Below are 72,089 nucleotides of genomic sequence, written 5' to 3' on the forward strand. Positions count from 1 at the left end.
AAGATGGAAGGGAAATAATTTCCATGTTCTTAGCATTATGGTTCCATCATGAATTTCCATCACATATTACTTTAGCAGTCTAAATTTAAAGTAATATTTTCTGCATTATATTCACACAGTTTAAGTGAATATCAAGGGTAATTTACCTAGTATTGGACGATCTTCAATTTCTGATGATAGAAGCAGGAGTCAGTTTTAATTATGCAGATAAAACTATTTATTGAGCCCTGTAGTCTAAATTTTTAATAAATTTCGAGTTACTTTTTATTAATAATTTTAAAAGTTTTATTTCAGTATTTGAAATGCTGCTCCAATTATTTTAAAAGTTTCACAATAAGTTAGACTGAACTTTTCCCCAATTTTCCCTTCTAGTTCAGATTGTCTCCTTTGGCTTTATTGTTTCAGAAGCCAAGGGAAGAGGATAAACAGAGAGATGATCATTACTCATGTATCCCCTTCCTTTTCTGTTTCTTCTATACTTGATCAGAGGAAGACTGGAGCAGAGTGATGCTTGACTTCACCATACAGGGAAGCATTCCTGGCATGTCAATTATTGTTTCTCAGAATCACTTAAACTGCTTACTCTTGCCTTCTCTGTAACAGTAACCTAACTGTGGCTACCTTGCAGCAGGAGGAAGCACACTAACAGGTTGTTACCTGTAAATCGTTATTTTAAATCTCAGCTTACTACTACCAAATATAGAAAGCTTTGTCTACAAATATGCAAAGGTACTGATTGTCCAAAAATACCTTAGTGAGGAGTAGACAATTCCACTCAGCTACCCCTCCTCTCGTATCCTCCCTTCCACTCCCCTCACCTCATTTACCCAGCCTTCCCTACTTATTTCTTTGTGTCTCTCTCCTCCATATTCATCTCTATCTTCTTTTTTTTCTTTTCCATTAGCAAGTGATTTGGTTTATCACACGACACATAAATAATTGAACAAATATTTCTTTCTCCTCTTTTTGTGATTATTTATTCTTGAGAAGTGAGTTCTAGATCTCTCTGTTCTATTCTAGCTCTCTCTGCTACCTAGCTCTTTCTCTGTTCTTTTCTAACTCTCTCTGCTCTCTCTCACTGCTCTATTTTAGCTCTCTCTGCTACCTAGCTCTCTCCCTGCTCTTTCCTAGCTCTCTCTGCTCTCTCTGCTCTTTTCTAGCTATTTCCCCTCTCTTTCCTCTCTTTCCCAGCTCTCTCTCATTCCCAGGCCTTTCCCAGCCACGTGGAGTTCCAATCTTGCCAGGTCCCAGCAGGTCTACTGAATAAACCTACCCCTTACCTGAAAAAAAGTGAGTTCTAGCAGAACACCAATGGCTTACACATAGATACTGGGTAGGTTCAAATTTGACAATTGCAATTCAAAGCTTTTCCAAGTAGACAAACCTAAGAGATTCTTTTCTCAACTTGTGGTAAAAGGAAGAAGTGAAGTTGTGGCCCAGGTGGTATAGAGCAAACATTGAGAATTAAAGCCCAGATAGAACTCAAGGCCAGGAGTTCAAAGCCCAGTATCAGCATAATATTAAAAAATGAATCCTTTGTGCTTGAAAAGGGATATTTCTCCAAAAATTCATACCCAGGACAATTTTCAAGGTCCAAGACTCTTTGAAAGTCTCTTTCACATATTAAACTGATTCAACTGTTTGATTCACATTATGGAAAATAGGAGTCACACTTCACATTAGAAAGTATGCCCACTGCTGAACAATTCTTACAATTTTTAATATAAAGGAAGCATGAGAGCAGAATTCACCTCACTTGGTTGAGTTAGGTTTGACTCACTGACATACTTTTGCAAGTAAATTAGGGACTTTTTACATGTAAGGAAGTCTATATAAATGGTTTTCTAGGAGAGAGAACGAGCTAGCTGCTGTCCAAGTTTGAAACAGAGTAAGTTTATTCCTATGATATGGTAAAGAGAAGCTCATCTCATAGAACACTATGCAGACAGTAATTCCAAAGGATTAAAAACCCATGTCTATGTTTTGAACAGCCAAGTTTTCACAAACAAGAAAGTTTTCTGAGTCAAGAAAATATAAGTTAGAGCAAAAGGAACTATGTTAAATATAGTTAATGGCTGAGTGACATGTGTAATCACAACCAAACTATAAAATTTTCATCATGTCCTTAACAAGAATCTCCAAGATAGGTCTTGCTAAATCTGTCATAGAGTACTGGGTTTATGCAATTGTCCATTTTGTTTAGGGTCCAATATCTTCTACAGTCACTTGGGTTGCAAACCGCTCACATGATATGCAATGTTTAGAGAAAGGTGCAGTCTTGTAGGCACCTACGGGATTTTTGTGCCACTGTGAATATTGATCGTTTCTCTTCTTGTAATTATACATGTCAGTGTGAAGTCCTTTCATGTAAGAAAATGCTTAACATGTTTTATAGAAATAGGTTGACTTTAGTCCAATGAGTTACTCTATGCTGCATTTTTATTTACTTTATATCCAGAAAAGCTAAATTCTTACCTTATGATTTTCCTTGGAATTAATACACAGGTTTAAGCTCTGATGGGTGACAGATAAAGATATAAACATTTATTAACAGTGGCTAAATTTAGGCTGAGGAATCTAGGTAGAACTATACTCATGCAGATAGTCCTCATAAGTCATGAGACCAAGATATCCAAATGTTAACCTATGCTTCCTGAAATCATGCTTATGAGATTTTGTGTATTATAAATAGTGGTTATTCGCATGTTTTATAAACTACATCATTTCATGTGTTAGGAATTGAAATGAGATATTATACTCAGAACAAAATTTAAGGAGGCATCCAAAATTAGTTATCAATATATACATCATTTAACACAATGTTTTTAAAATGCAAGATAAAGGAATTAATTTATGAAAAATAAACATTTACAATAAATATGGAATTAGTATGACTTATTTTTCTTTTATCCCAGTTGCAATATGGCTTGTATGATGACTTTTATGGTTATATGTTTGGTTAGAACTTGATATTTAGTTGGAGAACTTATGTTCTTTGATTTATTTATTTGTCAGATCAGAGGAAATGAATTCCATGCCAGAGTCAGCATCCATAATACAGTTGTATTCTACTACTTTGCCAAAATTTCAAATCACCTCAAGTAGCTTGGGTCTTTTTTGGATCTAAATAAATATGTATGCAATTTTGTCAGTACTAGATTTTGACCACCCTTTATTTAAATAATATTTTCCAAAAACTTCTTCTATTGTTTTTCATGAGATTTTTAAATTCATTTATATAATGTGCTGATGTTTTCCTTTAGATAACCCACATTCAGTCTTCTATAAGCAGTGTAATTTAGAGTACTTTTAAATTATGTACACTCGTGCACTTCTCAGATTCTATTCTTTGCATATTTTGTTGTTGTAAAGTCCGTAGTACTTAGTTCTCATTATGAATATTTTGGACTTACTAAATGCATTTCTGAATTTTTAAGTATGTCATGATCTTTTTGATTTGATAATGTAACATTTTTAATTTAAATATGTGCAGATCCTACTTCATATACAGTTACATTCATTTTAAACAATTTGATGCATTCAAGGGATTTGCTATATTAGGTTCATACAGATGAATTTAATTACAAATTAACAGAACCTTATTTTTGAGAGACAGTTATCCTTATAGCTCTACTCAAATTAACATGTACTTGAATGTTTTGTAGTTTAAAAAATAAACTGGCACAACATATTTTTGTTACTGGGCAAGTTCCAATTTGTTGGTTGTTTTTCCAGCTGTGATGGCTTCAACATATATTTGCATTTTATTTCAATTTTTTTGTGTCTATATTTTGATTCCTATAACAGAAAACGCAAAAAGAATCAGTGATTTAGGATTTTTCCAAATTGAATTCTAAGAGAGAAGCTTGAAGTTTTGTGGCACCTGGGAACAGGGAGGTCTTCTTAGTGGAGGGGTTAGCAGAATAACCGAGACGTTGTTTGACGTGATTTGAACTCTGCCACTTCTTGCCTCACTATTTCCAATGGCATTACTTCAAATTCTTTAGTGGAAAGAAAATAATTTTGTCTGTATGAACACAGAATTTTTGGTTTAATTGAGACACACTACATATTCATATTTGATTTTAACTCTAAAATATTTTTCCTTAGTTTAAAACCACAGATGTGAATTTATAATGCTAAAATAGCACCTAGAATTTCTATGAAATGGTCCAAACTACTTTCACTTCACACTATATGCAATATACAATGTAATCATAATAGTGTGTGAGATATAGTATGTAATAATTGACCTTGGGGAAAATCCATTACAGTGGATTATTGTGAAATACTTCATAATAGTAAGAATTATATTTCATTCTATTAAAAAATTCAGTTACATCTAAAAATAACTCATAGTTATAAACTAATCTTGAAAAAATAAGATTGTTTACTGGAAAAAGCTAGAAGTTTCAATAAGCTTGCTTTTTTAACATTGACTTTGACACCAGTAAGGAGGTAAGAATTGACTTAAATTGTTTGTTCCATGTATCTGTTTCTGTTCTCAGAAAGTTCGAGTATGTAGGAGATGGTATGAGTATGCCTTAAAAAACAGCTTATGAGTAATGCTGGTATGTAATTTTTGGCTGTGATTTAACATTAAAACTAGCATGTCATTCTCTATTTTCATCTAATGCCGTGTCTTAAGCAGTCTGTGTATAATTTTGTAAGCAACTAAACAGGAGATTTGATCATCCATCTGAGGGATGCAGTTTAGCCCAGATCCTGCCTGGACCATCCCACCTCCACCACAGTACACTGGACTCCTGCCTGACTCCATCACACACAGCTGATTAATGGTAAAAGACTGCTTTACATTTACAAAAACTAAGACTTTTGTGGGACACTCTCTGACCTGAAAAAAACCAGCTATGTTGTTATGCAATTGAAACATGTATAGGCCAGGAGAGCCTCTTATACACTTTGGTTATCAGGTTTTCCAGGCAGCCAAGCTATGCTCAAACTCTCATCCTATCTATTGAGTTTTGTCATTCCAGAGTTCTGGCAACTATTTGTTGATCAATTCTTGACGGGATGCACCTAAGTTTTACTTGTTCCAATGGATCTCCTTTTTGCTTTTACTGGAAATAATGAGGGGTTTTTGGCCAAGATTGCAGTTCAAAGTCAGGCCAGGCAGAAAAATCCCTCTGAGATTCTATCTTCCAACTAATCAGCAAATTGCCAGGCTGGAAGCTGGCTCAAAAAATTAACCAGCCAAATGCTAAATGTGGCCTGTGATTCAAAAGTGTAGGAGCAGAAGTGCTCAGAGAAATTGCTCAGGCCTTGAGTTCAAAGCCCATATCCCAGCCACAAGCACCTAGATCCCAGGACAAGGTGGAAAAGAATAAGAGAAAATGATGTCACATCAGCCACATTGTGCCTGCCCTTTCAAAATTAACCAGAGCCAGGAGGTCAATAGAAACAAGTGAGAAGCTTGTCCATCTAATATCCATATCTGTCTAACTTCTAACTAGACAGGAATTTACATTCTTGCCTTTGTTACTTGCTATTTATAGGAAATGATCAAGGTCTCTCACCAGGCCCTTAACTACTCCAATCCAGTCCTAGTTTCTGACTGGTTATGGGCTCATGATCCAAATGGAACTTTTCTGACTTGTTCCCAGGGTGTACTATGTGACTCATATCAACTAGTCCTGCCACCTTGTCAGTCTTTTGCTTGATCTCAGCGTCTTCAAGTATCTCTCTTACAGGATAACATCCTTCACTAAAGACCTGGGACCAAGTCAAGGCCATCCTATTACTACAGACAACCAGAGGCTTTGCTTACAGGGCCCTGTACACAGCACACACCTGGACCTGAAGACCGCAGCCCCAGTAACTCCTTGACACCCCCATGCCAGCTGGAAGTAGCCAGAAAAGATCACTATGCCCCTCCACCTTTTATACTCCAGAGTTTAAAATGATGGAATCTGTTTTGTTCTCATAACTCCATGATACTCCTCTCTCAGCCCAATTCTTTTTATGTATCCAAAGATCCTATATGAAGAATTTGTCTCTCCTCCCTTGGCCCTATCATTTTATGTATCTAAAGATGGAATATGAAGGATTGACTCCCACCCTACTGTCAAGTGCCCATACAGACTCCAGAGAAAATCCCAGGTATATGTGAACTCCTTTGAAGTGTAGGCAGGGCAATCCACCTAATCCCAGCTGTAAACATCCCATTGTTGCCCCAACTGAAAGGCCCCCACATTCCTTGACTTTGGGGCTTTTCATTAGCCTCTACCACCTTGCTCAGACCTCCTATAAAAACCCAGATCCTGTCCCAGTTCCCTCACAAAACCTCCAAACCTGCTGGAAGGGCTGTGCCCCTAGCTGTTCATCAATAAACACTTCTCACCTGTTGATGATCAAGTCTGGCCTCTTCATTTTCCATTCTCCTCCATTTTCCTAACACGGATAGTCTGCATTCTATGATCCAGAAGAGAGAAAATTAGGTAAGCATCCGTTTACAACCTTCTGAATAATTTTGATTCAGCCCACATCATTTATCTGTCCATACATATGTCCAAGTGAGAGCATTTTAAAAGAATTTAGGGTTTTAAAATTTAAACTTAAATGTAGAATGAAATTGGCCCCAATGCATTACATTAAGTTGTTTAGAAACAACTGAGAAACCTAAAAGTCTATACGAATTTTTTTATTGGAAGTGTAGGGATAGTGGAATTTGCTACTCTATATTTTAAGCAATTTGCAACACAAATTGGCAAAATAAAATATACATTTGCAGCAGACTTAACACATTAATTTTTGTATATTGAAAGGAGCACATGCCTCAACAATATGTCAATGATATCCTATTTGTCTCTAAAGGTTTATGCTTCTGGTCTCTTAATAATAAAACTTCAAAATTGTTTTCATCTTCAGCAAGTTGTGCAAAGGAGTTTTGCTTCATCATGTCAGTGTTGAATAAAGTGTATGTGCATTTCAGTTGAATAAAGTGTTCATTTCAATGTACAATACATCTGGATTATTGTTAAACTTTCCACATTTCGTCCTTCTCTTACCCCAACCCCACCTATCCCTTCAAGTTTCCTATTTAAATTCTCACATATGCACATTGAGTTTTATGAGTGTATTAGTCCACCATTTCCCTCTCCATTCTTCTGCGCTACTCACCTTAAGCCCAGCTCTCCGTTTTTAGACTTATTTCAATTTCATGGTATTTTGTTAAATTTCTCTGCCACTTTGGCATTTGGCTTTGGGCTTGTAACATTCTCTCTTCCATGTTTGACCTACATAAATGAGGCTATTTCTCCACTTTTCTAATCTCTGAATGGCTGAGATAGGTCTCCATTACTATTGTCCTTCTGTCCTAAATTCAGAATTGGTCCTTCAGGGTCATCAATTAAAGCTTTTTTCTTCTCTACACACAGATGATGGAAGGAAAATAATTTCCATGCTCTCAGCATTATGCTATCCATCATGAATTTCTATCACTTATCACTTCAGCAATCTATTTTTTAAATTTATCCATTTTTTATTGTACAGAAGGGTTACAGTTACATGAGTAATGCTTTCTGCATCATATTCAAACACTTTAAGTGAATATCGAGGGTAATTTATCTAGTATTGTATGTTTAGTAGCAGTCTTCAATTTCTGATGATAGAAACATGAGTCAGTTTAATTATGTACATTCCACTATGGAATGAGTCTTTTAGTCTTCTAAATTTTCAATACATTTAGAGTTACTTTTTATTACTAATTACAAACATTTTATTTCAGTATTTGCAACACTACCCCAATTATTTTAAAACTTTCACATTAAGCTAGACTGAACTTTTTCCTGCCATTTCCCCCACCGTTTCAGGTTAAGTCTCCTTTGACTTTATTGTTTGAGAGGCCAAGGGAAGAGGGAAAACAGAGAGATGATCATTACTCAGATATATCCTTCCTCTTCCTTTTGTGCTATCTTGTTGAGAGGAAGACTAGATTAGGGAACAAGAGTGATGCTTGACTTAACCATAAAAGGCAGCATTCCTGGCATGTAAATAGTAGTTTCTCAGAATCATTTAAACTGCTTGCTCTTGCCTTCTTTGTAACAGTACTTCACGGTGTTACCCTTGGTGCAGAAGGAAGCACACTAACAGGTTATTACGTGTAAATTGGTATTTTATATTTCAACTTATTACTACCAAAAGTATAAAGCTTTGGCTACATAAATGCAAAGGCACTGATTGTCCAATAACACCTTATAGACAATTCTATTCAGCACGCCTCTCCTCTCACATCCTCCCTTCCCCTCCCCTCATTTACCCTCCTTTCCTTTTTCTTTCTTTGTGTTTCCATCCTCCATATTCATCTTTAACTTCATGCATTCTATCTCCCAGTAGCAAGTGATTTGATTTATCAGACAACACACAAATAATTGAATTTTTTTTCTCTTTTTTGTGATGATTTATGTTTAAGAAGTGAGTTCTAGCAGAGCACCAATGGCTTACAACTAGCTACTAGGTAGGTTCAAATTTGACAATTGCAATTCAAAGCTATTCCAAGTAGACAAACCTAAAGATTCTTTTCTCCATTTGTGGTAAAAGGAAGAAGTAAAGGTGGGGGTGAGGAGGTATAGTCCAAACATTGAGAATTAAATCCCAGATATAACTCAAGGCCAGGAGTTCAAACCCAAGTAACAGGACAATATAAAAAATGAGTCCTACCTCTTTGAATGGGGAAATTTCTCCAAAAATTCATGCCTAGGAAAATTTTCAAGGTCAAAGACTCTTTCAAAGGCTCTTTCACTTCTTAACCTGATTCCTCTGTTTAATTCACATTATGCAAAATAGGAACCACACTTTCCATTAAAAAGTATGTGCATGGCTAAACATGCACATGTTTACCATTTTTAATGTAAGGGAAACATGGGAGAGGAATTCACCTCACTTGGGTGAGTTAGGTTTGAATCACTGGCAGACTTTTGCAGGTAAATGAGCATTTGTTGACATATAAAGAAGACTGGACAGATGGTTTTCTAGGGGAGGGAATAAACTAGCTACAGTCCAAGTTGGAATTAAAGTAAGTTTATTCCTATGATACTGTAAAGAAAATTTCATCTCATAGAACACTATGCAGACAGTAATTTCAAAAGGATTAAAAACTAGAAGATGGCAGAGGAGAAGCTGGATGCTAAACAGCGTCTTGCAAAGAAAGCAGTTTTAGAGTTCCAGTGAACAGTCCTAAGCCAGAGAAGCACAAAAAATCCCTTAGGTGTTTAGCTAGACAGCAATTGTTTCCAGACACTGCATGTGGTGTGAGCAGTTTGCAACCCAGCGACTGTGAAAGATATTGGACCCTAAAAAAAACTGACAATAGCATAAACCCAGTCCTCTGTGACAGATTTAGCAAGGCCTATCTTGGAGATTGATGTTAGGGACATGACGAAAGACATAGTTTATTTGTGAATACAGAAAACATTTACACATATCACTCAGCCATTAACTCTATTTAACATAGTTCCTTTTGCTCTAACTTATTTTTTTGGCTCAGAAAACTGTTTTTTGTTTGTATAAACTTGGCTGTTCAAATTATAGACATGGGGAAGTGGTGCTGTAGCTCAAGTGGTAGAGTGCTTGCTTTGAGCTGAAAAGCTGAGGGACAGCACCCAGGCCCAGAGTTCAAGCCCCACGACCGACCAAAAAAAACAGAAAAACAAAAAAACCCAAAAATATAGGCATGGGCTTTTAATCCTTTTGAAATTACTGTCTGCAAAGTGTTCTATGAGATGAGCTTCTCTTTACCATATCATAGGAATAAACTTACTCTGATTCAAACTTGGACAACAGCTAGCTTGTTCTCTCGCCTAGAAAACCATATATATATATATATATATATATATATATATATATATATATATATATATATATACTTCTTTACATGTAAACAGACCCTCATTTAATTGTAAAAGTCTGTCAATGAGTCAAATCTAACTCACCCAAGTGTGGTGAATTCCTCTCTCATGCATCCTTTACATTAAAAATGGTAAGAACTGTTCAGTAATGTGCATACTTTATACTATGAAGTCTGACTTCTATTTTCCATAATATGAATCAAGCAGAAGAATCAGTTTAAGATGTGAAAGAGCCTTAAAAAGAGTCTTGGACCTTGAAAATTGTCCTGGGTACGAATTTTTGGAAAAATATCAATTTTCAAAGACAAAGGACTAAATTTTTTTTTAAGTATTGTACTGGTAATGGGGTTTGAACCCCTGGCCTTGAGCTCTATCTGGTCTTTAATGCTCAATGTTTGCTCTATACCACCTGAGCCACACCTTCACTTCTTCCTTTTACCACAGTAGAGAAAAGAATCTCTTAGATTTATCTATTTGGAATAGCTTCTAATTGCAATTGTCAAATTTGAACCTACCTACTATGTAGGTGTAAGCCACTGGTGCTGTGCTAGAATTCATTTCTTAAGAATAAATAATCACAAAAAGAGGAGAAAGAAATATTTGTTCAATTATTTATGTGTTGTCTGATAAACCAAAGAACTTGCTACTGGAAGAAAAAGAGAGAAGACAAAGGTGAATATGGAGGAGAGAGACACAAAGAAAGAAGAAAGGAAGGGAGGGTAAATGAAGGGAGGGAAGTCGAAGACAGGATACGAGAGGAGGGGGTAGCTGAGTAGTATTGTCTACTCCTCACTAAGGTATTGTTGGACAATCAGTACCTTTGCATTTATGTAGACACCGCTTTCTATATTTGGTAGTAGTATACTGAGATATAAAATACCAATTTGCAAGTAATAACCTGTTAGTATGCTTCCTCCTGAACTAAGGAAGCCATTGTGAGTTTACTGTAACAGAGAAGGCAAGAATAAGCACTTTAATTGATTCTGAGAAACAATAATGGACATGCCAGGAATACTCCCTTGTATGGTGAAGTCAAGCATCACTCCTGTTCCCTGCTCCAGTCTTCCTCTCAACAAGAACAGCAGAAACAGAAGAGAAGGAGATACTTGAGTAATGATCATCTCTCTGTTTATCCACATCCCATGGCCTCTCAAAAAATAAAGACAAAGGGGCCTTAACCTGAACTAGTGGGAAACATGGGGAACATGGGGAACATGGAGCAGTATTTCTAATACTGAAATAAAACTTTTTAAATTATTAATAAAAACTAACTCGAAATTTATTGAAAATTTAGAAGACTACAGGGGTCACTATATAGTGGAATCTGAAAATTAAAATTGACTCCTGCTTCTATCATCAGAAATTGAAGATTGTCCCTAAACTTCCAATACTATGAAAATTACCCTTGATATTCACTTAAACTGTGTGAATATAATGCAAAAAATATGACTTTAAATTTAGACTGCTGAAGTGATAAGCGATGGAAATTCATGATAGATAACATAAAGCTGAGAGCATGGAAATTCTCTTCAGTGTGTAGAGAATAAAAAATGCTCTAATGAATGGCCCTGAAAGTACAATTTTAAATTTAGGACAGAAGGTGAATAGTAAAGGAGACATATCTCAGCCATTCACAGATTAGAAATGTGGAGAAATATACTCATTTGTATAGGTCAAACATGGAAGAAAGGATGGGGCAAGCCCATAGCCAAATGCCAAATTAGAGATATTTAACAAAAAACCATGAAGTTGAAACAAGTCTTGAAAGGGGATCTGGGCTAAAAGGGAGTAGGGTAGAAGAATGGAGAATGAAATGGTGGACTAGTACAGTCATAGCACTTAATGTACACATGTGACAATATAAGTAGGAAACTTGAAGGGATAAGTGTGGTTAGGGTAAGGGGCCGAAGAAAAATGGAAAGTTTGACAATGATCCAGATGCACTGTATATTCAAATGCATATACACTCTATTCAACACTGACATGATGAAGCAAAACCCCTTTGCACAACTAGATAAAGATAATTTTTTGAAGTTATGATATTAAGAGACCAGAAGCCTAAACCTTTAGAAATAAATAAGAAGAGAGCATTGACATATTGTTGAGGCGTGTGTCCCTTTCAACATACAACATTTAATGTGTCAAGTCTGCTGCAAATGTAAATTTTATTTTGCCTAATGCTTTTGCAAATTGCTTAAACTAGAGAACCAAATTCCTATATCCCTTCACTTCCAAAAAAATATCTTATACACCTTTAAATTTCTCACTTGTTTCTAAACATCTTAATGCAATGCATTATTGGAATTAATTTCATTCCATATTTGAATTTAATATTTTTTGTTGTTGTGAAAATACTGTACAGAAGGGTTACAGTTACATGGGTAAGATAATGAGTACATTTCTTATCAAACATTGTAGCCTCTTCCTTTGTTTCCCCTTCCCATACCTACCCATTCTCTCCAAGTTCCGCCAATTTAATCCTCCCCCCCCCCCCCACAAAAATTGTACAGTTCTTTTTCGACATAACATCTTGTACATTTCATTGTTGTAATGGGTCCAACTGTATCCCTATTTAAACGATTTGTTTTTTCCCTTACCCTCCACAAATTATACAAACATAAAATACAAGGAAATCAAGGGTTATATCGTGGGGGAGGGACATACAAAACAACAAAGAAATAATCTTATAAATGTGTTAGATACAATCACATGAAAGAAAAAAATTCATTTGAATTCACATCTTAGGGCTCATTTCCCTAACATCAACTTATCTGCCCTTTACTGCTTGACTCAGATATATACTAGTTATTGCAAATAAGGGAAACCATGGGACCTACGTTTCTTTGGGGCTGACTTACTTCACTTAATATAATTTTTTCCAACTCTTTCCATTTCCTAACAAATGGTGCGATATCATTCTTTCTGATGGGGACAGAATTCCATTGTGTAAATATAACACATTTTCTTGATCCATTCATCTACTGAGGGGCATCTGGGTTAGTTCCATATCTTAGCTATGTTAAACAATGCTGCAATAAACATAGTCGTGCTGGTAGCTCTAGTGTGGTCTTGTTTGTGAACATTTCAGTAAATACCCAAAAGTGGAATTGCTGGGTCATAAGGGAGCTCTATGTGGAGTCTTTTAAGGAACTTCCATACTGCTTGGCAAAGTGGTTGAACAAGATTACACTTCCACCAACAGTGCATTAGGGCTGCCTTCTGTCCACATCAACTCCAGCATCTGTTATTTGAGTTCTTGATTATAGCCGTTCCAACTGGAGTGAGGTGGTATCTCAATGTTGTTTTGATGTGCATTTCTTTTATGGCTAGGGAGGTTGGGCATTTCTTCCTGTGTCTATTGGCCATCCTTCTTTCTTCTTCAGAGAAGTTTCTCTTTAAGTCTTTCGCCCACTTATTTATTGGGCAGTTGTTTCTTTGAAGACTTGTTGTTGGGGGGTTTAATTTTTTGAGTTCCAAGTATATTTTAGATATGAGACCCTTGTCCGTTGTATGGCTAGTAAAGATCTTCTCCCAATCGGTGTGCTTTCTATTGGTCTTGCTAGCTATGTCATTTGCCCTGCAGAAGCTCTGCAACTTTATGCAATCCCATTTGTCCAACCTTTCTTTGATTTGTTGTGTTTCCGGGTCTCTATTCAGAAAATTTCGGCCTGAGCCAAGGAGACCTAGGGTTTCTCCTATTCCATCCTGTAATGATTTCAGAGTGTCTGCTTTGAGTTCAAGGTCTTTGATCCATTTGGAGTTGATTCTGGTGCAGGGTGATATATAAGGTTCTAGCTTAAGTTTTCTACATGTAGTTAACCAATTTTGCCAGCACCATTTACTGAAGAGGCTGTCTTTCTTCCATTCTACTGTTTTAGATCCCTTATCGAAGATTAGATGGCTATAGGACTGTAGGTTCATTTCTGGGTTTTCAATTCTATTCCATTGGTCCTGAGGTCTGTTCTTATGCCAATACCAAGCTGTTTTGATTTCTATGGCTTTATAGTAGAGTTATCAATTTGGTATTGATATTCCTCCAGCAGTGTTCTTTCCGTTGAGGAGCGTTTTTGCTATTCGGGGTCTTTTATTTTTCCATATGAATTTTTAGATTGCCTCTTCTATTTCCTTGAAGAATGAGGTTGGAATTTTGATAGGTATTGCGTTGAATTTGTAGATAGACTTGGGAAGAATTGCCATTTTCATAATGTTAACCTTTCCAATCCAGGAGCATGGGAGCTTTTGCCATTTTTTAAGTTCTTTGTTGATTTCCTTTGTTAAGATTTTAAAGTTTTCATCATAGAGGTCCTTCACTTCTTTAGTTAAGTTAATTCCTAGGTATTTTATTTTTGTGGGGCTATTACAAACGGAGTTGCATTCCTAATTTCAGCCACACTTTTCTCATTGTTGGCATACAGAAAAGCCATTGATTTGGGGGGGTTAATTTTATAAACTGCTACTTTGCAAAAGTTTTGAATCAGCTTGAGTAATTTGGGAGTGGAGTCTATGGGATTCTTTAAATACAAGATCATGTCATCTGCAAAGAAGGAGAGTTTTATTTCTTCTTTCTCTATTTGGATCCCCTTTATGTCTGCACCTGGTCTTATTGCTGTAGCTAGGCATTCTAATACTAGACTGAAGAGAAGTGGAGAGAGTGGGCATCCTTGTCTTGTTCCTGAGTTAAGAGGAAATGGCTTTAGTTTTTCACCATTGAGTATAATGCTGGCTGTAGGTTTGTCATATACAGCCTTTATTGTATTGGGGAATGTTCCATGGATTCCTAATTTTTCCAAAACCTTCATCCTAAAGGGGTGTTGGATCTTGTCGAATGCTTTTTCTGCATCTATTGAGATAACCATGTGGTTCTTATTCTTGCTCCTGTTGATGTGATGTATAATATTAATTGATTTGCGTATATTGAACCAGCTTTGCATCCCTGAAATGAATCCTGTTTGATCATGGTGTATGATTTTTTGGATGAATTATTGAAGTCGATTGGCCAAAATTTTGTTGAGAAGTTTTGCATCAATGTTCATCAAAGAAATGGGTCTATAGTTCTCTTTCTTTGATGAGTCCCTGCCTGGTTTTGGGATGAGGGTTATGATGGCTTCATAGAATGTGTTCGGTAGTGAGCTTTCTCTTTCAATTTCATTGAAGAGTTGGAGGAGTATTGGTGTGAGCTCTGCTTTGAAGGCCTTGTAAAATTCCGCTGTAAAATCATCTGGTCCTGGACTTTTCTTAGCTGGGATGTCTCTTTTTTTTTTGGGTCCGGTCATGGGGCCTGAACTCTGGGCCTGGGCGCTGTCCCTCAGCTCTTCAGCTCAAGGCTAGCGCTCTACCACTTGAGTCACAGCGCCACTTCTGGCTTTTTTTTGTTTTTGCTTATGTGGTGCTGAGGAATCGAACCCAGGGCCTCGAGCATGCAAGGCAAGCGCTCTACCACTGAGCCAACTTCCCAGCCCAGCTGGGATGTCTCTTATTTGTGTTTCTATTTCAATGCTTGATATGGGCCGGTTGAGCTGGTTTAACTCATCTTGGTTTAGTTTTGGTATGTCAATTTTGCTAAGAAAAGGTCCATTTCTGTCAAGTTGTCGAACTTATTAGCATAAAGTTTTGAGAAGTATTCCCTTATAATGTTCTGAATCTTGGTTGTTTCCGTGGTGATGTTTCCATTCTCATCTCTGAGTTTATTAATTTGTGTGTGTTCTCTCCTTTTTCTGATAAGATTTGCTAATTGTCTGTCAACTTTGTTAAGTTTTTCGAAGAACCAACTCTTTGTTTTGTTGATTCTTTCTATAGTTTTTTTGGATTCTAATTCATTTAATTCTGATTTAATTTTTATTATTTCTTTCCATCTACTGGATTGGGATTATCTTGCTGCCCTTTTTCAACGAGGTTTAGATGTGTCATTAAATTGCTAGTTTCAGATCTCTCCAATTTGTTGATGTAGGAGCTCAGAGCAATAAACTTGCCTCTGAGTATTGCCTTTGCTGTGTCCCAGAGGAGCTGGTAATTTGTGTGTTCATTTTTGTTGAATAGCATGAACATTTGAATTTCTTTTCTAATCTCTTCCATGACCCACTCTTGATTCAGCATTGTGTTGTTCAGCCTCCATGTGATACCGGAGTTTCTTTGGTAGAGTTTGGTGCTGAGTTCTAATTTTATTCCCTTGTGGTCAGAGAGAATGCAAGGTATAACTTCAATGTTTCTGAATTTAGACAAGTTTGCTTTGTGGCCTAAAATGTGGTCTAATTTAGAAAATGTTCCATGCGCTGCTGAGAAAAACATGTATTCTGATACTGCTGGGTGAAATGTTCGGTTGATGTCTGTTAAGTCTAGTTGATCTATGCAGCTGTTTAGTATTGTGGTTTCTCTGTTGAGTTTTTGCCGAGTTGATCTATCTAGTGGGGAGAGTGGTGTGTTAAAATCACCAACAACTAAGGTCTTTGGATCTATATGGGATTTGAGGGAAAGTAGTGTTTCTTTGATAAATTTGGGTGCTCCATTGTTTGGCGAATCGATATTTAGAATTGTAACATCCTCCTGAAGGAGAGTTCCTTTAATTAGTATTTAGCGACATTCTTTATCTCTTCTCACGAATTTTAATTTGAAGTCTATTTTATCTGATATTAGGATTGCAACTCCCGCCTGTTTATGAGGGCCGTTTGCTTGGTAGATTTTGTTCCAGCCTTTAACATTGAAAATGTTTTTGTTTTTACGGGCAAGATGTGACTCCTGCAGGCAGCAGATAGAAGGGTCTTGTTTTTTAATTCAACTAGACAATCTATGTCGCTTAATTGGAGAGTTCAGTCCGTTAACGTTAAGAGATAGGATTGAGAGGTATTTGGGAGTTCCTGCCAAGTTATCCACCTTCTTGGGGGCTGCGAAACCTGGGTTCTTCCTATGGTTCTTGGATTCTCAGTTTGGGTGCATTTTCTTGGCCTTTGTTGCAGTCTTATTGGTTTTCTTTGTGTAGGACATCTTTAAGAATCTTTTGTAGGGCAGGTTTGGTGGAGATGTATTGTTTCAATTTTTCTTTGTTATGGAAGGTTTTTATTTGGTCTTCAGTTACGAAGGAGAGTTTAGCTGGGTACAGTATTCTTGGTTGATAGTTGTTTGTTTTTAGGGCATGGCATACGTCATTCCAGGCTCTTCTTGCTTTGATTGTCTCTGCTGAGAAATCTGAGGTGATTCTAATTGGTTTTCCTTTATAGGTGATTACCCTTTTCTCCCTGACAGCTTTAAGGATCTTTTCCTTGTTCTGAGTTGATCCTGTGTGGATTATAATGTGAAGGTGGGATGTCCTATTCTGGTCTGGTCTATTTGGGGTTCTAAAAGCTTCTTGTATCTGAATAGGCCTATCTTTTTGTATGTTTGGGAAGTTCTCTGCTAGGATCCTGTTAAACAAATTTCCTAGACCATTAACTTCTGTTTCTAGGTGCTCCTCTACACACATTATCCTTAGATTAGGTCTTCTGATGGTGTCTTCCAGGTGTTGGATAAATCTATCAAATTTCTTGGATTTGTCTTGGATGGTTGTATGTTCTGTCTCTATAATATCTAGGCTGTCTTCAATCCCTGAGATTCGATCTTCTGCATGGTCTAACCTGCTGTTAAGACTCTCTACTTTGTTTTTTATCTCTTTTCCTTCTAATTGGTCAACTTTGATGGCTTCAAGTTCTTTGTTGAAGCTCTGTTTTAGGTCTTGTATGAATTTCTTTACTTCCTTAATTTGGTGTTCAGTGTTTGTTCTCAAATCACTTAGTTGATTGGTTATGGTTTCTTTGGACTCCCATTCCTTCTGTTGGGTTCCATTCAGCATTCCCTTTGTGGTCTCCCTGACTTCCTTCAGCTCTTTGTTAATGGATTCCATGAATGCCTTTAGTGATCTTTGTGTATTCTCATCCTGGTCTCTCAATTCCTGAATAACTCTTTGATTAGCTTCCTCCCGTTTGTGGGATTCCTATATTAATAGAAGGGTAGGGACATAGAGGAGAAGTTAAAATCTTAAGAAAATGCTTAAAATATTATATAGGTACAAAGAGGTAGTACTGCTATTAAGGAATTTAAGTCTCAGAGGTTTTGAATTGGGTAATAAATTTGTGGATTAAGTGTGTACACAATGGGGGATAGGGTCTACTATTTAACTACGGGTTAATCTGAGGATGTGCAGGACAAGAGTTAAGTCACATACAGAAGAGCAAAAGAGAGGAAAAGGCGAAAAGGATTAGAAAGGGAGAGAAAAAGATCAGAAGTTCAGTAGAGCTAGACAAAAAAACAAAAAGATAGTTAAGAAAGAAAGAAAAAGAGAAAGAAGACAAGAAAAGAAAGGAAAACGCACATTCATGTATTCCTAATATAAAAATTATAAGAGGAAAAAAAGTTACTGGAAAACAATTATATTTTCAAAAAAGGCAAAAATTAAAGATTAAAAAAATTTTGTAAAAGGAAAAAAAATTATATATATATATATATATATATATATATATATATATATATATATATATATGTATGTTACCAAAAAAAGAAAAAGAAAAAAAAAAAGAAGAGGAAGAAAAAAAAAAGTTCTTTGATTTTTTTTGGGGGGGAGGGGTGGGAAGAATCCTGTATCTCCCTTTTGTCTGTAAACAGCCTCTTGTTGGATTCTCTGGTCAGCTTGAGGTCCTGTGGCTTGATTGGTTTCTTAAGTCAGTTTGTTCGAACAGGCAGAAAAATGTTCTGCTTTACCCAAGATTTTGAGATCCCCCTCCCAGATTAGTTTACTGGGAGGTTGATGTGCTTTGAGAATCACAAAAGAGGGGGATGCAGTGGTGAGGCTAGGTTCTGGGTAGAGTTGAGGCCTTTCAACAATCAGTAGCTTTTTCCTGGGGCTATTTTGTGAAAAAAAAACTCACAGAGCCCAGCCTGGAGCCATTCTCAGGGTTTCTGTTTTTCAATTGATTGTTGAGGCTGCTAGAGGGAGGGGCAGCCTCTGGCTCTGGTTACCCAGTGAGGAAAGCCACTCCAATGGCTGTTTCCTGAGCTGGGTGACTTTTCCCTGGATAGAGCCGAGTCTGGCAGGTCACTTCGCCGCCATTAACTTCTTGTGACCTGCTAAATGACTCATTTTATTCCAAGGCCTGGGTTGGAGCTAGCAGCTCCTCCGAGCTTTGTCGGTATCCAAGATGGAGATCACCGGTGCTGGGGGAGGGGAGGGGTGGCCTTCCCTCCTCTGCTCCCTGAGAAGGAGTGAGGATGTCGGGCTTCTACTCACTTCGAGTAGAAGCCATCTCTGGTCTGCGAATTGTAGGATGAAGATGTCCACTCCTTGTCGGTTCTTGTTGTTGTTGAGTAGAATCCTCTTGCCCGCTGCGTCTGGCTCCTTTGTCCTGGACTCTCTGTGTGAGCGCTCAGTTATGGCCCCGGCTGCGTTCTCCGCCGCAACCCTGCCGCCGCTGCCACAGCGGCTGCTGGCAGGCGCTCAGATGTGTCTTTTTGCCTTGGCTTCCCCTCTCTTGTCTAACTCTCTGTCCTGTGATGGCACACTTGGTGTGATTCTCTGGCTTAGGACTGTTCACTGGAACTCTAAAACTGTGAGAGCTTGTTCAGATTCCAGTTTCTCCTCCGCCATCTTCCCTCTCCTGAATCTTGGTTGTTTCTGTGGCGATGTTTCCATTCTCATCTCTGAGTTTATTTATTTGGGTGTGTTCTATTATTTTTCTGACGAGATTTGTTAGGGGTCTGTCAATTTTGTTAATTTTTTCAAACAAATTCTTTGTTTTATTGATTCATTCTATGATTTTTTTTGTATTCTAATTCATTTAATTCTGATTGACTTGTAATAATTTCTTACTGTCTACTGGAATGGAGTTTATCTTGCTGCTCTTTCTCAAGGAGGCTCAGATGTCTCATTAATTTGTTGGTTTCAGATCTCTCTAATTTGTTGGTGTAGGAACTGAGAGCTATAAACTTGCCTCTGAGTACTGCTATTGCTGTGTCCCAGAGAAGCTGCTCTTTTGTGTGTTCATTTTTGTTGAATATCTTGAAGATTTGAATTTCATTTCTAATCTCTTACATGATCCAATCATGATTCAATAGTGTGTTGATCAGCCTCCATGTGTTACAGGACTTTTTTTGGTGCTTTTGGTGTTGAGTTCTAATTTTATTCCCCTGTGGTCTGAGTGAATGCAAGGTATAACTTCAGTGTTTCTGAATTTGGACAAGTTTGCTTTGTGGCCTAAAATTTGGTCTATTTTGGAAAATGTATCCATGTGCTGTTGAAAGAAACGTATAGTCTCATGCTGCTGGGTGAAATATATGGTAGATGTCTGTTAAATCTAATTGATCTATGCAGTTTTTTAGATCTGCGTTTTCTCTCTTGAGTTTTTGCCGAGTTGATCTATCTAGTGGGGAGAGTGGTGTGTTAAAGTTCCCAATAATTATTGTCTTTGGATCTATGTGGGATTTGAGGGAGAGTAGTGTTTCTTGGATAAATTTGGGTACTTCGTTTTTTTTTTATCATAGATGTTTAGAATTGTAATGTCCTCCTGAAGGAGAGATCCCTTAATGAGTATGTAGCAACCTTCTTTATCTCTTCTCACTAATTTTAATATTAAGTCTATTAATCTGATATTAGAATTGCAACACCGCCTGTTTATGGGGGCTGCTTGCTTGGTAGATTTTGTTCCAGTCTTTCACATTGAAAATGTGATTGTTTTTATGGGTAAGATGTGAATCCTCAAGGCAGCAGATAGAAGGATCTTTCTTTTTAATCTAGAGACTCTATGTCCTTTAATTGGAGAGTTAAGTCCGTTAATGTTGACAGATAGGACTGAGAGGTATTTGGGATTACTTGAACCCCGTTGCTGTGGCAACTGGGTTCTTCCTATGGTTCTTGGATTCTCAGTTTGGGTGAGGTTTTTTGGAATTTATTGTGGTCTTGTTGGTTTTCTCTGTTTAGGACATTTTAAAGAATCTTTTGTAGGGCTGGTTTTGTGGAGATATATTGCTTCCATTTTTCTTTGCTATGGAAGGGTTTTATTTGACCTTCGATTATAAAGGAGAGTTTAGCTGGGTACATTATTCTTGGTTGATAGTTGTTTGTCTTTTGGGCCTGGCATACACCATTCCAGGTTCTTCTTGTTTTGATTGTCTCTGATGAGAAATCTGAGGTGATTCTAATTGGTTTCCTTTATAGAGAAACTGTAAGGATCATTTCCTTGGTCTGAATTGATCCTTTGTGAATTATAAACTGACGATGTCATATCCTGTTCTGTTCTGGTCTATTTGGGTGTCTAAAAGCTTCGTGTATAGGAATAGGTCTTTCTTTTTGCATGTATGGGATGTTCTCTGCTAGCATTCTGTTAAACAAATTTCCTAGACCATTAACTTCTGTGTCTAGGTTCTCCGCTACACCCATTATCCTCAGATTAGGCCTTCTGATGGTGTCTTCCAAGTGTTTATTAAATCTATCATATTTCTTGGATTTGTCCTGGATGGTTGTATGTTCTTTTTCTATATATCTACGCTGTCTTCAATGCCCGAAATTTGATCTTCTGCATGGTCTAACCTACTATTAAGACTTTCTTTTTTTTTAGTTTTCACTCTAGTTGGTCGGTTTTTATGGCTTCACATTCTTTGTTGGAGCTTTGTTTTAGATATTGTATGAACTTCTTTACTTCCTTAATTTGGTGTTGTGTTTAATCTCAAATCATTTAGTTGATTGATTATGGTTTCCTTGGACTCCCATTCCTTCTGTTGTGCTCTATTCTCTTTGTGGTCTCTTTGACTTCTTTCAGCTCTCTGTTTGTGGATTCCATGAATGCCTCTAGTAATCTTTGTCTATTCTCATCCCACTCTCTGAATTCTTGTATTATTCTTTTTTAGCTTCCTCACTTTCATGCAATATCTGTAGTTCTCTTTGAGTGTTCTCATCCTGCTCACGCCATTCCTGATTTTCTCTTTGTCTGTTCTCAGCCATCTCACGCAATTCCTGTCTATCTCTTTGGCTGATCTCAGCCTGCTCACGCCATTCCTTTATTTCTCTTTGAGATTTATCAAGCTGCTCATGCAATTCCTGTATCAGTCTTTGAGTAGCTTCTTCATCCTCATGATATTCTTGTATAGATCTTTGCTTTGCATCCTCTCTCTCCCTGTCATGCTCACACAGAGTCCTTTGCAGATTTTCAATATTTCCATTTACCCTGTTTACCAGTAGTTTTTAGAGAGCTTTTTGGGATCTCTCCTCTGAATTATTCATTATCTGTCCTTTCCCCTAATTATCGTGAGTGGGAATTGAGATACACGGACTTGCCATTTTTGTTATGTTTTTCCAGCTTGATCTGCCCATTTGGGATGAGAGTAACACCAGTTTTGTTCTAGAACACTATCTTAAGGCAAGCATCAACCAAAGTCTTTAGTTTCACAGTCAAAAGTGTTCAACAGAAATATCTATTAAACCTCAAACTACTATGTATTAATGGGCTACCAACCACAAAGAATTTGGCAAACCAGAAATTATAATGTTTAGGGAGAGATGTGGGTAAAAATAGGAATAGAGGGATGTGAAAAGGTAGAAGGAGAGTTAACTAAGTCCTAATCTCAAAGCGGGAAATAGGTTGGATAACTGATATTAGAGAGAAAATAAAGGAGAAAGAAAAAAGAGACAAGAAATGATAGAAAAACAAAAATTAAAATTAAAAAGTGAAACACTTTAAAATTATGCAAATTTAAAAATGCAATATTCAGAGAAGAACAGGAATAGGATAAGAGGAGAGGGATAGAAAGGAGACATGAAAAATTTAAAAATAAAAATGCTTAAAATATTATATAGATATAAAGAGGTTGTACTGCTATTAAGTAATTTAAGTCTAAGAGGTTTTGAATTGAGTAATAAATTTCTGCATTAAGTGTGTACACAATGTGGGGTAAGGTCTACTAATTGACTACGGGTATATTTGAGGAGCAGAACAGCAATTCAGTCACATAAAGAAGAATGAAAGAGAAGAAAAAGTCAAAAGAATGAGAAAGGAAGAAAAAAAGGATCAAAAGGTGAGTAGAGATTAAAAAAAAGAAAAAAAAGCACACACACATATACCCCTAAAATAAACATATTAGAAGAAAAAGAAGTTAATAGAAAAAAATTTAAGTTAAAAATTAAAAATTAAAAAAATTAAAAAATTTTTAATAAAATTTATAAAAAAAGAGTTCTTTCCTTTTTATTGGGGGGGGGGCGGGATGGGAAGATCCTGTTTCTCCCTTGTGTCCATAACAGTCTCTTGCTGGAGTCTCTGGTCTGCTTGTGGTGTTTGATTTTCCTGTTCTTGGCTGGTTTCATAAATCAAATTGTTTGTGCAGGCAGAAAAATGGTATGCTTTACACAGGATTTTCTGATCCTCCTCCCAGGCTAGTTCAATGGGAGGGAGATCTGCTTTGAGTATCACAAAAGAGGGAGATGGCTGTTTCCTCTAGTTTGGAGATGCTGCGATGAGTGTAGGTTCTGGGTAGAGTTGAGGCCTTTCAGTGAACAGTAGCTTTTCCCTGAGAGGCTAGCTTCTGAGACACTCAGAGAGCACAGCCTGGAGACATTCTCCAGATTTATGTTTACCGAATTTCAATTGATTGTCAGGGCTGCTAGTGGGAGGGGCAACCTCTGGCTCTGTTTACCCAGTGAAGAAAGACATTGATTTGTATGGTGGCCCAGGCTGGGTGATTTTCCTGGGTGAAGCTGAGCCTGGCAGGTCAGGTAAGCTTCCTGTGACCTGCTAAATGACTATATTGTTTTCTTCCAAGGCCTGAGTTGGAGCTAGATGCTCAGCCAGGCATTTGTCAGTATCAAAGATGGAGATCTTCGGTAGTGGGTGGGGAGGGGTGGCCTTCCCTCCTCTGCTCCATGAGGAGGAGTGAGGATGTCAGCCTTCTACTAATGCCATAGTCTTGGTTCCTGGGTCATCTCTGTTCTGTGATCTACAGGATGAAGATGACTGCTTCTTGTCAGTTCTTGCTTGAGTTGAGGAGAATCTGCTCACCCGCTGCATCTGGCACGTTTGTCCTGGCCTCTCTGTGTTTCAGGTATGGTGGCTATGGATGCTGCAGCTCTCGCGGCAGCCGCAGTTGCTGGCAAGTGCTCAGATTTGTCTCCTTGCCTGGATTTTCCCTCTCTGACATAACTCTCTGAACTGTGATGGCACACTTGCTGTGATTCTCTGGCTTAGGACTGTTCACTGGAGCACTAAAACTGCTTTCTATGCAAGAGCTTGTTAGCCTCCAGGTTCTTTGCCGCCATCTTCCCGGAACCATAAATATAAATTTTAAATAACTAAATTCTTTTAAAATCCTCTCACTCGGTCACAGGTATGGATAGATAAGTGATATGGGCAGAATCACAATTATTCAGAAGGTTATAAATGGATGCTTACCTAGCTTTCTTTCAGCTGGATCATAGAATAGACTCTCCTAATTGGAAAAAGTTAGCCTTCCCAGCCTTTCTGCATATAAACACTCCATCAACATTTTATTAAAGGATTATTGAAGACTAGCTATATGTTGATTAATAATGACTGAACATGACAGAAAGTTGAGGGAAAACCATCTACACTTCAGTGAGGTTCTGACTTTTGCTTCACAAAGTGTTATGAAAGCTCTCCAGGAGAAATCTAGCAGCTGCATTTCTAAAAAGTCCTTGAGTTGATACACTTTCTGATATTGTCTCAATGCAAGTACTTCTCTTTGGAGTTCCATATTATTCAATGATGTTGTATTAGCTCCTTGTTAAAATTTTCAGACTAGTCTTTTTGATGAAATTTGTTTTTCAAAATTGCTTTCCCAATTCCATCCACAAACTGCAGACAAAATTTATCTGAATAAAATTTGTATCTGTTGATAGTGCATATACTTTTATTTTTCATTACAAACATAGAATGTAGTAAAAATTCTCATAGCAATTTCACTGCACTAGCTTGTGGGCAGATTCTAACTTAAATAATATATTGTGTTCACGTAGAGATTTTGATTATCAAAAGTAATAAGCCTGTGGTCCTAAAACCAATACCTTACTGATATTGAGTGACAAATACAACTTCATATAAGTGTAGAAGTTTTCCTTGTATCTTTTTAATATATATTTTTGTTGTAAATATACTGTACGGAACGGTTACAGTTACATAATGTAATGAGTACATTTCTTATTGAGCATTGTTACCCCCTCCTTTGTTGTTCCCCTACCATCCCTTCCCTTCACACCTCCCCACCTCCCTCCTTCACCTCCCACTCTGGTCGAGTGTCTTGTACATCTCATTGTTCCAATGGGTCAACCTGTATCCTTTCTTTATATCTTAAATAAAGAAATGCTGGCTTGATTTATGCTTATTCTGCTCGTGTAGACACACCTAAATCCACTCTCCATGTCCAAAAGCACATAAATGAAACGCCATCATTTTTCTGTCAGTTGGTATAATTGTGTTCTACACATTTATTGACAGACTACAAATTATTCTCAAACTTTAAAACATTAAAAAGTACTTTCTTTTTTTCTTATTTTCTTGGCCAGCAAATCAGCAGGACCTCAGTCAGCATTTCTGTCATAGAACTTTTCATATAGGTTGGTTAAATGTATATGTAGAGTCCAGTTTTCTGAGGACTCACTCATCTGCTTAGGAATTCATGCTGGCTGTTGGAAAAAGCTCAAGTAAGAATGCCATTTAAAGCCTTATACTTTATTCTTTACCAGGGTTTTCTCCAGCTACTTTGGTTGTTTAGAGTGTTTACAAGAGCAAATATCCCATAGGGAGCAGGGAGACAACACATGACCTATACTTACTGAGACTTCCGAGTATTTTGCTGTCACTTGTACTGCATTTTGTAAGTCGAATCTCTCTAAACCTACCAGATTTAAGAGATAAGAGGAGTGGTAAAAAAAAAACTCTTAGAGACAAATACATCTTCAATATATATTGTGCCAAGCATTCTGTCTAAGGCATATTCAGCAAGTAATGAAACTTGTATTGGCTGTAATTATGTGTCTTTCTCCATGTGTGCATGTATACATGTGTATATGTATGTGAGTATAGTAACATACATGTGTACATGTATAAGGAAATATACACACATATATGCATATGTAAATAAATATAGATATCTAAATATATGTGCATATATATATATATATATATATATATATCAGTTGTTCAGTGATTTAATCTATAGATCCCAGCACATTGTCATTCTCACAAAGTGTACATGATAAATGGGCATCCTTTGTACTCACTTCCCCCAGTCCTTTGTTTTTATCCTTGGGAACATCTTTAGTCTACTTTCCATAGTATAGCTTTGTTTTCATTGCATGTACTTACTGATAATAAAAGAAAAAGTTTGTTTGTAAAAGAAAAAGAACTTTTTAGGACACAGGTCACTGTCTTTTATCCATCCCAATGATTGCTATGTGATAAAATTTATAATAGTAGTAAAATTGAAAAGGAATTAATAGATTTGTTGTTTTGCCATTTAAATGTTAGAGAATAATATCACATCACTGTTATAACTCTTAAAGAATGCAAGGGTAAGTGATGGTCGCTATCATGTTCACACAAAACCCCTGGATCCTGAATGATAATAGTAGACCAGCAGAAATTCTAAGTAGCAGACATGGAGCATATAAGTGAAAGAGAGGAAATGAGAGAGTGTGAGAGTGAGAGAGGAATATCATAATACTGAAAGTGCATAACAGATAAACAAGAGCTGTATGAGAATATTCATACTGCTATCTTTAGACTCTACTTGTACATTTGAAGATATTTGATGTATGACAACAAATCAACATGAAATATAAAGTTATTTTGAGAAAAGTAAGAGTGACTCAGAAGAAATTATAAATGCAAAAACAATCTTCACAAAAACAAACACTCAGAGATATTTCATGACTTTGAAAAGGATGAAGTGGCTAAAGTTAGTATAAATTTAGAAGTATTAAAATTCACAAAAATATAAAAAGTATTCATATATTTCATAACATAACCCAAAGCAGAAGTCAAATGTTGTTTAAATGATTTTTTAAAACATAGTCTCTCAGGTGCTGGGAAGGTGGATCAGTGGGAGAGTGTTGCCTTGCATTCATGAAGCCCTTGGTTTCATTCCTCAGCACCACATAAGCAGAAAAAGATGGAAGTGGTACTGTGCCTCAGTGGTACTGCTAGCCTTGAGCTGAGGTACAGCACTCAGGCCCCAGAGTTCAAGCCCCATGATCACCAAAATCAAAAAAAATAAACAACAAAATGTCTCTCAAGTTTATGGCTTTAACTCAGTAATACCGCTGCTTCAGCCTAGGGCTAAGCATTCAGGTGTGGACATTTATCAACACTCCTGATTCAGACTCTACTTGATCATTTTTTAATAAATATTTTGTTTTTAATTTTCGTCTTTGTAAATTCACATGCACCTATAAAACCTGGATTGGCGATCCCAGTAAGCTTCTCAAAGTACCTCCTAATGATGACTTACCAAATGTTGTATTATATTACAACAAGGAAAACAATGCTACAAATAAAGAAAACCAATAATTAAATATTAATGATTAATAAAATAAAAAACAAAACAATTATCAGTATTTTCAGTATTTGAAGTGGAGAAATATTAGATTTTATTATTTTTTCAAATATCTGTACATTTAACACTGGCTAAGGTATTGATGTTCAACCAGAGTTTTATAGAATATGCATACTCTTAAAGTTTCCCACTAAGATGACTATTTATGGCTCATCTCATCATTTGTTTATGACTTACATCATCATTTTTTCCTCACTAACATATAAAGGAAGTTAGCCCTAATGTTTTAACAGAAACTGTGTAGTTAACATAGTCTTAACTCTTCAATCTACTTCTTTACACAAAGACTTTACAACTTCTCATTAATAAGGTTTCTATAAACTCTGAAATGTAAGTATTTAGTAGTTAATATCTGCTACCATAAATCTTAAATACTTTATAGAAAAGTTTTATACTTCCCAAACAATCCAAATTTTGGCATATATAAGCAAAATCCCAAAATTAAACATATGTAAAACATTAAAACTTTTAACAAAACTTAACACTTGCTAGAGTGTTCATTATGACAGGTGCCTTTTATAGAATAATTGAATTCCTCTTCCTGCACATTTCTTTTTTTATTTTTTATTTTATTTTATTTATTTTAATTTAATTTAATTTTATTTGTGAACATACTGTACAGAGGAGTTACAATTACATGGGCAGGATAATGTGTACATTTCTTACCAAGCATTGCAGCCTCCTCCTTTGTTTACCCTTCACATCCCTTCCCAGCCTCCCCCCTCTCCCCCAATCCCAATCCTTCTCCTTCCCCCCCTTCCCCTCCCCCCCCCCGCACCTACGTTGTAAAGCTCATTTTGGACATGACAACTTGTACTTCTCATTGTTGCCACAGGTCCACCTGTATCCTTAAACAACTGGTTTTTCCCCATCTCCTCCACAAGTTATACTGAAATCAAATATAGTGAAAGCAGGGGGAAGGACATACAAAGCAACAAAGAGATAATCTTATAAATGCGTTAGAAACACATGCATGAAAGAAAAAAACATTAAAATACACATCTAAGGGTTCATTTTCCTGACATCACATTATCTGACCTTTTCCGCTTGACTCATACACATACTAGATATTACAAATAAGGGAAACCATGGGACCTATGTTTCTTTGGGCCTGGCTTACTTCACTTAATATAATTTTTTCCAAGTTTTTCCATTTCCTAACTAATGGGGCAATGTCCTACACATTTCTTGAACAACAAATACCTGGAATTATTTTGTTTTGACATGTCAGTCTTGATTTTATTCTTAAAAGTGTGCTTATGTAAGAAATATATGGTTCTAAAATTACACAACAATTCTTTTGAACTTACTAGTTTTGAACTTACTAGTTTAATAAAAACTTACTAGTTTAATAAAATCAATAAAAGTATACTTTATATATAAAAAAAGTTCTTTGCTCAATTCAGCATCACATACACTAACATTGGAATGATACAGAGAAGATTAGCATAGCCCCTGTGCAAGGATGACATGCAAATTCGTGGAATATTCCATATTTTTACAAAAACAGATGCTGGAAGGGATGTGGCCCCCAGGGAACAGCACTGCATTCTTGGTGGGAGTGTAAACTTGTTCAATTACTTTGGAAAGCATTATGGAGGTTCCTCAAAAGACTCTACATAAAGCTCCCCTATGACACAGCAATCCCACTTTTGGGGATTTACCCAAATGATCACAAACAAGACCATACTAAAACCAGCAGGACAACTATGTTTATTGCAGCATTATTTACCATAGCTAAGATATGGAACTAACCCAGATGCCCCCATTAGATGAATGGATCAAGAAAATGTAGTATATATACACAATGGAATTCTATGCCTCTATCAGAAAAAATGACATCTCCAAATTTGTTAGGAAATAGAAAGACTTGGAAAAAAATTTATTGAGTGAAGTAAGCCAAGTCCAAAAAACATAAGTCCCATGGTTTCCCTTATTTTCAATAACGAATATATATCTGGGATAAGCAGAAAAGCTCAAACGATACGTGCATAATACCAGACAAGATGATGTTAAGGGAATTGAACCCCAAGATAGGGACACAAGTGGTTTTATGTTTCTTGCTATTGTTTCTAACTTACTTATAATGTACGATGTCATTTATTTTTGTTTCTTTGTATGTTCCTCCCCCACACTATAACCCCTGTTTTCTCTGTATTTGAAGTTGGTGCACTACATCTTGTAGGAAATTTGGGGAGAGGAAGCGAAAAATGCTCAAATAGGGATGCAGTTTAACCAATTGTAACCATGAGATGCACAAGACACTATGTTGAAAAATGAACTTTACAATTTAGGCAGGGGGATAGAAAATGGGGAGGGGAGTGTATTTGTGGAGGTGGGAGGGAAAGGAAAGTAGGGGAAATATAAAGGAGGAGGTAACAATGCTTGTTAGAAAATGTGCTAATTTCCTTCCTCATGTAAATGTGACCCCTCTGCACAGTATTCTTACAATAAAAAACATATAAAAATGTTCTGAGATGGAAGAGTTCATTTCCTCTATTTTACCCATATATTATCGTTAACAAAGAAATTAATGCAGAACACTGATATGAAGGTAATTTGAATGTGTGTGTGTGTGTGTGTGTGTGTGTGTGTGTGTGTGTGTGTGTGTGTGTGTGTGTGTGTGATCTCGGCAGCGCACCAGCAAACATACGTGAGCATGCAAACGCACCCAATGCATGTGTGTTGGAGTGCTCAGAGTTAAAATCAGGGCTTCAAGGTCTTGCAAGGCCTTTCCTATCTAGCTTGTTGAGCTACTATATGAGCTACATCTCCATTCCTGGCTTTTTGCTAGTTCATTAAAAATTTTGAAAAATAATTTCATGAAATTGTTCTTTTTGTTTTTGTTTTTGTTTTTGTTTTTTGGACCTGATTGGCTCCGGAATGTTATCCACAGATCTCAGGCTCCTGAGTAGATATCCAGATTAGATAGGATTACAGGTGTGACCAGCCAACACAAGGCTTTCAGAATAATTTTTAAAATAGAAGAAAATTTACTTCGTGGGGCCTGTTTTATTATCTCCTACTTTTAAAGCATTTTAGAGTGATTATATGTGAATTTATTTCGTTTTTGGATTCTTAAAAGACAGTAAGTGATGATATTTAAGGGTTTTATTACTTTTTAAAAAGGAAACTGGAACTGTGGGACAGAAAAAATTTGGCTCTCTTTGGACCTCAATTTATAAGCTCTGCTCTGTGCATGATAACCCAATATCACAAACATAGTCTGTGTTGAAGACAAAATGTGATAGAAAACAATCACCATAATAACATAGCAAGTATTGCTATGCTATTATTTCTTGGTCAATATGAATATTGAATTGAGAGTGTAAGAGAATGGAGAGATTTTACCCACCTTTTTGATATTTCTGAAAGACTTTTGGAAACTTTGACTCATTTCCTTCCTTACTGTGTGTGTCTGTGGGACATGCACTTACTGTCTTTAATTACAATTTTTCTCAACAGTAAAATGGCAATAACATTAGCATTATAGCAAATGTTATCTTAAGAATTAAGAGAAATAAAACTTATGAAACACTTAACATATACTTCTATGAATGAACTTTTAGTTTAGCTATGTCTTTTTAAAATACTAAACAGAATGTGATGAGTAGTGCAGAAACCATTACATGTAATGAGCAACCAGAAGTAATATCTATTGACCATACTCTGCTTCCAAGGAAGCCAGGTAGATAACTTCTCATGCTGTAAATCAAACTGGTTATCTCATGCCTTGATCGTGTAAAAATATCAGGGACAGAACGATGAAGGAATGTTGTAGACTGAGGTGAAATACATATGAAAATGTGCAAAACTGAAAAAACATAAAAGTATCAGAGCAGTATATTGTGTTTACATCATTCAAGTTACAAAGATAAGGAAGACATAGAAAATGAATTCTCTTTTTGATGTGCTATCATAGGTCCTTAGAAGGATGAACACTTTCCTCATTCTTGTAGAGGAATCATCAGATGAGGGGAACTGTATATTTTTTTGTTTTCATCCTTACATTTATTCTTCACTTTCAAATCTGAACAACATGAGACAGAAAGAAACCAAGGGAAATTAGTCACACAGACTTTGGAAAGAAAAATCAAAGTAAAATAAATAAAATACATATAGCCTTGTAAAAGGTCTAACTAAATTGAGTTATATAGTCTCAAGCGTTAACAGAAAATGATCTAAGCAATATCATGTTATAAAAAATTGAAAAATGTTAGGAGTTGCTTAATGTTTTCCTTTCTACTACCGTGAACTAATTATTGATTTTGTATAGAGAGATTAAAGATGAGGTTAACAAGAAACTTGATTAAAAATGGACAAATGTTTTGAATAGACATGTTTTCCAAAAAGCCCTGAAAATCGCGTGTGGGTTTACAAATTTGTATTTAATACAACTTCTATGTGGCTTAATTCTTTGTAAAGAGAAGTCATTAGAGAATTGCAATTCAAAATTACTAAGATACTTACTACTTCATAACTATCATAACTCATCAAAAATATCCAAGGAACCAGGTAATTCCAAGCGATTAGGAGGTTGGGGTAAAAGGATTTGAGTCTAAAGGCCAGTCTTGGGTACTTCACACAGTAAAAACCTGCCCTTTAAAAAAACTCAAAAGGTAATAATGTTGGATCGCGAGACTGTGGAGAAAAGGAAATTTTCTACACTCTTGGTCAAAATACAGGTTAGTGTTCTCGTTGTAGAAAGTAGTATGCAGTTTTTTAAAGATATCCAAAGTTGAAATATCATCTGGCACACCAATCATGTGATTATTTCTCTCTGGGTAACTTGTAAATACATCTGTAGTTCATTGTTATTCACATTATTCACAACAATAGCCAAGATATAGATCGAAGTTCAGTGTTCAATTACAGACTAATAAAGCAACTGTGGTACTTGCACAAATATCTTTTTTCTGTTGATCCCAAAGTAAATTTTTTTTATTATTTTCCTGTTATCATGTGATTAACCTCTAAATTATAAATCCAGATATATGATTTAATTTAACCAAAACTATTTATTGAGTTTAAGGACCTTCTACTCTCTACATTCTTCACAGTAAGATCACCAAATATGATGAGTCTGAAATAATTAGTCTCTTTTTGGCCTATGTTAATATTATTTACAATGTGTGTGTAATGTTTAAAAAGTAGTATTTATTTTAGCTTAATTGCTCTGAAGAGATAGTAAATGATATTATCAAAGCCTAAAAATGATTAGATTTAAAATTTAGAATTCAGGAAACGGCTTTGACCACGCTGCTTACTGGAGCCTTCACTACAACCTGTGGGTGAACAAGAAAGAAGGGGGTAACAATACTCAGCAAGAAATGTACTCCTTACCTTACACATGTAACTAATCCCTCTTTAAAGCATCTTTACAACAAAATAATTTTTTGTTAAATAATGAAAATAAAACCTAACGGGAAATAGAAAAACAATTTAAAAATTTAGGTTTAAAACGCAAGTAAAATTTAGGCCTACACGCTGAGCAAGAGTTATGATAAATGTGAAAAAAAGAGGATTATATTAACATGATGGTTCGGTTATATTTAGGCTTAGGATTAGGCAAGGTGTTCCAGTTAGAGCTGGGGTTAGGATGAGAAAAAGATGTAAGGTATTGTGTAAAACTGCCACACATTTTAAGAAGAATGAATGGCAAGAATGAATGAAAACCAATCTGTGTTACTTTAAACATTCAGTTATAATTTGGTTTAATGTGTGAGATACAGTTTTATTCTGGTTAGGGTTAGGGAAGGATAAGTTTTAAGGTAAATTTTAGTTTTCCACTAAGAAGTAGAAGCCAAAAAATGTGTGATTGAATAGAATCTAGACAATTTTCTTTACATTAACCATTTGGTGTTAAATCAAACTTTGATTAGGATTAGGTTTCTGGTTATCCTGGGTTGAGGATAGAGTAAAGAAATGGTTTAAACTGGTGGCTCGCACCTATTATCCTAGCTACTCAGGAAGCTGATTTCTGAGGATAACAGTTGAAAGGTAGCCCCAGTAACGGTGCTGTTGCTCAAATGGTTAAGTGCACACCTTGAGCTATAGAACTCGATGATTGTGCCCAGGCCCAGAGTTCAAGCCCCACGACCGACAAAAAGAAAAAAAAAAAATGTGTCAAATGTTAAGTAAAGCTGAACTTCTTTTTTAGGTTCTAGGAATTCAGGAAAAATTTTAATAATGGAAGTACAATGTATTTCATAATATCAGGATTTGAGATCAATGGGTATAATGATTCCTGTTATAGAACAAGATACATTCAGTGTTAAGAGTGAGAAAGTCTGTAGAGTTTACAGAAAACCTGCAATTTATTTCGAGAATGAGGGTCAAATTGAAGTTAAATTTTAATTATAATTCTAGTAAGTATTAGAATGAATGTGAACTAGAGAATTGCTATTAATAATAGAATGTACTTACAATTAGGCTGATGGTTATACTCAATGTTCCAGTTAAGAAAGATTAAGTTTAGGGTTAGAAAATGACTAAGATATTGGAAAAAAATTGAAACATATGTTTGGAAGTCTTATTTGAAACAAGTTAGGATGAGTGAAAACTAGTGTACTTGTGTTAGTGTTAGTATTGTCATATAATTTGGATTAAGATTAGGGTCAGTATTTTCTTCTGATTATATTTCTGTTATGAATAAGAAAGTTTTTAGTATAAAATTAGGTTCTCACTAACAAGTAGAAGCAAATATGTGAGAATGAATAGTAACTAGAGGTTTATCATTATGTTTATTCCTCAGTGACCATTCTTGTAAGGATTAGTAAGAGTTTTCAAGCCAGGTTTAAGTTGAGAGTTAGCTTTAAGTAATGTACTAGATGGTAAGTAAATCTGAAACTGTTTTAGGATACAGTGGTTCAGGAAAAGGTAGGATCAATGGAAACTACAGTATTTTTCCTGGTAAGACAATTTGAGGACAAATAATATAATGGTTCATGTTAGGGAACAAGATAACTTCAGAGGTAGAGTCATATAATTTGTGGGAATTAGGGCAAACAAATTCATTTCCAGAGCGAAAACTGGAATATTCATGAGAATGATTAAAAACTAGACTTTTTCTTTAACATGAGAATTGGATTATAATTAGGGTGAAAGTTAGGTTTCAGTTCCAGCTGAGGTTAGTGTAAGCATAAGAGAAATGGAAAATTTAGGGTCAAACTGAATGTAAATCTTTGAATGAGAAGTCAAGTTAGAATTAGAATGAATGTGAAATAAGAAACTGCTAATAATATTAAGATTAGGATATGATTAGTGTGAGGGTTAACCTCAATATTCCAGTTAGGTTAGGATTACAATAAAGACAAGATAATGAGTGAAACTACAAACTATGTTAAGAAAGATAAGTTGAATAGAATTTGGATGAATAAAACTAATGTATTTGTGTGTTTTTTAGATACCAAAGGCCATTAGTTCTAGGTTTAGGTTGACTTTTCTAATTAAGTTTAGGCTTAGGGTTAGGGAACGGTAACCTTTAAGGTAAAACTGAGTTTTCTGTTGACACTTTCAAGTAAACTAAGTATGAAATTTAACAAAAACTACAGAGTTTCCCTAAGTTTATTATTCAGGGTTCAATAGGGTTAAATTTAGAGTTAGGTTTCTAGTAAGGATTAGGTATATAGTTATGGTTTAGAAGTAGAGTAGATTTTAAGTAAACCTGCAACTTGTTTTTGGAGATACAGGAGTTCAGTAAAAGTTAAAATCTGTGAAAACTATGGTATTTTTTATGATATGAGGATTTGAGATTAATGATTCCTAATAGGGAACAAGATAGATTTCAGTGTCCAAGTCAGAGAATCTTTAGGATTTGGAGCAAACTGCAAATCATTTCAAAGACAATGCTTATCTAAAAGGAAGTAGTCTAAACTTGAGTAATTTCCATTAATTTCAGATGGGGTTACTATTATCATCAAGGTTACTCTTAGGGTTCTGACCAGAATAGGAGTTAGGATTAGGGAAATGGAAGGTTGAGAACTTGAGTGACTTACTTCCTTTGTGAATGTATATGCACTATTCCAGGACTTCAAATCAGTGCTTGGGTTCTGTCCCTGAGCTTTTTGTTGTAGGCTGACATTCTACCACTTGAGCCACAAGTCCACTTGCAGCTTTCTTTGGCAGTGAATTGGAGATAAGAGTGTCACAGACGTTCCTATCTCAGCTGACATTGAACTGAGATCCCCAGATCTCTGCCTTCTGATTAAAAATAGGATTAAATGTATGAGCTACTGGTTCCCAGAAATGTGCCTGACTTTTACTGAATGCTTTTACTTTTGTTCGAGATCGAGACATGAATTCAATATCTGACAGCTTTGCTCACTATGTAGCAATCTGCCACTTGAGCCATATCTCCAATAATGATTATTTTAAATAGCTGGAAATCATTAAATTTTCTTCAGATGATAGGCATCATTACAGTTGTTCTAAAATTCATCCTAATGAAAAAAGATTTATAAACCCTAGAGATGATCTGAGCAGATTCTCATGCTTTGCTTATAAATGCATAACATTTTAGGGACATGGTTTTTTAATTATTAAGTGGCAAAGGAGTTATCATTAAATAAAGCAATTTATGCATACAAAATACCTTGCTCAATGCCAACCCTTTCAATAGTCTCATCCATCCCTCCTCAATGAATCTCTTCCTTCACTCTTCTTAAATTTGTAGGATATTTACTGGATTCCTTTCTGAACTTCCCCCCTTTCCTCCTGTTCATTCTACCTTCTTTTCACCCTTTACCTCTCGTTTGACTACCCACTTCCATATTATCCATCAACTCTACTCCTAGGCATTTATCTGAAAGTTTGCAAGCCAAGATATAGTAAAATTTTCAGCACAACCATGCTTACTGAATCAGCCCAGATACACCTCAAGAGAGAAATGAATGAAAAAAATTTGCTACACACACACACACACACACACACACACTGGAAATTCTACTGACCCATCAGAAAGAATATTGTACCATTTGTATCTCTCATTTCTCATTTCTTCTGCCTGGTATCCCATTTTTGCCTTACTGTCTCTGTACTGCAGTAACTGCCACATGCAAACTGATGTAAAAGATTTTCAGAGTTATTGGCTATCCATAGATTCCTGAATATGATGTCTTTGCTCATTTTGTATATTCATGACTTTGATTAGTGATTGTGCAAATACATTTTTACCATTTGCTACACAGAAAAGAGATGAACCACTTGTACATATATTTACATACATGTATATACATACATACATGGATATATGCATTTTATGTTTACAAGAATGATGGGGATAACAAAAATCATATGCATTTTACTTCCTTTTCAGTTCTTTCAAAGCCGAAATAACTTTGTCTCTTTTGAATACCTAATTTTAAAGAGGATGTCACCATATCTGCTCTGTCAGTGGCCTTGAAATTAGATGTTCAAATAGGACAGTTATTTAGGCTTTGTGGTGGAAGACAGGAATATTACTAGGGTTTTATTCAGGAAAAAGCAGTAGGCTCTGTAAGGGTGAATGAAGCAATTTTTCATTAAATTAAATATTATCTCCTGCGATAACCTGATTTTTTCTTATTTTAAACCTAAACTTTTTTGACATTAAAATTTAGATTCATACATTTTTTGAATAGATAAAACTCTTAGTGGGCTGGGAAGGTGACTCAGTGGTAGACTGCTTGCTTTGCATGCATGAGGCCCTGGGTTCGATTCCTCAGCACCACATAAGCAAAAAGAAAAAAACCAGAAGTGGTGCTGTGGCTCAAGTGGTAGAGCACTAGCCTTGAGATGAAGAGCTGAGGGACAGTGCCCAGGCCCAGAGTTCAGGCCGCAAAAACGGACCCCGCCCCCAAAATAATCTTAGTAACTGGTCATGTATTTCTGAGGTTTGATTACCAAGACATTTCAGATAAACACTGAATTTCATGGATTTTATGTCAAGGTTTTTTTAGAAATTGAATCAATCTCCATATGAGATAAAGCAAGATATTCCATGACTTATGCAATTATTCCAATAGACTTGAATATACCTTACTTTTGAATGGTAGGAGATTCATATTATACTTACAATATAGAATAATTAAGAAATAAATGATCGTATTCATTTTTCCCTCATCTAGAAAGAAAGAATCTCATCATAGATGACAAAAACTTGAATGGAAGGGTCATAAAATTATGAAAAATTCATCATTAAGAGTTAGATGAAATAGTCATTTTTGAAGATCACCTCTTGAAGCTTCCATTTCTTTTAAACAAAATGTATTTGCACTCAAAATATCTCTCCAGCAATGTTATAACCAAACCACCTCCTTGCCAAATAGTTTTTCTGATTAATCAAATAAATATTTAACTATGTTGCCATAAAGAGGTGAACCCTTTCAAGTGGGCATAGTTGTAAGAGATTTGGTCACTGAGGACTTATGATCAAAGAGGGTGTTAAGATCAAAGTCTTTTCCTCCTCTTCCTTCTTTTTCGTCTCTGTCTCCTTCTCCTTGTCCTTTTCCGTCTCCCTCTCCCACTCCGATTCCTTCTCTTCTTTACTTCCTGGCTTCCATGAATACACATACTCCATCACATGTTCCTGACATGGTGTACTGTGCCACCACCAACCCAAAGCAATGAGGATAAGAAACATAAACTGAAATGTATAAAATCAGAAGGCAAGAATAACCTTTTCCCCTTTTAAGTTAATTTTATAAAGTATTTTGTCATATTAAAAGGAGACTCTCACAGCATGCTCTCATTTATTATGAGGGATAAGATTTACAGGAAAAAAATCTGGCTAACATCGCCCTAATACAATGATGTATTAAATTAACATTATATTAGAACAAATCTACTTTAAAATATCAGATATACTTCAATAAGAGGTAAAAAATCACCTCTATGGTTTCCTATGAAAAGATGATAGAAAACAATCTGTTCCTCAAGGAAATTGACCTATAATTGGCAGTATTAATAAATGATGTAAGAAGACTATAGAACAAATTTCAACTCAAAGCGCATGATATAAAATTTACTTTGTCCCATGTATAGTATCTATGTCTGGCTCCCAAAATGACTGGAATTTTATCATATTTTTAATTAACTTTAAGTAGTTGTGTGGGAGTTGCTGTTTGACAAAGCAGTTTCTGAATAGTGTTTAGTAAGTTCTTTTTTTCTTTTTTCTTTCCTGAAGTTTGAGCTCTGGGGCTGGGCCCTATCCCTTACCCAGGGATGCCTTTGGATGAATGCTAGAACTCTATCACTTGAGGCACAGCAGAACTTTCAGATTTTTCTGAGATTTAATTGGAGATAAGAATCTCACAGATATTTTTGCCTGGGCTGTCTTCAAACTTCAATCCTCAGACTCCTGAACTCCTGAGAATTTGGATTACAGGCGTAAACAGCTATTTCCCAGCTTAATACAATGCACCTTTTTTTTTTAATTTAATTTTATTTTATTTGAGAGCATACTGTACAGAGGGGCTACAATTACATTGGCAGGATAATGCATACATTTCTTACCAAGCATTGCAGCCTCCTCCTTTGTTTACCCTACACCTCCCTTCCCAGCCTCCACCCTCCCCCCCACCCAATCATACCCCCCTCCCCCCCCACACCGACATTGTAAAGCTTGCTTCGACATGACATTTTGTAATTCTCCTTGTTGCAACAGGTCCACCTGAATCCTTAAACGACTTGTATGTCCCCATCTCCTCCACATGTTATACTGACATCAAATAAAGTGAAACGGGGGTTACACTGTCGGGGAGGGACATACAAAGCAACAAAGAAATAATCTTATAAATGCTTTAGAAACACATGCATGAAAGAAACGAACACATTAAAATACATATTTAAGGGTTAGTTTTCCTAACATCACATTATCTGACCTTTTCCGTTTGACTCATACCTATACTAGATAATGCAAATAAGGGAAACCATGGGACCTATGCTTCTTTGGGCCTGGCTTACTTCACTTAATATAATTTTTTCCAAGCCTTTCCATTTCCTAACAAATGGGGAAATGTCATTTTTTCTGATGGAGGTGTAGAATTCCATTGTGTATATATACCACATTTTCTTGATCCATTCATCTACTGAGGGGCTTCTGGGTTGGTTCCATATCTTTGCTATGGTAAATAATGCTGCAATAAACATAGTTGTGCTGGTACCTTTAGTGTGGTCTTGTTTGTATACATTTGGGTAAATGCCCAAAAGTGCGGTTGCTGGATCATAGGGGAGATCTATGTGAAGTCTTTTGAGGAACCTCCATACTGCTTTCCAAAGTGGTTGAACAAGTTTACATTCCCACCAACAATTCTGTCCACATCCCCTCCAGCATCTGTTGTTGTTAGAGTTCTTGATTTTTGCTGTTCTAACTGGAGTGAGGTGATATCTCAATGTTGTTTTGATGTGCATTTCTTTTATGGCTAGGGATGTTGAACATTTCTTCATGTGTCTATTGGCCATCCTTCTTTCTTCTTCAGAGAAGCTTCTCTTTAAGTCTTTCGCCCACTTATTTATTGGGCAGTTGTTTCTTTGAGGATTTGTTGTTGGGTGGTTTAATTTTTTGAGTTCCAAGTATATTTTAGATATGAGACCCTTGTCCGTTGTATGGCTAGTAAAGATCTTCTCCCAATCGGTGGGTTTTCTATTGATCGTGCTAGCTATGTCATTTGCCCTGCAGAAGCTCTGCAACCTTATGCAATCCCATTTGTCCAACCTTTCTTTGATTTGTTGTGTTTCCGGGTCTCTATTCAGAAAATTTCGGCCTGAGCCAAGGAGACCTAGGGTTTCTCCTATTCCATCCTGTAATGTTTTCAGAGTGTCTGCTTTGAGTTCAAGGTCTTTGATCCATTTGCAGTTGATTCTGGTGCAGGGTGATATATAAGGATCTAGCTTTAGTTTTCTACATGTAGTTAACCAATTTTGCCAGCACCATTTACTGAAGAGGCTGTCTTTCTTCCATTCTATTGCTTTAGCTTCCTTATCGAAGATTAGATGGCTATAGGTCTGTAGGTTCATTTCTGGGTTTTCAATTCTATTCTATTGGTCCTGAGGTCTGTTCTTTGCCAATACCAAGCTGTTTTGATTACTATGGCTTTATAGAAGAGTTTGAAATTTGGTATTGATATTCCTCCAGCAGTGTTCGTTCCGTTGAGAAGTTTTTTTTGCTATTCTGGGTCTTTTATTGTTCCATATGAATTTTTGGATTGCCTCTTCTATTTCCTTGAAGAATGAGGGTTGAATTTTGATAGGTATTGCGTTGAATTTGTAGATAGCCTTGGGAAGTATTGCCATTTTCAAGATGTTAATCTTTCCAATCCAGGATCATGGGAGGCTTTGCCATTTTTTATGTTCTGTGTTGATTTCCTTTTTCAAGATTTTAAAGTTTTCATCATTTACGTCCTTCACTTCTTTGGTTAAGTTAATTCCTAGGTATTTTATTTTTTGTGGGGCTATTACAAATGGAGTTGCTTTCCTAATTTCAGCCACACTTTTCTCTTTGTTGGCATACAGAACTGTTCACGCTATTCAACAAAAATGAACACACAAATTACCAGCTCCTCTGGGACACAGCAAAGGCAGTACTCAGAGGCAAGTTTATAGCTCTGAGATCCTACATCAACAAATTGGAGAGATCTGAAACTAGCAATTTAATGACACATCTATACCTCCTTGAAAAAGAGCAGCAAGATAAACCTCAATCCAGTAGACGGAAAGAAATAATCAAAATTAAATCAGAATTAAATGAATTAGGAACCAAAAAAACTATAGAAAGAATCAACAAAACATAGAGTCGGTTCTTCGAAAAACTTAACAAAATTGACAGACCCTTAGCAAATCTTATCAGAAAAAGAAGAGAACACACCCAAATTAATAAACTCAGAGATGAGAATGGAAACATCACCACGGAAACAACCAAGATTCAGAACCTTATAAGGGAATACTTCTCAAAACTTTATGCTAATAAGTTCGACAACTTGACAGAAATGGACCTCTTCATAGCAAATATTGACATGCCAAAACTAAACCAAGATGAGTTAAACTATCTTAACAGGCCCATATCAAGCATTGAAATAGAAACAGCAATAAGAGACCTCCCAGCTAAGAAAAGTCCAGGACCAGATGGTTTTACAGCGGAATTTTACAAGGCCTTCAAAGCAGAGCTCACACCAATACTCCTCCAACTCTTCAATGAAATTGAAAGAGAAAGCTCACTATGAAGCCATCATAACCCTCATCCCAAAACCAGGCAGGGACTCATCAAAGAAAGAGAACTATAGACCCATTTCTTTGATGAACATTGATGCAAAACTTCTCAACAAAATTTTGGCCAATCGACTTCAACAATTCATCCAAAAAATCATACACCATGATCAAACAGGATTCATTTCAGGGATGCAAACTGGTTCAATATACGCAAATGAATTAATATTTTTCATCACATTAACAGGAGCAAGAACAAGAACCACATGGTTATCTCAATAGACGCAGAAAAAGCATTCGACAGGATCCAACACCCCTTTATGATGAAGGTTTTGGAAAAATTAGGAATCCATGGAACATTCCTCAATACAATAAAGGCTGTATATGACAAACCTACAGCCAGCATTATACTCAATGGTGAAAAACTAAAGTCATTTCCTCTTAGCTCAGGAACAAGACAAGGATGCCCACTCTCTCCACTTCTCTTCAATCTAGTATTAGAATGCCTAGCTACAGCAATAAGACAAGATGCAGACATAAAGGCGATCCAAATAGGGAAAGAAGAAATAAAACTCTCCCTCTTTGCAGATGACATGATCTTGTATTTTTTTTTTTTGGCTAGTCCTGGAGTTTGGCCTTGGCAATATCCTTGATCTTCTTTTCCTCACACTAGCACTCTATGACTTGTGTCATAGTGCCAATTCCAGCTTTTTTTAATGAAGTATTGAGGAATCAAACCCAGGGCTTCACACATGCAAGGCAAGCAGTCTACCACTAAGCCACATTCCATGGACAATACAATACATCTTTATGATCATTACTCCTCATCCTTCACAATCCTATCTCATCCCTTAATTTACCTAATTTTGTAGAATATTCACTAACTTGCAATATCATGTATAGTCACTCTGGTTATAACATAGACCATACTTTCTTGATAGTCTTTTTCATCAACATATTAAGTTATGCGTTACAGAATTCTGATTTTAAATTCTAAATTATCACTCAGATTCACCCATTACTTGTCTGAAAATGTTCCCAAGTTAATGCAAATGCGATCTGTATTTCGTCAGTAAAGTATAATGATTCTCAGAATGTAAAGAGTTGGAGTAAGAACATCACTTTCAGTTCTAGAACATTTTATTACTACCCTCTCAAAATACTCCAATATTTATTAGTAGTCACTCTCTGTCATCATTTCAACCTACTTCCCCTTGAGCAGCTATTATTTCATATTCTACCTACACAGATGTGCCCATTTTAAAATCTCTTATAATTAGAAAATATAGTCTACTTTATCTATTCTCCCATGTAATGTCACTCTTTCCAAAGTAAGTCCATGTAATTTTTTCTCATGGATAGAGCATATTGTTTTGAATCCATGTGTGTAATTGAATAATATACTCAATGAACATTTCAATATTTTATTATATGTTATTGCAAAAGGTTTTGCTATGTATATTCTTGTACATGTTTCTCTTTGGACATATATTGAAATATGTTTTGTATGTAAATTTATGGTTCAAAATGCTGGATCATAGAGGCAACTCTATATGTAATATCTTAAAGATTTCCAGTATTTTTGTATGTGTGTGTGGGGAGTCAGGTAGTGGGGCCTGAACTCTGGGCCTGGGCGCTGGCCCTCTGCTCTTCAGCTCAAGGCTACCACAGCGACACTTCTGGCTTTTTTTATTTTTTTGCTTATGTGGTGAGGAGGAATCAAACCCAGGGCCTCATGCGTGCAAGGCAAGCACTCTACCACTGAGCCACTTTCCTAGCCCTGCCAGTATTTTTAACAAACTGACCATATCATTTTAAGTGCCAAGCACCAATGTATAAGGATTCCAATTTCTACATAATGGTTGTGCAGGGCTATCTGATTGTTTATATTTCCTCTAATCACTACATGTAAGCAATGTCTAGGTATATTATGATATTTCCATATGTTCCTTCCTTGGTTGTTGTTATATTACTATAGAGATATGTATTTGGATTTTTTAATAATGTATTCAGGATGTTTAAAGATTTTCATTATCATTAATATGCTCTTTATATATTTCTGATTCAAGTCTATTTAAATAAATGCACATGTATACACACTATGTGTACAAATGCATGTATTCATACTTTTATGTGTATATATACTAATAATTATATATGTGTGCATATATAAGAATATACAGATATGTACATACATGTATATATACATATATGAATATTATTATTTTCATTTTTCTGTAAGTTATCATTTCACTTTATTGGCCAAACATTCCTTTATTGATTTTACTTTATTTTATTTTATGGTCAAGATGTTGTACAGAGGAGCCAGGTGCTGGTGGCTCATCCCTCTAATCCTAGCTACTCAGGAGGCTGAGATCTGAAGGTCGTGGTTTGAAGCCAGCCTGTGAAGGAAAAGTCCATGAGACTCTTATTTCCAATAAACCACCAGAAAACTAGAAGTGACCCTATGGCTCAAGTGGTAGAGCTCTAGACTTGAGCTGAATAGCTGAGGGACAGCACCCAGGCCCAGAGTTCAAGGCCAACGACCACCACCACCACCAAAAACAACAACAATAAAAAGAATACTGACTCAAAAAGCAATAGTATTAAGCAGTCTTACAAATAGACTCAAGTCTAACTTTTTAGTATTATCTTAGATACCAGCAGCCTTCTAGTATAATGAGCCATGAGCCCTCAGAATGTTGACAGAATTTCTTAGTTTATGTACACATTCACTAGAAGTATGTATTTTCTCATCTTTCTTTCATTGCACCAGAGAATGTGTATTTATCCTTTATGTCATACTTGAATACCAAAGCTTTTGGATGATATTTATTCATTGGTGTATATTAATTGTATGAAGAAATCTTATTGAAATATTTTACACTCTCACATATTGATGAAGGTCCTGATTAACCCATTTCTGGCTTTCTCCATTCCCATTGCCCTTTATTTTTCAACAGTTTTCTGTGAATTTCTTTGTGCTATCTTCACTTATCGTCAACATGTATGAGAGTGCTGTTCACCCACCAACATTGAAAATTATAAAATGCTGAGTATAAAAGCAAAAATCTAAATAAATGGAGACATAACTTTTGTGGATTGGAGGATACAATGGAGAAAAGATATACATTGTCCCCTGCCTCCTTTCTTTTTGGTCATTCATGGTGCTTGAAATCTGGTCCTGGGCTTTGTCCCTCGGCTCTTCAGTTCAAAGTGAATGCTCTACTCATTGAGCAACTGTGCGACTTCTGGTTTTCTGGTGGTTAATTGGACCATAGAATCCTGTGGACATTCCCATTCCAGCTGGCTTTAAACTACAATCCTCAGATCTCAGCCTCCTATGCAGCTAGGATTACAAGCATGGGCGAACAGTGCTCAGGTTCACAGTTTTATTTATGTTTATGACAATTTCGGAAAACACCTAACTAGCACTCCTTGAGTCACTGACAAAGAAAAATAATCTGGAATATATTCTCTGTCCAATATTAAAGCTGTTAGTGTGAAATTGTTATATTTGTAGAGGAAAGATTATACAGCTCAATGGGTCTGTAGGGCACCAGATTAAATTCTCATAAATATTATCAAGGAAAATTTAATAAGACATAAAACCAAACATTTCTGGAATGACATTCTCTTTAATAAGTAGTGATAGGTTAGACAGTATTTGGGAGAATTAAAAAGTGAATATTGACTTAAACATAACAATTTATTCAAATGTTAACTTCAAGCAGGATTAAAACATGGCATATAAAACAAAAAGAGTGATGTAAATGTAAAGCAAAGGAAGATGTTTTGACAATTTTGGAGATGAAGCATTCTTAAACTTGGATTTAAAATTATAGGAAAGGAAAACAATATAGTTGAACTCAATAAAAGTGTAAAACAGTTTAGTCTGTGAAAGGTCACATACATGTAGTGAATAGAGGAGCAGGTGGCTCATATATCTCATCCTAGCTACTTGGGAGGCTTTGAATTGAGTATTGCTGTTTGAAGGCAGCCCACAAAATAAAGTCCCTGAGAATCTTATCTATGATTAATCAGCAAAAAAGCCAGAATTGAGGCATGAATGAAATGGTAAATTGTTAACAAATTGCAACAAATCTCAGTGACCCTGAGTTCAAGTCTCACAACCATACATAGATGTACAAAAGTAATAGTAGTAATAGTTATATGATAATGATGATGATGATGATGATGATGATGATGATGATGATGATGATGATGATGATGATGAAGGGTACCCATAGTCAAGGATAAAGTATTTGCAAATCTTATACCTGAAGAATGCCTCAAATCTAGCCTCTCAAAACCCAATATTAAAAAGAACATCAATTAGAAACAAGCAAAATACATCTTGTGAAAAATAAGCACAAAAAAGCATCATTAGTCATCAAATAAATGAACATTAAAACAAAAATGACATCATAAAACATGAATGAGAATTACTTCACATAATACCATGTTTACCATACTAAATGCTATCAAGAAACAGAGAAACAGGATGCTGGCAGGAATGTCAAATGGGAAAGCCACTTCTGAAAACATTTTGACGGGTTCCTAGAATGAAATATGCAACCACCCACAGTATAGCACAGGAATTGAGCTCTTCAGGCTTTGTCTCCTAGAAATAACATATAACATTCATCCAAAGGCCAAAAACACAGAGGATTATAGCAGCAGTATTTCCTCTAGTCAAAGAAATAGAAATCAATTTGGGCTTTCTTCAGATTAATGGGAAATTAATTGTGCTACATGCTCTAATAACAGAACCAAGAGGCAATTAGACTGAATACCATACAATATTAAGGCATACAATAACTGAGAATAATCTACCATAGATTTGAGGGCAATCTTAAAAAGCTTATTTATTGCGTGATGTAGAAGTAGGAGAAAAAAAAATGTGTTAGTTGCCAGGATGAAACAGGTTTGGTATGGGACAAACAGAAGTAGTGGGTTTAATTATAAAAGGGAAGCATGACACAGACTTATTTTGGTAAAGAAAAGTATCTGTAAATATTGTATATTCACATAGAGTTGATAAAATTATATTGGACTTAATATGTGCACAAAAATTAAAGTAACTGAAGTCTGCATAAGATACTTGTGAAATATCAATGTCTTATTTATGATGTATACTAGAAATATTTAAATGAATTGGAAAAAGTATTCAAGGTATTTATCTGTGTTCTTACAACATCATAACGATCCATATTAACCTCAATAGGATTTAATAATATCTAGAAAACAGAAGTCAATATTAAATGTTTACATTGAAAACTAGTCTGGGTCCAAGCTTGAGATGAAATATACATTGCAAATTAAAAGGCAGAGATTTAGAAGACTGATATCAGGCCAGTTTTGGCAAAAAAAAAAATCGTGAGAGACTACAAAAACAAAGAAAGCTAGATATAGCGTAATTTCCCTGTTATCTCTCGTTTGTGGAAGTGGAATTACATAACGATACCTTCCTTGGACAAGGTAGTATAATTTTTCTCAATAAAAAATAAAACCAAACAACAAGAAAGGAATACACAGTGAGAAGTTTGGGCTAATTTTGTCACTATGTTTTGGGAAGTTTCCTATTGAATTGCAACTCATATATAATCCTCACTTGTGTATTAGACACGCTCTTCATTAAAGAACATTCCTAGATGCAAAATAGCTCATGATTCCCAACCAAAAATTTGAAAAAGTAAGTGTAATTCTGTTGGATTACAAAGAAATGTTGAAGGATTACAAAGACTTAAGCCTGGAAAAATAGCAAAGTTCATCTAATGTAGGACTTTGTCGACTTGGCTAAATTGGAAATTAGATTTAAAATATTTTTGTTTGTAATTTCATATTCTATAGGATACTACAAAATTCTTTTCAAGTAGAAGATTTAATTTACAAATTCACAAATGATTCTGGCATTCTATTTTCCTAGAATATTCTTTCAATTGAGGTATAATTAGAAATTAATTAATAGATAATTCCAACAGATCATGTATAACATGATAATGTGAATAATCTGGACAGAGTTGCCATCAAATGGATGCTATTAATTGATAAAGTTAGAAAAAGAGCAATTTTTGAGACTTTGATGTAACATCGTATAAGATACTATTTGTGTGACATCTTTTTTCTTCTACATATACATAACACAGGAAGAAATGTTCTTAATTACATACCTCTATATACAATGAGAAAAATGTTAGATTTGAGGTTTGTTTTTATTGTTTTGTTTGTCCTAGGGCTTGACCTCTGGTCCTGGACACTGTCCCAGATTCTGTTTGTGCTCAAGGCTACTGTTCTAACACTTGAACCTTAGTGTCACTTTTGTATGGCTTTTCTTAGCAATTTATTGGAGATAAGAATATAAGGAACCTTCCTGCCTGGGTGGCCTTTGAACCATAATCTTCAGATCTTAATATTCTGATATTCAAATCTCCTGAATATTTAAGATAAATAAAAATAATATAAAATAAAATAAATATAAAATAAAAATAAATAATATTTGCAAGTGTTCCAATCTCAAGAATACAACTGGGGGAAAATGATGCAGCAAAGTTTATTGTACTGTTCTTTGAACAATTGGGAGGGCATCACAGCAGAAGTGTAGTATTTTTTCACAATAGTAATAAGCTAGTCTTGATGTGAATTTAAGGAATTTTAAGGTGCACCTTACAAGTTGGAAACTGTTGGGCTAGGATGACTTTACGAAATAAAAACATGGGATTGATTGTCATAGAAATAATAGCTTACTCTGATGAACAAATGTTTACTCTTCAGGAATTAATTATTATAGATAGGTCATAGTCTTATCTTCTATAAGAATGTGGCTATTTTTACTGTTGACTTTTAAATATGTAACATCTATTGGAAATTGCATGTATTGCAGTACTAATATTCAAACAGATACTTTTAAAAATATCTCTGGTATGGCATGATCAGAATTTGACAATGAGTAGTTAGTAGTCATAGGAATTTTGGAGAACACATATATTCTGTTCTCTTAATTATTCAATTTTAAAAGTTAGGAGTTTCCATAGAATTGAACTGTTTTCTGTTTTAGTATGAGGCAATACTAAAATAATGTTTTTTTTCTAAATAATGGTGAGTATATTGTGAAAATATTGTATAGTTTGATAACATTCAAGTTAATAACCCTCTAATAAAGGGGTAATAGATTAGTATTTACTATACCAATACATTGAAATTATATTTTATGTAGCTAATTTTTTAAATTAAGTTTTATTGTCAAGTTGATATATAGTAGGGGTTGCAGTAATTGTAAGTTAGTGAATACATAACATGTCGAACTTTTTACCCCTCCCACACTTTTCTCACAGTTTTCATTCACCCCAGTAACCCTCACAAGTTGTAATGTAAATTTCCACCATGTTGTCTTGTGAGTATTGCTATTACATTGGTTTGCCCTTTGTCCTTTGAGTCGCCATTTTCTTAGTCTTCTTCCCTTGCCACATTAAGATAAATGTGAAATCAACTACAGCAGGGGACAAGCCATAGGGGAAGACAGAAAAAAGAAATCACATAGTACACCTAAAAGAACTACCTCTGTTTCCATATGTAGGAGTTCATTTTGCTCATCATCAGCTTTTTTTTAAAATTGTTTTTGGGGGGTCAGGTCGTGGGGCTTGAACTCTGGGCCTGGGTGCTGTCCCTCAGCTCTTCAGCTCAAGGTTAGCACTCTCCCATGAGCCACAGCGCCACTTCCGACTTTTTTCTTTTTGCTTATGTGGTGCTGAGGAATCGAACCAAGGGCCTCAGGTATGCAAGGCAAGTGCTCTACCACTGAGCCACCTTCCCAGTCCCTCATCATCATCTTATACATAGCTATTGAGCCATTCTGCTCATCTGCTAGGACTATCCCAGATATTTCCTAATTATTACAAATTAGCGAATCCATGGAATCTCTTTCTTTGTGTCTTGTTTATATTATTTAGTAGGATTTTACCAAGTCTTTCCATTTCCTTATAAATTGGAAACATAGAAATCCACAGTGTATATACATATATATATGTATATATATATGTACACACACACACACACACACACACACACACATATATATATATATATATATATATATATATATATATATATATATATATATATATATATATATATATACCACATTTTGTCAATTCGTTCAACTACTGAGTGGCATATTGTTTTAAAAAAAGATTGGATGTAAGTATCACTTAGGGTCATACAAAAATGACAGATGTCACTTCCCAGACATTCTAAAACATTTTATTGCTTGTACCACAGATTCATTTCTAGCTTTTGTTGGTTACTTTCTCTTTTTTTTTTTTTTTTGTCAGTCATAGGGCCTGAACTCTGGGCCTGGGCACTGTCCCTCAGCAATTCTGCTCAAGGCCAGCACTGTACCGCTAGAGCCACATAGCTACTTAAGGCTTTTTCTGCTTATGTGATGCTGAGGAATCTAACCCGGGATATCAAGAATGCCAGGCAAGCACTCTACCACTGAGCCCCCTTCCCAGCCCAACTGATGGTTACTTTCAAATCAGAATCTAATGGACTTTTTATTTTTGCTTGGTCTGGTTTCAAACCACAATCCTGAGATTTTATCTTTGTGATTAGCTAGGATTAAAGACTTGAGACAACATTGTGGCTTCTACTTTTTCCTCTATAGTTATCTAATGCACATAATTAGTAATTTAAAACTGAGAGTATAGAAGCAAGATGGACATGATGATATTGTGCTGTCAGAAATTTAAGCTAGTAAATTTCTTCTTAAGAGCATAAATAATACCATGATATAATATCAAGGAACTCACTATTGAACATATGAGCTTAAAGATCTTTCTAATAGGTCCATTCTTTATTGTTACCCAATACTAGAAAAAATGTATAATTAAGTAATAAAGTAGAAGTCCTTTGTAGGACTCCTTAACTTCCTTGTTTTTTAAAGAAACTTTTCATCTAAAAAAGTAGGCCTTTCTATTGTCTCCATGTGATTTTGATGATTGAATGTGCATAATTAGAAGTCCTTTAGTAGTCCTTTGCTATCAATTTAATCTCACTTTTTGTTCTTGGAGAATATAATGATTAAAGCAATAGTTTAGAATCAGCAAGCAATAGTTCAGAATCACACTTCCAGTGCAAGTGGATCACCAGTAAGTAATCCTCAATACCATTTTCCACAAAGTTTTGTCACAGATACAATCGGCCTGCCTTCTCTAACTGCTTTCCTAACAAGGACCTATTCCTTCACTGTACAGGAAAAGTGTGATTCAACTGATTTCAGTCATATCTGTTATTAGAATTATCAAGGATTTAGATTCTTGTTTGTAAATTGGTCAAAGCTATGTCTCTTTATCTAGGCTACTAAAAATGCATTTATTAATTTCAAGTAAATACAGAAATTCTATTTACATCTCCTTTAAAAAATAAAATTGTTTGCCGTATAAATTTATCAGAGGCATGGATTTGTGGCTTGCTAGGTCATTGCACATCTGTCTCTCTCTTCCTCTCTCCCTTTCATGGTTCTCACAGATAATATGATTGATCCATTACTTTCCTAATTTATTTTGCTTTTCTATTTTTGGTTGCATCATTTAACTTTCTGCTCTGCCATTTCCCAAATTATTTACATAAAACACATTATTTTTTTTTTTTTTTTTTTTTTTTTTTTTTGTCGGTCGTGGGGCTTGAACTCTGGGCCTGGGCGCTGTCCCTCAGCTCTTCAGCTCAAGGCGAGCGCTCTACCACTTGAGCTACAGCGCCACTTCCGGTTTTTCTGGTGGTTTATTGGAGATAGGAGTCTCACGGTCTCTCCTGCCCGGGCTGGCTTTGAACCGTGATCCTCAGATCTCAGCCTCCTGAGTAGCTAGGATTACAGGCGTGAGCCACCAGCGCCCGGCAACACATTATTTCTTATTTTCTCATTCCTAGAATCAACTGCACACTAAGGCACTATTGGTCCTCATTTTCTCTCTGTACCTTTGAATATAGAGGAAAATCTTTCCTCTGCTTCCTATTAATTCCCTACTCTCGAGTTAGAATAATTTAGAATAGTAAAACTAGAAAATGTGAAAATAATTCATGGTGAAAAAACAGATGCAGAAAATTCACCGGATTTTTCTGATGAGTCCAACCATCCATCGGGAACTATTTGGGAAATATATGTACACCTCATGCCCACTGGTACTCAAAGTCTCTGGTTAGGCAATTCTAATGAAGACAAAGAACAAGATGAAAAAGTGAGGAATGGTATCATTTGCAAGAAAAAGAAAAGATGGAGAAGGATCCCAGCAAATTTCATTTTTGAGCTGCCGAAAATTATAAGGTAACTACAATGGGGAGACTACTTCCCAAAAAGGCTACTTATGTGGATACTCGGGATGACGATGAGTATACCCCTCTTCATCAGGAAGGCTACAGTGGACACTTAGACAATATCCATGAATTGGTGGCTCACGGCAGATATTCATGCAATAACTGTGAATGGATGGACACCCCTGCTCAATGCTTACACATGGAATAATACCAGAGTGGCTTCTTTATTACTTCATCATGATGCAGATACCAATGCCCAAACTAAATTCCTCTTGACCACCTTTAATCTTGCTGCTGGGAATAGAAATAGCAAAGATATGCTGGATCTCCTTCTGTTGAAGCATTATATCAAACCAGGTATGAAGAACAAGTTGGAAGAAACTGCATTTGATATTGCCAAAAGGATAAGTATGTATCACTACCTCTTTGAAATTGTGGAAAGCTTTAAAAATTGTTCTCCTAAGTCATAATGGTTTGATTAGGTTTCTTAAATTTCAAAAACGCCAGTCCAGCCATTGTGTCCTTACAAAATATTTCTACAATACAAAATAACAGCAATATCTTACTTTAAAAATGCATGGATTCCATTGTATTCTTCCAAGTGAATTGCCTGACTTTGATGTCAAAATGTATTCGAGTTGTTTGTATACGTCTATAATGATTTCTCCAGAGTTTGTGATTGGGGGGGGGGGTTTCCGGTCATGGGGCTTGAACTCTGGGCCTTGGCGCTGTCCCTCAGCTCTTCAGCTCAAGGCTAGCGCTCTACCACTTAAGCCACAGCTCCACATCAGGCTTTTTTTCTTTTTTGCTTATGTGGTGCTGAGGAATCGATCCCAGGGCCCCATGTATGCAAGGCAAGTGCTCTACCACTGAACCACCTTCCCTGCCCCATGAGTTTGTGATTATTTTAAATCAGAAATAATTTTAACTTACCTGTTGAAATTAGTAGTACAGAAATTAAAGATATGTCTGGTGCTTGTCTGAGAAAAGTACATTTTAAAATATTCTGTATTCTGATTGTATAATGTCCATAATCTATTTCATTCTCTCCTAGGTATAATACGTTGAATTCTACATTGTTTTATAATATATGGGTTCATTAATAAATGTGTCCTTTCAGATTACATTCCATAAAGAAACAGTTTAAGATTCCTTTTTTCCTAGCTCCTTATAGTATTTTATTTCTTTGGGATAAAATGAAGATGTTATCTAATTTCAAATGTTTTGTAAAGGTTATGCTATGTAAAAGCCTTTCTAAGGTGAAGATTTAATACACTATATCAAATTAACTTTAATTCTATGATTTACATGTATTGTCACACTTGTATTTTTGCAATCAACTTTTTAATAACTATTTTTCATTTCTTGCATCTGAAGAATGAAAAATATGGAATACTTTACAAATTTTCATATCATGCTTGTGCAAGTGCCATGTTAATATTTGTATTGTTGTAACTTTGATAGTCGTACTGCTGAAGCATGTAGTATCCTGTAAATTTAAGTAGTTAATGATGCAATCTTTATACAGGAATATATCCTTGGTTGCCTCTTTATAACAAGGAAATCTTATTGTTCCTAAAAATGCTATTGATCTTATTTCTCCTAAATTCTCTGTATAGTGGGAAATACTTATATTGTTCAGTCAATTGCTCACATTTGCAATTTTTTTGGTCAATGACTATTTTACGTCTTTTTCATTTTAAATTTGATCATACTTTGAAGTCTTTATACCTAGGTCCAAAGGTGATGGCTGTGGGGCTGGGAAGGTGCTCAATGGTAGAGCACTTGCCTTGCATGCATGAGGCCCTTGGTTCAATTCCTCAGCACCACATAAGCAAAAAGAAAAAATGCCAGAAGTGGCACTGTGGCTCAAGTGGTAGAGCATTAGCCTTGAGCTGAAGAGCTGAGGGACAGCGCCCAGGCCCAGAGATCAAGCCCCACGACCTCAAAAAAAGGTGATGGCTTTTCAAGTACTTATTTATCTAATGAGTTACCTTTGTGGAACTAATATATTCAAAGTAAGCCTTGCTTAAGAGCTACTTCTAAATTTCTACAGCTTAAAATTCCCAAATGAGGTCTTACAGGCACAAATGTCTACCTGACACTTTACCCTTCTTCAATGTAGGAACAGACCAACCAGAATATGTTACCCTGACAGCATAGATTATCTTACTTGAACAAAACTAATATTAGTAACAAGGGATCATAGAGAGATGAACAGTTCAGATATAACTGTTCTGACTAGAAGGTATTTTATCAAAATGTAATTATTATACCTACCATTACAAAAGTAGCTAAAGCCAAGAAGATGAAAAAAATGTTCATATGCATGATTACCTAATGTCCTGGTCTGTCTACCATCCAACCAGGCAGGAACTCACACCACTGATATTCTATCACAAAATATTTCCATAGCTCCAGGAGCAGTCTGTCGCTACCGCCTCGACCAGCAAGGGAGACGCGACACCGGACTCTTCTCTCTGCAGTTTATTCAGGACCTTTTAGTAATCTTCTGACCCCAACCCCGGGGAGCATTCCCCACAGCCTTAAGTACCCACTGGGTAGCCAACCCTGATACGCCACGTGGGAACCACCAATAGGTTCAGGTGCGAGGAAGCAAGCCAGATTCTTTGCCTTAGCCATATCAGGAGTTGTTTACCACGAGAGCACTCGCCATCGGGAAGGCAGAGGGCGGAAGCTGGCACCATCTTCCAGGTGCGGCCTCTCGCAGCTCTCTACAGTTCCCCCTTTTTTGTTTAAAGAACACAGATGAGAACAGAGGTCTGATCCCTGTTGTGCAATTGCAAGGACTGCATACAAGCCTTCTCCCAGAGGGAGCCTTCTCTAGGGATGACTCAGCCTGTCCATTGATTCGTTTTTCACAAGGACGGGAAAAGGCGAATCGAACCCGTGTGCAATCAAACATGCTCTCCTCGAGGGCAAAACTCATGCCTCTCGACTGCAGTACTTTGGCTTTGCAATCTGTGTTCATTGTTTTAGGGTGGCAAGCCACGCTTATGGGGACTGACCTGCTCCAATGACTGTAAAGGCTTGGATAATCATGGCTGCACGGCGACGCGGAGAACCTCTAATTTGGCAATGCACCACAGACATACCAAGGAGGCTAACACCAGGAGGCCTATCAGGGCTCCCAAACCCGCCCCCTCCTTGAGATGAATCATAGCAGCGGAGATCCATGAAGATAACCCCTCCGCCAATCCGGCATCCACTGGGGTCGAGTTCACCATGACGATGGCAACCCTGAGCTGTTCCATCAGGCTGTCGAACTCCCCAGTTCAATTACCTAAAAGATAACTAAACAACTGTTTAGACAAATTTGCAGCATTTTTTGAATAGGTTTTTTCCTGGGCCTGAACTCTGGGCCTGGGTGCTGTCCCTCAGCTCTTCAGCTCAAGGCCAGCACTCTACCACTTGAGTCACAGCGTCACGTCCGGCTTTTTTCATTGTGCTTATATGGTGCTGAAGAATCGAACCCAGGGCCTCATGCATGCAAGGCAAGCGCTCTACCACTGAGCTACCTTCCCAGCCCCATTCTTCTGGGTTAATTGCACCACAGCAGCAGCTAATACAGCATTAGTTAGTGGTCCGCCCAGCTCTCTGCAAACTTTCATCCATGCTTCCAGTCCCCTGTTCTTATATGGGGTTATGGCGGCTCTGCATTCCTTAGTGCACTGCTCGTAAACAAGCTGTTTAATTAATGGCATGGCTGCATCTGGGTCACCAAAAATTCTGCCAGCGGCCTCGACCATACGGGCAACAAAGTCCGAAAACGGCTCCGTAGAGCCCTGCAGGATTTTGGTGAGATTGCCACTCACCTCGCCTTTATTTGGTAAGGCCTTCCATGCCTTTATGCCAATTTTATTGATTTGTTCATAAACTTGAACCGGGTAGCCTATCTGCTGATTGGCGAATCTCCCCTGTCCAAGCAGCATATCTCTGTCCCAAGCTGGGTTCCCCCTAGCCTGATTGGCTGCAGCCTCTTCACTAGCAAATTCAATCAAAAAGGCCTTCCAATCTAAATACTGACCTGGGCTCAAACAAGCTCGTGCGAGCCCACTCCAATCACCGGGTGTCATGCAATGTCTGTTTAGGGCCTCCACCTGGGCTACAGTAAAGAAGGCCGTGATTCCGTATGTCCGCACAGACTCAGCTAAAGATTTTATCACCTTAAAATCTAAGGGTTCATGATACCGCTGTCCCTGTGGATCCTGAAATATTGGACAGGCTAGATGTAACTCGGTTCTGACCGCTTTCCACATGCCTGGGCTGAAAGAACAGCCGGGGCTGCCACTTCCAGGGTCCTCCGCATAGAGCTGAGGGGCCAAAGGTGTGGCGCGGCACATGGAGGGCGTGCATTCGTCTTTATCTGGGTCCTCTCTCTCCTTCCCTTTCCTCCTCTTTCTTATCTTTGTTTTTTCTATTTGTTCTATGAGTGATTGTAGTTCCTCTGAGTCTGTAGACTCAGAGGTCTCTAGTTCGGCAAAATCAGGGTATAACCCCCCCCTGCTCTCCTCCTTTTCGCTGTCTGCCCTTTCCGATCTTTCTTCCTGCAGCATTTCTAGGGCGGCCTGACCATTCTCTACCGCCTCACTGCAACGCTGGTCCTCGAGACAGCCTCTTATCAGTTTCCATATTGGTCTCACTCCGCTCTTAAGCGTTCCTTGTTCAGAGGCAAAATCTAGGTCCCTCCCTAGTTTCTCCCAAGAGGCCACCGTGAGGCTTCCGGAGACAGCGAACCATGAGGCAACGGTGTCACATTCATTCAAAAATCTCTCTAAAGTACTCTTTTTTATTTTTAACTTTTTTGAGTGCTGTAGCTCATTGAGAGCCAAAAAAATTGGGTGCGAAGAAGAAGCACCCATGTTTTAAACATTTAAAGCTGGTAAACAAACTTTTACTTTCACTTTTGGCTACTCTACTGACTAGCCCTGGGTTTTCGCTCTCTCTTTATCTACCGAGAAGAGCAAAAATCCCCCCGCTCTTGTGGCGGATTCCGCTTTTACCTGGGAATTTACTCCCCGCTCTTGTGGCGGATTCCCCTTTTACCTGGGAACTTACTCCCCGCTCTTGTGGCGGATTCCCCTTTTACCTGGGAACTTACCCCCGCTTTTGTCACGGATTCCCCTTTTACCTGGGGAATTACCGGTGCACCACCCTGACCGCAGAGAGTTCTGAGTCCTCATTGGGGTTATGGCTGAGTCCCCGTACGGGCCACCACGTGTCGCTACCGCCTCGACCAGCAAGGAAGACGTGACACCGGACTCTTCTCTCTGCCCTTTATTCAGGACCTTTTTGTAATCTTCTGACCCCAACCCCGGGGAGAATTCCCCACAGCCTTAAGTACCCGCTGGGTAGCCAACCCTGATACGCCACGTGGGAACCACCAATAGGTTCAGGTGCGCGGAAGCAAGCCAGATTCTTTGCCTTAGCCATATCAGGAGTTGTTTACCACGAGAGCACTCGCCATCGGGAAGGCAGAGGGCGGAAGCTGGCACCATCTTCCAGGTGCGGCCTCTCGCAGCTCTCTACAGCAGTCCATAGGTTTCTCCTCGATATTAAGCCTTAAATTGGTAATGTTTTAATCACAGTGTTTCACACAGTGAATCTTACTAGAATTAATTGATAATTTGACAAATTGATATTTATGCCAATAAAAAGATTGGAATATAAATAATTCAGTTTAGAATATATATTAGAATATAAAAAGAATCAATGCAATGTCTTCGGTATAAACCTGTGATACCTACTAAGTGTTCTTGATCTTCTGAATTCACATGGTAAAAAAAAGATGTTGTTTTTCTGTAATCTATTAGGGATTTTAACTCTCTGGTCTCAAACTGTTTTTCAACATATTTCTGAAGCATTCCTACTGATTATACCCAATATGATGTCTAAAATGTATTATTCTTCTGCAGGACCCACGGGTCCTAGGATCCCAGCTCCCATCATCATATAACAAGGACAAGACTTCTCCTCTAGGCCCATGTAACATGCCAACAAAAAGTAATTGAAGACCCATCTCAATTTTTCATTTCCTATTTCAGGGACCCAATTGCTTAAGACAGTAAGCAATTGTGAAATGCAAGGCAACTTAAAATTAAAAATGAGATCACAGAGCTGGGAAGGTGGCTCAGTGGTAGAGTGCTTGCCTTGCATGCATGAGGCCCTGGGTTGGATTCCTCAGCACCACATAAGCAAAAAGAAAAAGCCAGAAGTGGCACTGTGGCTCAAGTGGTAGAGCGCTAGCCTTGAGCTGAAGAGCTGAGGGACAGAGCCCAAGCCCAGAGTTCAGGCCCCACAACTGGACCCAAAAAAAATTTTAAAAAAAATTTTAAAAAAGAAATTTTAAAAAAATTTAAAAATGAGATCACAAAATCTGAGAGAAAGTACAGTAATTCAAACTTTCAATTTACAAATGACCAGGCCATATGAGTGAACAAATCACAAATGTCACAGGATTTTTTAATACCCTTCCTCTAATGATTAATGAAAAATTTCAGTCCAGCATAAGTAGGCCAAAAAATAGTTCCTGAAATGATAGATCCATAATTGGTCTACCAAGGCTAGGTAAATTTGACTTAGAGATCAAATATAATACAGTAAAACATTAATTGAGAAGATCCTTAGTGCTTCAAAACACTGGTACTTCAGTAAAACTTGGTTTTATAGTAAAAAATGTTGTCATTCTCAAACCAATGATAACCTACATTTAATCTCCTGAAAGTGTATTCCTTTTCAAATAAACTTTTTAAAATCACATTCGCAAAAATAACATTTGACAAGTAGATGATACTTAGTGACATTACAAGTTTTTCATGTGTAGGGAGTAAGTTACAACAGAGTTGATTTATTTACCCAGCACTAATGCCAAACAGGTTCAACCATTCATTAAAGTGTAGAAATAATACCCACCAGCATTTGTGTTGTTCAATATGTGCCTTCCAGAAATGTGTTAATAGATCAGCCTCCCATAATTCAAACCCAAACTAGCTAATAAAGTAAATTTCATTACTTAATAAGGTATATTTTAAAAAGTCACAAATATTTGCCTTAGCATATGTTGTTTTATGTTTTCCCTATCTGTCTAACATAGGAAGAAATATAAATTTAAGCCTTAAATATGGGTACTCATCAGAGATGTGACAAACATAAAAATCTGTCTTCTATTTCTATCATATTCCTCTATACTAGTAAATCGAAGCTTCCTTCTTTTTCCAAAACTTATAGGTAGTAGAAAATATTATCCCATGTAAAATAAAATAATCAAAAACCATTGTACAAAGCCATTTATAAAAACTGGTTGTTAGGAATACATTCTAAGCCATTTTTATACTTTCTTGTTTACTAAAGATTCATCTTCCAAATCGATGAGAATAAAATCATGTCTAGGGGCTTCACGTCTCCAGTCTTGCAAATTGTTATTGCAGATGAGTGATTTATGGAAATATAAACTGACATCAGTTCAAGTATATGCAGGATTGAAACTCCATGGAATGTATATAAAACTTTCAAAATATTAACCAACAGTTTAACAGAATGACTATCACGAATTTGAAACCAGAGAGGAATAATAGTAAAGACATAGAATGAATGAAAAATAGAACAAGGGGCAAGTACAGCTAGAATGCTCAATGTACACATGGGATAAAGGAATTAGTAAATCTGAAATTAATCTTGCAGAAGGGGTTGGTTGAGAATGATAGAAGGAGTGACTCTAATCCAGTAGCATTGGACAATTAGATGGACATATTTTATTTTAACACACTTGCAAACCTTCTGAAATTCAGTTAAAAAAAAACACAACAAAAAAAACAAAAACACACAGAAATCGCAACCAAACAGTAATCCCTAGATTGTTGAATATGACCTCTCAAAATTTTAAATAGTTAATGAAGTGCAGTCTTTGGAAAAGCAAACAAAGCTGTTCGAAAGAGAAGTTTGGGGCAGGGGAGAGTTTTGAACAGATTTAAATAGATTGTCTAAGGTTATAAATCACCTATATCTGCTGCAAATATTTTCTTCAGCGAGTTTTCTTTTTCTGAACTGGATACTCCAGTCCTGAGACACACTTGATAGCTTGTGAATAGAATGGAAGAAACAAGATCAAGAACCCAGTGCTCCACTGGAAACAAAACAGTCCTCTATGTTTTCGCTCATCTCTCTTCACTACTCTTTTCTCGTACTTTTCAGTCAAGTGATTTTGAGTTATATCTTTCTTCTTTGTTCTGGAAAATAATTGGTCGAAGTAATTCACTAAATATTATTTGCCATTTTTTTCTGTCATGCTGTTTACTTGTCCAAGCGAGCCATTAAACTTTACACTTGTATTTGGTTGCCATGAAAACCCAACATCTATGTTAATGAGGACAAACTCTAATGTAAATCTTTGTCTCCAAAAAACCAGTCCAAGAAGCTGTGATCACAAATATTTAGCTATTCGTTTTCTTTTTTCTTTTACCTTTAAAGTCTTCCTGTGTTTAAAGTGCCCACAAAAATAAGTACTCCACCACTTTTTGGTTCAAACACTTCTAAACTCAAAGATATATTTTGCTAACAAGATGTTTAGAGGAAATCGAAGAATACTCCACTTTTATCTTCTCTTTCAGTATTCTCCTTTGATGCCATATCGGGAACAGGAAGTTACTCGTTGCAAAATGATTTCAACCGATTATTTTTTCTTGGTCTTTCATTTGCTCAACAAGGTTTACTAAGGCGACCAGATTTAAATCACCCATACCTTGAATGACTGTGTCTGTTACAAAGGACAATACTTCTGTGTTCTACTTTGATGTCCTCCTCTTAGCTCTTGCCTGATTTCCAATTAATCACAGCTTCTGGACTTCAAGTCTAGTGAAGCTGAAGGACTATTCGGCCTCCCTCACTGCTACATGTTGATGGTTTCTCTTTTAAAGCTCATTTATTTGGATGTGGAATTTACTGTCATGTTTTCATTCAATCTGTTCTGCATTAAGGAGCCAAATAAGCTCTGTAAAATCACATTAGGTACCAAAAATATTATCACAATCTATATCATAAAGTTTTGGCCTCCCTCCACTGTTGGAGCCAATATGCTTAGGTAGGGCTTCTAAGAACGCCTTTTCTTTCCTTTTCAATTTGCTCACTTCTTTTCTGATTCCAAACCTTTTTGGCTTATGTAATAAGGAAAGTCTTCACTATCTCATGTTAATAAGGATATTATATTTTGTGAGCTACTTAGAAATGTGAAATCATTGGTTTGAAGTATCCAATAAGATTTTTTTCTGTTTCACTGCTTCACGTGCAAAGACATTATGGAAAGTATTACAAGCAGAAAAGTGTAAACCCAATACCTTCTTTCATTGTGGAGAACACTTTCTCCCTAAATATTTTGACCCAAATTATGTTTTTCAGAGAATTACTGCTTGGCAATTCACAAATTTTGATGCCTTATTTTTTTTTTAAGAATTTTGAATTTAAATTCCACTACAACCTTGTTTCACACAGTGAGAGTACATTTCCTGGGTAAGGACAATTCTCAAAGGAACCTACAGGATTTATTGCAAGGTTTCTGAGATTTGTTTGTTTTTTGTGAAAATGAGCCATCTTCACCCACATTGCTCCCTCTCAGCTTAGTCTCCATGGATTCTTTGCATGAAAGCCTATTTTCCCAGGCAAGTTTAAATTTTCTTAATAGGCTAAGATGTTAAAAAATTTGCACAATTAAATTTTACCTGTCATAATTTTAAAACTCTTTTGAAATTACTTTATCAGAATCACGAACTCACCAATCCTAATTCCACCTTTACCATCAAAACACTTAACGTATAGTTTTCATGATATTTTGTCCATGAAACTATTATTTTCCAGTGGCTTTGTTATACGTATATATGACCATATAATCTGATGCTGAGCAAAATGAACTCTAAGATATGGAAACAGAGATTTTTATTTGCGATTGTTGTTTTTTTAATGTACTATGTGATTTCTATTTTCTTTGGATTTTCCCCCTATGGTTTATCCCCTGCTGTATTTGATTTTGGTACCCTGTGTGTTGTATATATATATTTCCCTTAATTAGGGAAGGGATAGGGAACAACTTAATGGCGAGACAAAGGACAAAGGGCAAAACAATGCAATAACAATACGCACAAGACATTATGTTGGAAATGTACATTACAACTTGTGAGGGTATTAGGGTGAAGAAAAATTATGAGAAAAATGAGTTATGTATTCACTAATTTACAATTACTTTGACCCCACTGTACATCACTTTGTCAATAAAATTAAATTAAAAAATAAGTTGCATAAAATATACCTTATCTCTATTGTGAAAAAATACTACACCTCTGTTAATGTGATGCCCTCCTTGTTCTGGAAAGAACACCACAATAAACTGGGTTACATGAATTTATCTCCCACTGATATTCTTGAGATCAGAACACTTACAAATATTATTTATATTTATACATTTTTAACCATCATAGATATTCAGGATGGTAAGATTGGAAGGTTACAGTTCAAAGCCCACCCAGGCAGGAAGGTTCCTTAGATACTTATCTCCCATAAACTTCTCAGAAAAAGCCAAACACAAGTGGCACTGAGTTTGGAGTGGTAGGGCATGAGATTTGAGCAAAAACAGGCTCAGAGACAGTTTCCAGGCCCAAAGGTCAAGCCCTAGGACAAACCAATAAAACAAAACAAAAATTAAAACAAACCCCAAACCTCGCATTTTTCTCATTGTGTACGGAAGCACGTAATTAAGGGAATTGCTTCCTGTGTTACATATAGGTAGAAGAAAGAGGATCTCACAGAATTATTCTCTTCATACCAAGTTATACCAAAGCCTCAAAAAATTGCTCTTTTTCTAAATTTATAAATTAATACAATCCATTTGTTGGCAATTCTGTCTACATTATTCACATTATCATTTAATACATGAACTATTGGAATTATCTATTAACTAATTTCTAATTATAACATTCTTGAATGAATATTCTAGGCAAATAGAATGCCAGAATCATTTGTGAATTTGTCAATTAAACCATCTACATAAAAAGAATTTTTGTACTATCCTATAGATTATGAAATCACAAACAAAACCAAAATATTTATTTGAAATCTAAATTCTAATTTAGCAAGATCTACAAAGTCTTACATTAGATTTAATTTGTTATTTTTCCAGGCTTAACCTTGTAATACTTCATTATTTCTTTAGAATCCAACAGAATGATTACTTACTTTTTCAGATTTTGGATGGGATTCATAAGCCATTTTGCATCTAGGAATGTTCTGTAATGAAGAGAGCATTTAAAACTGAACAGATGATTATATATGAGATGCATTTCAATAAGAAACTTGACTTCTCAAAACATAATGACAAAATTAGCCCAATCTGCCTACTGTGTATTCCTTTCTTTCATTTTTTTGGGGGGGTCCTGTGGTGGGGCCTGAACTCTGGGCCTGGGTGCTGTGCCTCAGCTCTTCAGCTCAAGGCTATCACTCTACCACTTGAGTCACAGCGCCACTTCCACCTTTTTTTCTTTTTGCTTCTGTGGTACTGAGGAATCGAACCTAGGGCCTCAGGCATGCAAGGCAAGCGTTCTACCACTGAGCAACCTTCCCAGCCCCTGTATTCCTTTCTTGAATGGCTTGTTTTATTAAGACAAAATTATACTCCTTGGTTCAGGGAAGCTATCACTATGTAATTCCACTCTCTAATCTCCTGTCTTGGTCTGAGTGCTAGAATTCTAGCCTTTTATCACATTGCTCTGCCATATTTTCTTGATTTAATCTAGATACAGACTAGTAATCCTGAACTTCTCCAGTGATATTATCCATTAGACTGACTGTTCAGACTGTTCATCTACTATTTTCAAAGATGTTCTAACATTTCATACAAGATATGAACATTTTCAGATGCACCTGTGGGGTCTCTGATTCATTCCTCCGTGGATCTGATCCCTTTAATAATGATTACTTGATTCTCTTACTATCTCTGGTCCCTACCTATGTAATAGTCTCAAACATTTTTTAAGGTAATTCACTTGAGGACATTCTAATTTTAACAATTATCACTTGATTCTAGTCTTACTCAGGACATATTTTATATTGTTTTCTAACTTTTCTACATGTTCTGAGAGTTGTTTCATGTTTGTATTCATGTGTGCACATGTAAGTGCCTCTATGTGTGAGTATGTTTGTATGTATGTATGCAAAAGCCCCAAGCTCTTATTGATCAGTCTTGCTCATGACTGGTATTCCATCACTTGAGCCATTCTTCTAATCCAGGTTTTGGCTGGTTAATTATTGGTAGAGTCACAAAGACTGTTCTGCCCAGGCTGGATGCAAACTGAGCTTCCCAGACTCCTTTACATACTTAGGTTTTATTTATCCAGTAATATGAACTTTTAAATTAAAAACATTTTTGTTAGTGTAAAGTCTAAGCTGTATACCACATTTTTAACTCAAGAATTCATATAAAGATAGATGAACATACACATTACATATGCTGAGTGTTAAACCGGATGGCGGTGAGATCTGAGGATTGGAGTTCAAAGCCAGATCGACTAGGAAAGTCCCAGAGACTCTTTTCTTCAATTAACTACAAGAAAAGTGGAAGTGGCACTGTGGCACAAGTGGTAGAGCATTAGCCTTGAGCTGAATAGCAGAGGTACAGTACCCAGGCCCAGAGTTCAAGTGCCAAGACCACCACCACCACAAAAAGTATATATAAGTAAAGAAAAAGAAATGTCATCGTAGCCACCAGTTCATTGCTAGTATCATCCCTGCTCTCTCAAGATGGACTTTTTTTCCAGTTAAGTCCAGGCTCTTATATCTGACTTGCATTGGAAGCAGAATTATTCTTCCATTTACTTTTAACAAATTTGCATGATTAGTAAGCGTGATTTAGAAAGGGAGTGGCCTCATACTTAGTGTTTCACTTAGGAGTAATGCTTTCCCTATATCACTCCCATAAATCTACATACTGGGCTTTATTGTTTCAATGTTGTGTTATTTGTAGAATCTTCTATATTGTATTGAACCCTTATACTTAAACACAGCACTTCTCTTTCTCCTATTATTGCTATATTTTCTCTTACTATTAACTCATGTACACTGGGGAAATAATGTGCAGCAAATACACTCACAAAGAGAATGATCTGAGAACCTTCTTCCCATTTAAAACTCGTCTTCATTTAAAGAGAACTTACAAAGTTTGAACTCAATGTACTCATGGATAATGAATTTATAAGAAATATAAATTTCATATTTTCTCTTAATTAAGTTGTCTCTGAAACACGTGTTACCGCAGGTCCAAAGGTATCCTTGTGTTATTACAGTGAACCCAGAAAACATTCATTATACCTCAAGCAGCACCATCGATTGTTACTGGAAATAACAGTTACTGGATGTGGAAACTGATCCTAGGAGAGGAATTGAACATAGAGCAATGACAAAGTTCAAATTAACGTATGCTTTACTTTAACTGTACAAGAACAGAATCCCAAGATTAGAAGGATACTCTGTCCTTGACTTTATTGAGTGTGTTCTTTAATTATATAAAACTTTTCTGTAAACGTCTAGTAGAGACTATTACAAAAGAAATAATGTGCCATTTGAAAACCAGCATAGAACAAAAGGAAATGACATTGTTTTAAAAGTGTTCTAATGAAAAGAAACAAAGACATGGAGATTTTAAAGTGTCTTATGGATGGATATTTCTCCCCTGAGATGATTATCTTGTTCCAGGAGTCAGTTATCAATTCCTTTAATCTGTTCCTGAGTTCTCCATAGAAATAAGGATTCCAAAAAAGCAGGAACCAGTGAGTATTATCAGCAAAAGAAGCCTCTTCTCAGATCAGTACTTCTTTCCGATGGTCCCAAAGAAATATGTGGGGTTATTTCTCTGTCCTTGTTTGTTTAGTTTGTGCTGGTTCTGGGGCTTGAATCGAGAGGGCAGACCCTGTCCCTGAACAGTTGTCTTTCCTGCCCACATGCCCCCAAAGCTAGTACTCTACAGCTTAAGCCAAAACTGCACTTACGGCTTTTTTGGTGTTTAATTATAGATAAGATTTTGACAGATGACCCTGCCTGGATTGGCTTTTGATCTAAGATCGATCATAAGAAAGCTAAGTGATATCAACTGTATGGACTTATCTTTTGAAACAAGAAATATTAGTTGAAATTTATTGTAAAACTAATAAATTTATAATTTTTAAAAGAAGAGAATATGTACAGCAAAGAAGCCATAACTTACATTTTAACTTTTGGAATTATTTCTTCTGCTTGGGAAGATTATTGACATTGTCTTTATTTTGAGGAAACTTAAACTCATATCTTTTTTGTTGGTCATGGGGCTTGAACTCTGTTTCTGGGCACTGTCCATCAGCTCTTCAGGTCAAGTTGAACTATTTACCACTTTACCTACAGCACCACTTCTGGTTTTCTGGTGGTTAATTGAAGATAAGAGTCTCATGGATTTTCCTGATCAAGCTGGCTTTGAACCACAATCCTCTGGTCTCAATCTCCTGAGTAGCTAAGATTACAGATGTGAGCCATCAGCACCCATCTCATATTCACATTTATGTGTAATGGATGACACTATGTAGACAAAGAATGGAAATTTGAACCAAATGATGACATTGCAGCTTTTCCGAAAATTTGAGTTAGCCATAAATATGTCCTCCTTTTCAGGTTGTTACATTAATGACTCATGAGCTATGGGACCCTTACATTAGCATCTTCTGGCATCAGTATATGTATAGTATCAGGAAATGTTCATAGAGAAATATAGAAGACTGAGATTTTTAGAAAGCAAAGGAGATCAGGTATGAAAGAACAGCATAGAAGGAGATATATTTATCACACAGAGATTAAGAACCAGCCTAAGATTTAGAATGCTAAAGTCAATGAGGAGTAAGCCTAATTGATAACTAGTTCTTAAATAACCAAAAAGGGTTCCCTAGAACAGTTTCTGGAATACTTTATTTACTATTTTATTCCTTCATCTGGAGTTATTCCTTCTCTTCTATCACAAATGTTAATTAGCCTCTGAATTTTTGGTGCAATGACTGTGATTTCCAAATCACACTTTGACTACCCTTATCTTTTTGATTAGCAGTGACCACACAAAAGCCCAGAATCGTTGAATTTCCAGAATTAATCTTCACCTGACATCTAAGCACATTCCAGGCATTAATTGATGTGACCTAATGAAGAAAACTTTTTTTTTAACACAGTATCCTAATATAAGTAAAGTACATGAATTAGGGACTATTTTCAGGTGTCAGCATGGAAGGAGCAATTATATATTCCAAGGCAAGTATGGGTTCTTTATTTTGCATTTACTAAGTGTGTTTTGTTTTTGTCAGTCCAGGGGCTTAACTTAGGGCTAGGGAATTATTCCCCAGCTTCTTTTTTTTTTTCTCAAGGCTAGTACTCTACCACTTGTGGCATAAGATTACTTCCAGGTTTTTCTGTTTATGCAGTACTGAGGAATTGAACCCAGGGTTTGATGAATGCTAGGCAATAAACCTACCATGCAGCCACATTCCCACAGCCCTAAATGACTTTCTTAAGATGGCATTATATTTTCATTCCATAACTATGTATCATAATTTTGGAGAGGCACCACAAAATGATGTCGAAAATAATACTAAGTCCAGTAAGGCTGGATGTACAATGAATAACCATCACAGTCTAGCCAGGGCAACGAGGGGCTTACCTCATGGAGCTGTTTCAACAGGCAGAGCGAGACAGCTCGTGACCCAAAGCCCACCCCCAGAATGAGGGGGCCACCTTGGGTTCCAGCCACATGGAATCTCTGGACCACCTCCTCCAGCACCCATTCAACCAGTTCCTGTGTGTGTGAGAGAAAAAGAAAGTCAGAATTACACTTAAGTCAGGGCTGGTGGCTTAGAATTCTAAGAGGCTGAGATATGAGGATCATGGTTCATAACCATCCTGGACAGGAACAACTATGAGACTCTTATCTCCAAAGAATCACCAGAAAACCGGAAGTGGTGCTGTGGGCTCAAGTGGTAGAGCACTAGCCTTGAGCTGAGGAGCTTGGGAACAGTGCCCAGGCCTAGAGTTCAAGCCCCACGACTGACAAGAAGTGGACTTCCCACCACAAGAAGTGGACTGAATAGGACCCATTGTCCTACTGAGCATGGAAGAGAAGTCCGGCTGAGCTTCCGGTGAACTTGAGGTCATAAGTAGATCACCTTGCTTCTCTGTGCCTCAGTTTCCCCAGCTGCAAAACTCAACAGAGTGAAGAAATCTCCTTCCTCATGGGGATAGGGTAAGGATAAAAGAGAGGTATGTTTGTTTCATAATCACACACCTGTTGCATGATTAATAACAGGCCCTATCTGAGCCCTTTCCGCGTATCTTCCTGTATTATGCTCACAGAATTGTCAAGAAGCTTGTCTGAAGGCGGCTCTCTCTGGGCCTAGCTATGATCCAGAGATCCCTCTGTATAAATCCCTGGTTTCCACACAACTGTTCTGCGAGGACACTGAGGTCCTACGGTTGAGGCCTTACACAGAGCTAAATCTGTTGTCAAAAATTGGCTGCTGTGGAGTAAGAGTTTGGGATAATCCATCTAAACCGATGACTGTGCATGTTGCTACATGACTACCATCCCAACTACAGAGGACTAGGCCTGGTGGAACATACCTGTCACAGATAGGAGGACCACGATCCAGCCCAGCCTGAGAATATAATGAGGCTCTATCTCAGAAATGCTCAAATCAGAAAGGTGGCTCCTGAGAGCTGGCAAGAATAAACAATCAGGGGATCATGGTGCCACTTTAGGGGTGTCCGAACTAGTCTGGGGATTGTGTTGGAGCTGCCACACACCTGTGCTGCTTGGAGAAGCTGTTGTTGGCTGCTCAGTGTGAGGCATGCGGCAATGGCAGCTGCATTGCAGACACATCGGCCCAGAGCACTCTGCTCTGGCACACTGCCTGAGGCTGGGACCAGGAGGGGCCTTAGGCCAGCTGGCAGCAAGTAATTGTCTGAGGTTTGAAACCCAGCACTGCAAGGAAGCAGGATAGGTGATGGGGGCAAAGGAGGAGTGTCAATTTCCTACTAAACTCAAAAGTTGCTTCAAGTCTCTTGCTCACCACTCAGCCACCTCTGCCTTCCTCAACTGCTGGTCGTGGTGTCAACCAACAGAGAGAATCCCTATGCTACCAGGCAGCATTGAATGTGGGCGTGGCCACATTCTTGTATCCCATTGGTCAGAAAGAAAGAGGAAATAATGGGGGTGTGGCCGGATTTCTGTGATGCAAGCAGCATGGGCGGAGTCAAGATGGCGGTGGGTCTCCCAGCCCTTTTCCCAAGGAACTCTGTCCAATTCAGTTGGGTACAAGAGGGTGACCTGCTTTAGCCATATAGCTGCACAGATTTTGTTGGATATGTCTGTTTCCAGTCCCAGAATTAAACTCAGGCTCTGGGCAGTCTGTGAGCTGCTTTTGCTCAAGGCTGGCCCTCCGCAATGGAGCCACAGGGCTTCTGGCTTTGTTAGCAATGAAGGTGGACAGGGGTCTCAAGGACTTTCCTGCCTAAGGTGACCATGATCCCCCTGTCACAGCCTTGTAAGTATCTAGGAGGACTGCTGAGAGCCACTGGTGCCTGCCTAATCATTGGTCTTGCTAATGTTCTTGGACAGAACGGTGAGTTCCCCATTCATTGGTTTAAGTGGTGGGAGCAGGAACCCACAGTTTGAATCCTGATCCTGCCACCTCAAATTGGCAGGAGATCCTAATGAACTTGTTCCTCTCTATATGATTACCAATGGAATGTGATGTATGTCTGATTGAATGAGAAGACCTTGAATGATACTAGGATAAAATTATACACCATTATATTATATGACATTGATCATTTTAGTTAATACTTTATGAAGCATTTAAACAATCACAGACATATAATGGAAGCATAATGAAATACCTAAGAATTGGGCCTCACATACTATAAAGGTGCCATTTTTTTTGGCCAGGACTGGGATTTGAACTCATGGTCTGGCTATCTCTGTTGCTCTGTGTGGGAAGGGGAAGCTGGCTTCCTTGAAGTCAAGAAATTCAAGTCTGTTCCTTAGGCATGAAATAGATCCCCAATACTAGAAAACATCCTATTTATGTATAATTTACATATATGATTTATATATATATATATATATATATGTTGACTCCATATTGTGTCAGTATAGTTATTTTATTTTTTGTTGTATTCATGTATTGACCATTTATTTTACTGAATATTATGGAACATAGAAGAACATTGGTTACATTGATTAAATAGGATATAGGTCTACATATGTATTCTACTTCATACCTGACGCCGAGTACATTCACAGGAAAGGAAAACGTGTCACCATCAGCTTCTTACTCCACGATTCATTGTTTGGGAGTGCTGGCATCTGAACTCATGGCCTACAAGGCCAAATTCATGAATGGGTGAATGTCAGCAAGTTTTCCTGGGGCAAATTGAGCAGACAGGCTGTTCCCAGGACCTGAGATCGAGCCCCAGGGGTTAACAAAATAAGAACAGATTGAAATGCAGATGGCATTATGCTAATAAATACATGTCTTCATAGAATGTCAGAGATGTCTACACATTATTCAGTTATACACATTACATTCCTACCAATTCCTGGGTATTTATTATTTATCCATATAATTAATGTTATTGTTTTCATCCTTAAATATCAATGAAATCAATTAGTGTCCTGAAATTATTGCATTCCTGTAAGTAATTATATTCTTTTAATGCTTCATAAATATTATATAAAATTAATCAACCTCCTGAAATGATGCTGTCCAATTTTATAGGAGCATTATTCACAATCAACTCATTCAACTGTGACATTGACACCATTCCATTGTTATTCCCATGGATGGGCACCAGTTTCTTAGTATCTCCTGTCATTGGTTGCTGTCAGGATAGGGATTCAAAATCAGGGTCTATGTTGCCACATAGGCCTATGGCTTCCCCGATAGTCTGGCAGCCTTCATCAATACAAGTTGAAGAACCCTTTGCAACAGTGTCATTCATACCCAGGCGGGTCACATTGCAAGGAAAGAAAACATAAAAAGGCCACATTTTTTCTATGCATTTTTTTCCAGGCAAGGGCTGGGGATCTAGGATTCCAGCAGCGGCTGTGGGGCCAGTGGGTGCACACCAAGCTAGGGTGATTGAAGCTGAGGCAGAGTTGCCACAACCTGAGTTTAAACCCTGTTCATAGAAAATAAAAGAAAAGAAAAAATAAAAAATAATCCCTGGCTTGCAATTCCCGCTAATTATTCTGCCAAGTTTTGGATTTGAGCTCAGGGTCTGGGTAAATATGCAGCAATGTGGATGAAGGGGAAGATCACCGTACTTGAAAATAAGAAAGACAGGCTTGTTCACTAGGCCTGAATTAAGCACCAGCCCTGGAAAACATACTATTTATATTCATTGTAAACTTAGGATTTATTCTTAACTATTAATGTTCAGTCCATACATGTTTTATGTGATTGTTCCTTCTATTTTTTGTTTTATTGATTTATTTGCTGTTGATTGTACTTTGATGAAACTCATTCCGTTTATTGCATTGATGACATCCGATCACAGAGCATCTAGATTTGTAGAAATGTTCTCCATCATACATGAACCCAGTATACTCAGAGAAAAGGAAAACAAGTTTCACACTTGCCTTCTTATTCCATGATCCACTTGTTGGTAGTGCTGGGATCTGAACTTAGGGCCTAGCAGAACAAATTGGAGAATAAGTCAAGGTGAACACAAAAACCTGTGAGCAACTTAGGAGCTTAGCCATTCCCAGGATCTGACATTGATCCCCAGGGTGGTCCACTATAGTCATAAATTCATAATTTAAACATAGGATCTATATTGACATACATGTGTGGACACATCTTGTGTTCGGTGCACTTCTTCTCCTTATTTTGTCTCTAATTCATGGAGGTATTGTGTATTTTACAAAGTATGGTGACAAATATAACTGTTCTGCCATGGATGACAACATGTTCCCATGGTTATTGGTTTGCCTATGCATTTCCATCCTAGTTAAGTCCCAGGACTTTCACAGGAGAGGAAAAAGTGTGCAACAACTGGCTTCTGACAGCAGAATGAATCTTTTGTCAGTGCTGGGAT

The 72,089-nt window shown here is 36.7% G+C and overlaps 1 non-coding gene and 1 pseudogene across 1 annotated transcript; one reads left to right on the forward strand and one right to left on the reverse strand.

The window, feature by feature from the left end:
* Positions 1-28,833: 28,833 nt before the first annotated feature.
* LOC138831347 (U6 spliceosomal RNA) lies at positions 28,834-28,940 on the forward strand. The gene has a single exon (XR_011373258.1). It is a non-coding gene; the product is annotated as a U6 spliceosomal RNA (small nuclear RNA).
* Positions 28,941-53,310: 24,370 nt separating this feature from the next.
* Positions 53,311-53,410, reverse strand: LOC138831349 (U6 spliceosomal RNA; annotated as a pseudogene).
* Between the last annotated feature and the right edge of the window lie 18,679 nt (positions 53,411-72,089).

This window comes from Dipodomys merriami, unplaced genomic scaffold, assembly GCF_024711535.1.
Source record: "Dipodomys merriami isolate MVZ:Mamm:240054 unplaced genomic scaffold, mDipMer1.0.p SCAF_1926, whole genome shotgun sequence".
Lineage (NCBI taxonomy): Eukaryota > Metazoa > Chordata > Mammalia > Rodentia > Heteromyidae > Dipodomys > Dipodomys merriami.